General features: G+C 35.1%; 10 protein-coding genes across 13 annotated transcripts in view; 7 read left to right on the top strand and 3 right to left on the bottom strand.

Moving 5' to 3' along the window:
• The first annotated feature begins 1,042 nt into the window (after window positions 1-1,042).
• Window positions 1,043-2,586, top strand: LOC125192727 (phenolic glucoside malonyltransferase 1-like). Its single transcript, XM_048090357.1, has one exon. It carries the CDS (start codon window positions 1,107-1,109, stop codon window positions 2,415-2,417), a length of 1,311 nt encoding a protein of 436 aa, XP_047946314.1. The 5' UTR covers window positions 1,043-1,106; the 3' UTR covers window positions 2,418-2,586.
• Window positions 2,587-4,858: 2,272 nt separating this feature from the next.
• On the top strand, window positions 4,859-6,386 carry LOC125193150. The gene is made up of 3 exons (XM_048090893.1): window positions 4,859-4,955; window positions 5,843-6,001; window positions 6,085-6,386. Exons 2-3 carry the CDS (start codon window positions 5,846-5,848, stop codon window positions 6,130-6,132), a joined length of 204 nt encoding a protein of 67 aa, XP_047946850.1. The 5' UTR covers window positions 4,859-4,955; window positions 5,843-5,845; the 3' UTR covers window positions 6,133-6,386.
• A 5,378-nt stretch (window positions 6,387-11,764) lies between these two features.
• LOC125195254 (replication protein A 70 kDa DNA-binding subunit D-like) lies at window positions 11,765-14,189 on the top strand. The gene is made up of 8 exons (XM_048093430.1): window positions 11,765-12,164; window positions 12,661-12,931; window positions 13,013-13,097; window positions 13,189-13,313; window positions 13,442-13,526; window positions 13,612-13,729; window positions 13,797-13,987; window positions 14,090-14,189. Exons 2-8 carry the CDS (start codon window positions 12,811-12,813, stop codon window positions 14,187-14,189), a joined length of 825 nt encoding a protein of 274 aa, XP_047949387.1. The 5' UTR covers window positions 11,765-12,164; window positions 12,661-12,810.
• Window positions 13,687-14,929, top strand: LOC125192715. The gene is made up of 3 exons (XM_048090340.1): window positions 13,687-14,211; window positions 14,292-14,531; window positions 14,612-14,929. The coding sequence occupies exons 1-3, from the start codon at window positions 14,206-14,208 to the stop codon at window positions 14,837-14,839; spliced, it is 474 nt and encodes a 157-aa protein (XP_047946297.1). The 5' UTR covers window positions 13,687-14,205; the 3' UTR covers window positions 14,840-14,929.
• A 951-nt stretch (window positions 14,930-15,880) lies between these two features.
• LOC125195255 lies at window positions 15,881-21,340 on the top strand. The gene is made up of 8 exons (XM_048093431.1): window positions 15,881-15,947; window positions 17,865-17,984; window positions 18,127-18,184; window positions 18,473-18,565; window positions 18,783-19,708; window positions 19,806-21,014; window positions 21,109-21,291; window positions 21,336-21,340. The coding sequence occupies exons 1-8, from the start codon at window positions 15,881-15,883 to the stop codon at window positions 21,338-21,340; spliced, it is 2,661 nt and encodes an 886-aa protein (XP_047949388.1).
• A 46-nt stretch (window positions 21,341-21,386) lies between these two features.
• On the top strand, window positions 21,387-22,772 carry LOC125192214 (ATP-dependent DNA helicase PIF1-like). Its single transcript, XM_048089732.1, has 2 exons — window positions 21,387-21,861; window positions 22,198-22,772. Exons 1-2 carry the CDS (start codon window positions 21,387-21,389, stop codon window positions 22,770-22,772), a joined length of 1,050 nt encoding a protein of 349 aa, XP_047945689.1.
• A 393-nt stretch (window positions 22,773-23,165) lies between these two features.
• LOC125197136 (B-box domain protein 31-like) lies at window positions 23,166-24,146 on the bottom strand. 2 transcript variants are annotated; one of them, XM_048095846.1, is made up of 2 exons: window positions 23,578-24,146; window positions 23,166-23,476 (listed from the first exon to the last, which is right to left on the bottom strand). In XM_048095846.1, the coding sequence occupies exons 1-2, from the start codon at window positions 23,941-23,943 to the stop codon at window positions 23,429-23,431; spliced, it is 414 nt and encodes a 137-aa protein (XP_047951803.1). In that variant the 5' UTR covers window positions 23,944-24,146; the 3' UTR covers window positions 23,166-23,428. The 2 variants fall into 2 exon arrangements, with proteins under 2 accessions (XP_047951803.1, XP_047951802.1); XM_048095845.1 differs by having other exon boundaries at window positions 23,166-23,466; window positions 23,578-24,140.
• A 33,236-nt stretch (window positions 24,147-57,382) lies between these two features.
• On the bottom strand, window positions 57,383-60,213 carry LOC125193257 (BTB/POZ domain-containing protein At3g22104-like). 2 transcript variants are annotated; one of them, XM_048091024.1, is made up of 3 exons: window positions 59,753-60,213; window positions 57,938-59,032; window positions 57,383-57,871 (listed from the first exon to the last, which is right to left on the bottom strand). In XM_048091024.1, exons 1-3 carry the CDS (start codon window positions 59,894-59,896, stop codon window positions 57,566-57,568), a joined length of 1,545 nt encoding a protein of 514 aa, XP_047946981.1. In that variant the 5' UTR covers window positions 59,897-60,213; the 3' UTR covers window positions 57,383-57,565. The 2 variants fall into 2 exon arrangements, with proteins under 2 accessions (XP_047946981.1, XP_047946982.1); XM_048091025.1 differs by lacking the exon at window positions 59,753-60,213 and adding an exon at window positions 59,248-59,436.
• Window positions 60,214-69,248: 9,035 nt separating this feature from the next.
• LOC125191600 (protein DESIGUAL 3-like) lies at window positions 69,249-70,223 on the top strand. Its single transcript, XM_048088989.1, has 3 exons — window positions 69,249-69,429; window positions 69,514-69,719; window positions 69,902-70,223. The coding sequence occupies exons 1-3, from the start codon at window positions 69,328-69,330 to the stop codon at window positions 70,080-70,082; spliced, it is 489 nt and encodes a 162-aa protein (XP_047944946.1). The 5' UTR covers window positions 69,249-69,327; the 3' UTR covers window positions 70,083-70,223.
• A 214-nt stretch (window positions 70,224-70,437) lies between these two features.
• LOC125191689 (STOREKEEPER protein-like) overlaps window positions 70,438-70,564 on the bottom strand; it is a 2,115-nt gene continuing 1,988 nt past the window's right edge. The window contains exon 3 of one of the 2 annotated variants that reach the window (XR_007171206.1): window positions 70,438-70,564. This exon is cut by the window's right edge and continues 80 nt beyond it. The gene's annotated coding sequence lies outside the window, so the exon portion shown is untranslated. The other variant, XM_048089094.1, reaches the window with a different exon arrangement.

The raw sequence follows: 70,564 nt of genomic DNA on the forward strand, positions 1-70,564 counted from the left end.
AATCTCAATATTTAGATGGCTAGCATTTATGGAAATTTTCTCTAATATTCTCACTCACCCTTAAACAAATAAATTTCACCTCATAATTTAATAAATCACATGCCACATCACCTAATTAACAAGTTTGACTTTTCAAACTCCCCGGTCAAGGAAACTCATGCAATAAATTCATTTAGCAAATAATTCACATCTCCCACGTCATCAATAATAAATTTTAGGGCTCTAAAATTAGGGTTCGGAAATTCGGGATGTTACAATAATAAATATTTTATATAATAATAATATTGTTGAAAAATAATATAAAAAATATACAATGGTATGGTTGAGTGGTCATTGATAAATCTTGAAAAAATGTATGATTGGGTTGGATGAATATTGATGATATGGAAGATGACATGGAGGATATAGAAATTACTTAAACATAAGAAAAAGTGATATGAGGCCATTCAATCTTTGGTCGACCATATGTGCAGTCAAGTACGACTTTAGTGACTTGGACAGACCCAATAAAATACACTTTAGGTTCGCGGCTAGCCTTAGCCCAAGCTGAGTTAACATAGGTGGTAAAGTCGGATGGAGTAGTTTGCTTGCCAAGTGTGTTCATGTGTTCATGCTAGCTAGTCACTCTGGTTTGAAATTTGATAAGTAGTGGAGTATTAATACTTCCATATAAATTATTTGAGCGCCAGCTAACAAGTGAAAAATGCGAAAACATCACTATACTATTATTATATGTTGTGGCCAAATAAAATGTTTTTTCCCTCGTAACAAATAGTATCGCTATATTAATATAATTTACGATTTATCATCGAAGGATGCATTATTTATTCTACTATACAAGCATAGATTCATTTGTGTCCGTATGTGGTATTGATTCACGAGTTTCAATTGGTCCCATAGTTCCCATCATACATTTTCCTTCACAAATTCATTACTCGACAAACTTTTATCTAAAGTCGTAACATAATCATTCGTATTTGAAATAAAACATGCATTATGCACACATAAAAATTACATACATATACTTATTCTTAAACCGTTGAATAAATAAGGAATTTCCCTACACCTCACCCCATTCTTCTCCCACTCCCTCAACCCCCCAATTCATGTCTTCCGGCGCCACCGTCACCGTTGTGGAGCGCTGCGCCATTTCCCCTCCGCCGCGCTCCACTCCTCCGGCCACTCTCCCACTCACCTTCTTCGACATTCCCTGGCTCTTCTTCTCCCCATCTCAGCCCATTTTCTTCTTCTCCTCCGCCTCCGCCGCCGCCGCTGTGCCAAAGCTCAAGCACTCTCTCTCTCTCGCCCTCACCCACTTCTTCCCCCTCGCCGGAAAATTGGCCCTCTCCGCCGAGCCCCGCCTCGAGTATAATGACACCGACTCCGTTCTCCTCATCGTAGCCGCGGCGCCCGACGGCGGCGCGTTCAAGAATCTCGCCGGAAACCACCGCCGGAGCTGCGGCGATTTCCGCCGCCTGGTGCCGGAAATGGGCGGCGGAGACGGACCGGTTTTGGCTGTTCAAATCACTGTCTTCCCCGAAATGGGAATCAGCATTGGATTCGCGCTGCGAAATGCGGCTGCGGATTGGAGAACGTTCAACAATTTCTTGAAAGAGTGGGCTTGGATCTGCAAAAATGGCGCCGGCGGGAGACACGTGGCGTCCCATGATAGGTCAGTGATCCTTGACACTAGTGGGCTGAGGTCGTTCTTCTTGACTGAGTTTTGGAAATTGAAAAATGAAATAAAAGAATCAAATTATTATAAAAGTAGTAATAATGATATTGTAAGAGCCACATTTGTATTGGGCCCCAAAGAAATGGGAGAGATCAAGAAATGGATCCTGACCCGGTCGGATCTCTTATTCGGGTCGACCCAGTTGCTTCTCTCGCCGTATGTGGTGGCATGCGCTTTTATATGGGTGTGCTGGATGAAGGCGCATTGGTGTACCGATGCGAGTGTGGTTCATTATTTCGGCTTTATCGCGGGCGGGTTGACCCGATTGCCATTCGCGGTGCCTAGTAATTATGCGGGTAATTGTGTGGGGTTCGGTCGGTCGGCAGCGAGGAGAGGGGAATTGGTGGGTGAAGACGGAGTTGTTCATGCTGCCAAGGCGATCGGGGATACGGTGAAGAAGTTGAATGTGGACATGTTGAGTGGGGCGAGAAATTGGATATCCGAGTGGGAGGAGTTGCGGGAGTCGGAGCTCCATATTACGGTGAGTGGATCGCCCAAATTGGACTTGTATGATCTGGATTTCGGGTGGGGAAGACCGGTCAAGCTTGAAGAAGTGTCGATTCATAATCATAATGCAATCTCTCTAAGTGAAAGTAGAGAGGTTATTGGGGGTATTGAAATTGGTGTCGCTTTGCCTCCACTTAAAATGGATGCTTTCACCACGTTGTTTAATAAGGTATGACATCTTTGTATAACTACTCAATCTCCATTCCATCACAAATAAACATGTGTATTAATTTACTAGTAATAAAGTCAAATTTGAGATACGTACACAATGTGAAAAAAATCAGATTTATGTGTGAGGACAGCTGCAATTAATCTTTGATATTCGATGCATGTGATTTCTTTTCTTTCTTGTACTACTATATCAATTATTTTATACTTTTCCAATCAAAAGGTCGGATGTTTTGTCATGTTTTAATTATTGTAATAATACAGTCACAGATGACGTAGTAACGTTACATAATGAAAATCTTTTGCCTGGTTGAATGATTTTGCAAGAGTAAGGCCATATTGACTGAAAACATTGGAAACATGTGCTATTAGCTGATTAACATGATAATCATGCTGTTATCAAGTGCTACATTACTTTATTGTTGACGTAATCAGATTTTAACTTTCAACGATTAGACACCCCATTAGTCAATCAAATATTGATCAATTAATCTACTAGTACTATAATTAAAGTGGTTTCAATTATTTATTTTATATATAAACTTTTATGATAAATTAAATTGACCTTTAGCACGTCGTCTAGTGCTGTACAATTTATAAGTGGATTCATGATGTTCCATTTCATATACACCATATCTTAATTTATCTTTTTATATCATAAGTTTTAATTGAAATTCGTGTGAGTGGGAGGGTCCTATTAATTAGCATATTCTCATTTTTAAAAGTGAAACGGACCCATTAAACATAATGATGTTATATTCGTTTTTAAATTTGGGATCCAATGTTGTACTCGTTGATTTTCGAAATTTAATAATTTTCATTGATATTCCGAGATACTAGTATGTTGAAAAATTAGTAAGTATACTTAATAAACTAAATGAACAAAAATACAAACAATTATATATATATTCCCGTGGCACTTTGTGAACCTGTTGCCTATTGATATATTTTGTCTTTTACTATTATCAGTATGTACATCATATATGTTTGGTATTTTATCATTGCAAGAAATATAATATAGATATAATTCAAGGAAGGAAGGGACCATTGGTATAATGATGAAAGCCCCATGGTAGGTTTTCTCCTTTATAACACATCTGAGTTATCACACATGTACATTTCAGCCAACCAATCTACATATATCAATAATTTTAATGCATTAATTTTCTGAATATCTTACATAATTTTAAAACCAGCACAATTGAAAATAATTTGCACGAATTAAAATTTTATTTCTAATTCACTCGTCGGTTGAATAAAGAAGAATATTAATTCCAGAAATAAGTTAATACTATATATAGTCCCTTTATTATTGGAGGGCCATAACGTTTTGAAAGAGACTTTAGCTGTATTGTACTGAATATTTGTACTATATCCCAATTCATCGGTGTTTTATATCGACAATTAATATATTTTTATTTCCAAGTTCAAGTAACACTGTTTATATAATTCATGTATATTCATGAACAGTCAAGAATTGTCATAGTCTCGCATTTGATAATAAAATGTTAATTAGTCATTTCTATCGAAATATAGTTTTTTATTTGAAACTTCTTTAAGATATGAACTTATGCTTCGTGTTACAAATTTACTACCTAATAACTATAATTTATGAGTATCTTAGATGATATCATTAATTATTGAATTTGGAGTTATGCCTAACTAAATCAGGATTTATATAAATAAAAACTAGAGTAATTAAGATAACTATCCGATAAAATATACAACAACATACTCAAAATTTAAGTCCCGATTACATTTTATATATTTTGAATCAAATTAGAACCAACATGCAAGTAGATAATTAATTTTCGACTTCCATGTAGGAATAACAGACTGTTTGGCCTAGTTTAGCATAGAGAATGCATAAAATATTTCAAGAGCTTTTATAATTCTGTAAGTTGTAAAAATGTCTGAATAATTAAACGTATAAACTGGAAAGAGAATTGTGAATTAGAGAAATAAAATAAAAGGTACATACAATTGAAGTATATAATTATTGAAAATAAATTATAATGGTACAATTATTGATGTACAAATTTCAGATTAGGAAAAGATAAATTGAACTGGTGACTTTACTAGTTGTTTAATCTTTTATATATAAGCTTATTTTGGTAAACAATTTTCAACAATTTATAGTAAGTTATTTAGGAGGTTGCAGTTTCAGTCAAACATCCAACTATTTTGTTTGTCTGGAATTCTGATACTGGCTAAATTACAAAAGTCTAAAGTAGTATATATTTTTAACCTATAAATAAATTTAATTATAAATAAAAAATTAGGCATTATTCGTGTGTTTGTCGTTAATTAAAAAAAATAAAATAGAAAAGATAATAAATAAACAAAATTAGAATTAATAATTTGTGTGGGTGGGCCGTTTCAGAAACTAAGCCCGAATAATACTCAGTGGATCCACCCTACCCGAAACCCATTTATGTAGAACAAATTCTCCTTTCTCAACCCTCATTTCACTTCAATCGATCTCGCTTACTCTCTACCATCATCCAATTTCGCCGTTTCTGATTTTCCAACATCTGCAATTCAGGTTCGGATCATTCTCTCTTTCGATTATTATTTGTTTTTTTTTTAATCCGTGAAGCGAATTCGTTTTCAGTTAGGGTTTGTTACTATTAATTTATGAGTTTTTTAGCTTCCCGAATCTGGATTTCTAAACTTTTAATATTACTCCTGATTGCTGATCTGTTATCTGCTGTGTTAATGGAACGGATCCTTCCCTCTAGAAATAGATCTTTTATTGTCGTCGTCATTTCCCAGATCGATCCTTCACTTGAGATGTTGAGTTTGATTTTGACCTGGAATATCCGTTTTTCGTTTCTTTTCTTTTCATTTTTGGTGATTTCTGTGTTTTGTGCTTTAGGCGAAATTGCGGAGACCTTGTTGGTTGTTTTGGTAATTTTGCCTAAATAGATGAACTTACACCCATTTCTGGTGTTGGACATGAACTAAAAAAATTGCTTTTAAAACTTACATTAACTTCCATGTTTGAAAAAAAAATGAGTGAAAATGTAGGTCTTTAATACATTCTCGTTATGTCATTGGTCTTCTTCAAGCATGAGTTCTTGAAAATTAGCACTTGTGTGGTTGTGATAATTGGTATCAATTGCAATGAATATTTTAGAATGCACTTTGCAACAAATTTTCTTGTTTTGCATATTCTTTGTGACTCAATTGAATCAAAGAGAGCATTTCATCTTTGTCTGCAGCTGAAAGCCTTTAGCATAAAGTTAATTTGGACATGTTAACTGATCATGCTACGGACTGTTTTCTTTCTGATTTAATATTTTGAGGTCGATTAATATGAGTATTGATCCTACACTATATTTGAAAATAGCCAAATTTTTTTGTGTGGTGTTCTGCAATGAAAAAGTTATTTCCCTGTACAGCCATTAGTTACATAGTGATGAATCATGCAGGATGTCTGAGGAACCATTTAGGCCGAGAGCAAAGCTCATTGAGAAGCAAAAACTTTTCCAGAGCATTCACAAATACATCCATTTGAAGCAGCCGATGGATAAGCTCACATCGGTTGCCATTCCTATGGCTTTGGCTGGCACCTCCTTGTTTCTTATTGTGAGTCCATCTCCCAGTGACTGTCTCTTCTCATTCCTTTATCATGCTTGTGTTTTAATGGGCAACTGTATCTGTGTTTTCAGGGAAGAGGGATCTATAACATGTCTCATGGGATCGGAAAGAAGGAATGAGGAAATACCTTCTTTTCAGTGAGGATCCTGATGGAAGTTCTTTTTTTTTTTTTATTTTTCTTTTTGCAAGTTTTTGGTCTAGAAACATTGTTCTTGATCACTGAGCTCTGCATTCCTCCATTCTAATAATTTCTGAATGCAGACCATTTGACTATTGAATGTACCTTCTTCTGCCATGGTGGATATCATTCCATTTCAGTTTTTGCTTGTTTTGACAGAGAGGATCGAAAGTTCAAGAATATTAAATTTCAGTACTCCATATAGCAAATTGTTCTTATTGTTTCAATAATTATCAGATCTCTCGTATTGCGGATTAATTATTAGTATGGCAAGTTGAAATGGCAAATCAATATCATTAAAGTGACAATTGTATGATAAAATATAACACACAGTCACACAGTGCCTCCCTCACCTAGGATGCAATATCTGAAACAAGAATTTTGAGTTTTAAAGCATTCTAAGATTTCCATCGCTCCGGGGAAAGGAGAAATCACTCCTCAAGACAGATTAAGGGCTTTGAGGCACTGAGAAAGGCCAAGGTTACTCAGCTGAGCTAATATAGATGACACATTCATAGAAGAGATGTAGGAGGGTTCTTCCGGTCCAATAAGGGATCGGCTTTGGAGTGTCTTGATCATACTCATTAGATTCGCAATTCATTAGCAGGAAAGAAGTAGTATTCTTTCTCATTAATTATCGTTATGCACTGTATTATGTCTTTCTTGATAATTGATAGTATTGTACTTGCCTTCCAACTCCATCCATCCCTTTCCTCCAAGAATCTAGAGTACTCAAATCTTCAGGGTGTGCTTTAAAGGTTGGGGGAGTATTTCTTGGTGGAACCCAACTTAGTTAACGAATGTGATTTTACGATACCGCTAGGTGTAACATCATCCAGCAATGAACCATGCTCACCTGATACACCAATAGTACCTTCTTCTAAAGTTTGTTCTTGATCCCCAAATGAAAATATACACATATTTTTAGCATCACAACCAACTCGAACAGAGTCGGATAGCAACGTTGATCTGAGACTCAATTATTACTGCTTTGTATGATAATGAGATGGGTGGGCTTCTTTCTTTGTTTGTGTGTGATAGAGTGCAAACGGCAGAATTGTTATGATACAGCGCTTGAGAGATCAACTATGTAAACAACACATGCCTCCCTCATCCATCTCTATTTTTCATACTTTTCAATAAAAATATATTCTAGGTGGATGATGAAATATATATAGTTGTATTTTTGGGTGGATGATGAAATATACTTGTATTTTCTGGAGTATATATTATCCAATATTTTTAGAAAAAGATTTAATTTCGTTTAATATAAATACTATTTTCAGAGATTTTTATTCTTTCTTTCATGGTTCTGACTTCTGACTTTAAAACTATTTTAGTTAATTCTGGCCATCATTTTTATAATTATTTCTAACGACTCCCTTTCTTTAATTTTTTATTTGCAAAATTTTACTATAAAATATTACTATATTATTTATAATTTTCTCTTAAACTAGTAATAAATAACTACTTGTAATCGATAAATTAATATAAAATATAAAACTATAATTCATCAAAGTAGTCCAACTTCATAAAATACTTTATTCAGATTAAACATCTAGATAAAGTAAAATAATCTATTAATAGATATGGGTAATTATATAATTAAAATGATGCAACGCCAATCAAATCGTCATAATTTTTCTGTTTATGTGAGATAGATTCACAGAATGTGTGGTGTCTATATAAAAATAATAGGAGTATATGTTAGTACTATGTTTTATTGATGATCAATAAAATTCGATGTTAAGATAAGCAATGGATGAGAGAAATAAAACAAATAATACTACTACTAAACATACTATCCCCCAAAAATTTCGCGAGCTTGTACACTTAAATTTTTTAGACTAGATAAATCAAAATGATTTAGAAACTTACTAATAAAGGTAAACTATTTTGTAATTGGAGATGTGTCACGACTCAGAGTGATTGATGGTCATAATAAGTCGTACAATACACATTTTAATTAGAGTGATAAGCTGACATTTGAAATCATACAGTTAGACTTACAATCAACTCCATCCAAAAATAATGACAGAAATTAAAAGTCGATTCTTCAACAGTTGCAGAAAATATTTGCCACTAGAAGTAATCGCCGGCCATAATTTGGAGATTAATTTAACTTAAAGTTGAGATATGTATAGCTTTTGCTAGTCAAATTAGCCTAATCGAAAGATATTTTTAAAGGAAATATTAACTAATTTTACAAATACTATAACAAAACTCGTTTTAACTCGATCACAGAAATAGGAGACCCGAAGGCGTTCAAAGGGAAAATACAATTATATCAATTGAATTTAGTCCCATGACTAGCGAAAGATATTTTTGGTTTCATTTCATTTAATATCGCTAAATTCGAAATATTATGAAAATAATGGAAGATTCGTACTTATCAAATACAGAGACGATTATAGTTAGTTTCTTACAAAAATATGCACCAAACGCTCTTCATGTTGGATGGTAATTGGTATAGGCATGATTGTGACACTCATTTTGGTATTCACATATTAATAGTATGTACAAATTTGATTTAGTTTTAAATCAATATCGACTTCATTCTTTCCATATAGAAAAATTGGCTTGCCTTGACTATTAGAAATTAATGCTATACGTCATTATTATCATTTGGTATGCATGCAAATTGCCGACTGCCAACGAAATTATTGGATATCAATACTAATGGGATGTATTTATTATTTGTATCCATTAAAATACATATATTTGCAGTAGATAAGTTTGAAATCTATTAATTAATATATAAAAATTAATATATAAAGTGCCAGTTTTTTTGACTGCCACCTGGCAGCATTTTGGCGGGAAAATGAAGTTTTTTTGCTTTTGTTTTTCATTTTTTTTGCGTTTTTATTTTGTCAATATTGTTGCTGTCATTGTGGGTTTCAATGCTGTATGTTTTTTGTTTATCATTTATTTAGCCTTTGTTTGATTGGTTTGTGCAGTTCACTTTATAGCATATGCCTATTTTATTACAGTTCCAAAATACAATGAGGTCACACTTTTTAAAGGTAATTCAGATATATATCTTCTGCAAAATCCAATGCTTCATTTTCCTACACAAGTATAAAGGATATATTAGTATTGCACATTTACAACATTAACAATTTAAGTGAAATAGCAATTACATAATGATTAGGATATACTGATATTCAACATAGATTAATACAATCTACTATTACTCACTTTGCAAGTATATAGTGAACTGCACGAACATGGAAGGGATTGAGAGAAATAGCATAGACATAAATCAACTGGATGTGCAATGCATATCTTCAATATAAGATTAACACAACTGATTAAAACTCACTTTGCAAAGATGCTCCTTTAGTTTAGCTTGATAAACTTAGTATGATATGCATATGTACAATAAATATATAAGTTCTATTGATTACTACTGATTTTGCAAGGCATAAGTTGAATCTGTGTACAATATGATGGATGATATAAATATAAAGTAAAATATAAATATTGGATCAGTTAATAATGTTCAGTGAAAGGCCTTTAAGAAAAATATGCAAAAAACGTTAAATCTATAATTTTATAAACACACATGTATATAGGTCATTTAAATTACTGGAAATATTTGGTAAAGCTCGACCCATTTAATTTCATAAAGTTCAGAATTATATAATTTCATATAAAGCCTATTTCTTCTATTATATTGCTAACTTAATCATATGTATATAGGTGACTCATTTAGTTGTGACACAAAAAATCCAATAATATAAATGAGCATTGATCACTCTGCAGAATAAGGAGAGAGAGAAAGTCCTAGAGAACTGGAAAGCCAAAATACACAAAGAGAGCACTGATAACATGGCAAGCGTGAGTGCCTAAACTGATGTTTAATATTGGAAGGGATTAATAGAATTATCCTCTGGACTAATAAATATATTTCATGTTTAATAGGGATTAATAGAATCTGTCTAGCCACTTGAATTTTTTTTGTTCCAATGGTGGTGATTAATACATGGATGTCAGGGCTATTGCATTTTATTAAAATCATATGATTGAAGAACCTATACATTCAATTAATTTTCAAAACTATTAGACTGCTTAAATGTGTATAAATTAATGAACTTACTTTTGTTTTGAGCCTTCATCTTCCTTATTGCACAAATTGGTGTATATTCTTAATGTCTTCAAGCATGTCTGTAATTATATGTTATGTTAACCTGCAAATCGAATTAATTGTTGATTAGTATGTAGTATAAATTATACTTCTTAAGTGTGTTTAAGTTAAATATATTACCTAAATTATATTAATTCTTCTTCTTCTTCTTCTTCTTCTTCTTCTTCTTCTTCTTCTTCTTCTTCTTCTTCTTCTTCTTCTTCTTCTTCTTCTTCTTCTTTCCATTTTGTAGATTGTAAGAAGTCAAAATTCTATCTTCATAGAATATATGAAGGAATCCTGCATTTCCATAAGAAATATGGATTAGTTTCTTAAAAGGTTTAAGAAATAAACATATTAGAATAGGTTTAAGCGTGCATACTCTTTGTTCTTTCTCTGTGTAATGATTGCATCCAATATTCTCTCTCTTTCTCCTTCACATTGAGACGTATTTGCAGATTAGGAGAGGTATTAGGCGTGCATCTTCTGCCTGCTTCGTTTCTATTGGTTGCAGCAGGATTTTCTCTCTCTTCATCCTTGAAAATTAGAGGCTGCACATCCCTGATTAGGGTTTTTTATTTATCTCTTGGTATACCTGGAAAAATAGGCTTGATATTAATAGGGAAACATCAACTACTACTCATTTATTACTCTGTCAGGAGGCCCAATTAGTTGGCCCTATATTTATTACAGCATGCATGAAAATCCACATTGATTGAATATATTTAGTAGTTTTTTAGTAGTTCCAAAAAATAGCATATTACTTTATATTAGCATATACTTGGATATCGATTTTTTTTCTTTTATTTTTGATTTTTTTTATTATCCTTTATTTTTGTTATCTGAAAGGTCTCACTCATGATTATGTCTGATTTCTTAATTTAATTGTTTTTATTCTGTTGTGTCTGCAAATAAACAGCAACAAACAACTATAAATACCCCATTCTACTTCAGTTTTATTCACTCTGCAATCTCTTCTTCCCCAGCTTAGAATACCATTCTACTTTTGGTATATGTCTTTCTTCCTTCTATGTAGTCTGTATAATTCTTCTACACCACTTCTATACTGCCTAATCTTAGTTTTAGTAGTTTTAACTAAATAATGATGTTCTCACTTTTGCTATTCTATTTTAGTTTACTTTTCTGCTTCAATCTTTATATGTAGCTGAAAATTTAGTAGTTTAGTACATCTCACCTTTGATATCTCCGTATCTTCTGTTGTTTCCATATTTATCTTTGTGTTTTAACCTTTTCCTGTTGATCATTACTCTTTTCCACTTTTATTATTGATAGATGATGAATATCTGCACAAAAGAAGAATAAACTTGTGTCCAAAAAATGGATGAATTCTGTGATAGATTCTGTTCTTTTATTAGAACTATATTTTAGACAATGCCAATACCTCAAATAAGATATTCATTTCAAGGAGAAGAAGTTTACCCTAGTTATTCTCACCTTTCATGTGTTATATCTTCTATCTGTTCTCTCTTTTCTTTTTTTTTCAACTTTGCTCTTCTCTTCCAATTTGATTTGCGCACCTGTAAAATAAGACAGAAGTCAGTGATTAGTTGTGCTTATTGTGCAGTCTATATTCGTTTCATGGAATATTTATATTGTCTACCTGATAGCAATTGAGATCAAAATTAGTGTGTATTTATATCTTACTGTATGGTCTGTTTTACTTCATCAGAATCAGTCTCCACTATGGCTCCCTATGTTACCTTGCTTCAGAATCTTCACACTGCCATTACTAACTCAATTGTTAAGTTCGTTGCGTTCGTGTCTTTGGAGGTGTTCCTGATGACAACAAGGACATCAATATAGAATCTGTTTTCCATGATACTAAGGTATATTAAAAATTTTATTGTATTCAATAGTATACTAATTTTTTATCTGCTATATCTTGATCTATCCTAATCTTATGTATATAGTATATAGTTCTATTTCTTCATTGTTTTTATGCAACTGTACAATACTACTTCCTTAGGCACACTCAATTGAATGCTACTTCAGCTAGAATAGAAAAACTGACCTATGTTTGTTTATTACTTCTGTTTCATTCTTCATCTTTGCACTCTTCCTATTCCACAGATTGTTTGCTGCACGGTTTAAGTTTGAAATTTGGCATTCAATGTCATCATTCTTGATCCTTTTTGGAATCGGCACTATTAGTGTTTATAATAGATCTTTAAGCCTGCAAAAGAAAAGACATAATTTATTGTATGTTAGGTTACTGATTTATATTTATATATCTAATATGTAATATCTTTCGTATTGATCTTTTTCTTCGATTTGATTTATTTCTATTTCTATTCACTAATATGTAAATTATTTTCTTATCAGGGGACATTCATTCAAGCCACATTTCCAAAGAACGTACTTCAAAATCTAGAACACAAACTTACTGAAGGAGGCATCTACTACATAAAAAACTTCTTTGTTAGGGATAACAACCTTAGAAACAAGGCTACTAATCATCCATATAGACTATGGATGAATTACAGGACTGAGATGTATGAAGTCAGAGATACTGAGTTTCCAGCCATGGTTTTTTCATTTAAACCATTTGGTGAAATAGCAAGCAGTGAGAATGCAGACCAGTCATCCTTTTTTGGTATAAATATTTTGAGATATTTTGTGGTGCAGATCTTATTTTTCAATTCTAAGTATACTGATCTGATCTTTTTCTTGGCAGACATTATTGGTGTCATTACTTCACCTGGAAGAGTTGTTAAGCAAAGTAGATATAGGTTGATTGAAGTGGAAATAAGTGATGAGCAGTATGTTTTCCTTCGTTTTTAAACATTTTGGTATCATCTATTGAGTTAACTGTGTAAATATTTGAAACTGACTTTGCTATATTTGTAACAGCCACAACAAAATATTGTGTACAATTTGGGACTCTAATGTGGAATCCTATTTGTCTCAATTGTCAAAGGCTGAAGGGACAGTTCCTATCATTATAGTACAGTTTTGTAAGCCTAATGTTTTCAGAGGTATGTTTCTATCTTATTGATGTTTATTAATGTTTAGTTAAATGTCTGTCATATATTGGTTTTAAGATTAATGTTTAGTTAAATGTTTGTCATGTATTGGTTTTAAGATTTCTTTATTATAAATTTAGGTGAGATTGGTGTATCCACTCATTATCAAGCTTCCAAAATTTTAATCAATGCTGATATAGATGAAGTGAAGGAGTTTCGAAGCAGGTATTGTATTTTTTTGGATAATTATTAGTGACTTAATTTTGTATGATATTAATAGATTTGATTTGATTTGATTTATACTATATAGGATTAAACATGATGATACATTCCTTGAAACTATTTCTGTTGGTCAACCTGGAATGATGGTTAATAGAGAGTTTGATGATCTTGATGTCAAGGCTCTTGGTGATGTTGTTTGTTTGGAGGTATATAATCATTTCTTAAAGCAGATTGTGTTTATTTTCCATATTGTCTTTTTGTTTAATGTTGTAGCAGTTTATTTCTGATTTTGGTCAGCAGGATGGATCTTATTGGGTTTTTGGAAAAGTTGAATCAATCGAACCTCATTTTGGAGAATGGTATTATTTAGCATGTAAGACATGTGTGAAGAAAGTCAGGATTTTGGATGACAAAAAGTTTAGGTGTGACTTTTGTATTAAGAATTTTGATGTAGCTGTGAAGAGGTACTAATCTGTTTCCTTTTTTTTTTCTTGGTGTGTTTTTGGTTTCTTTTCTTTTATTTTACAAGAAGTTATTAAATTGAATACCTTTTTCCTCTTATTTAGGTTTAGGTTTGTTGCGAACATTGTTGATGACTCAAGTAATGCATCCATTTTGCTTTGGGATAGAGAAGTTGTTCAACTAATTGGAAAAAAGGGTGAATGACTTGATAGGGAGTAATATGGAGGTAATCTGCCTGTTTAAATAAGAATTTATTATCAATAGTAGTTATATTTTCTATTTTAATGTGTGTTATTGTTGTTATAGCATTTTGCTATGGAGTATGTTCCTAAGAAGATTGAGGAGCTGCTTGTGGGTCAACAAGTGCTGTTTAAGATTCAAACTAGGAATAGCAAGGAATATTATCGCAGATATCCATACACGGTTAACAAAATCTGTAATATTCCAGAAGTGGTGGAGAAATTTGTTCCTCAGAACATTGCATCCCAAGTTTTCAATACTAATGTCAAGTTAGCTGATTTACTCTTCGGATCTGATATTGTTGAGGTATTTTTTAAGTAAATTAACTGAAATAAGTATGCATATGCATTAGGGCAACTATGTTTCTCATTTATGGATTTTTTTAGGTCTCTGGAAAAGGTTTTGTAACTCCTGATTTATCAGTTGTTACTAAACAGAAGGGGATTGAATGCTTTGCTGAAGGAAGTGTGAAAAGATGCCTGGCAGATGATTTTGATAGTTGTGATGATATCTGTTTTGAGAAGATAAAGAAGAAGACGAAGGAAGTGAATGTGATTGAAGATGAAGATGAAGCATCTGTCAGCTACACTCAAGATTTGTCTGGTGCTGATTAGAGTTGGGAAATTTTTAGAGTTTATCTGTTTTTTATTTCTTGCTTAAGTATTTTGAACATTTCTGAAATTTCACCTGTGTTTTTTGGGGGTTTTGTTGTTGCATTATGTTACATTAGGTAACACTGCTGGATTTTGGATGGGATCATTATCTGTTTTGGTATTAATACAATTCTAAGTTGGTTTTTATTTCTATTGATGGCTTTTGGTTGTCTTTTTTGAATTATTTATATTGCAGAAGTTTTATCTTTATTTTGGTCTCCATTACTTAGCATAATCATGGTAGGATTTATTTGAATCTTAAGTATGTTAAACAACAGAATGTTCAATGGAGGTTTATTGAGTAACTCATAGTCAAGTATCCATTTCTAATGAATAATGCAAAGATGATTTTCAAGAAACATCAAAGTGAAATAGCAAGTTAAAATTCCAAAGTTTAAAAACCAGAAGTTATTAATTCAAATCTAATAACAACATTCTTAATTATTAATCAGGATCCTATTCTTTCACTTTATTTGCAACATGTGTAGTATTCATTTACAAATCTGGTGTTATAGATATGAAAATCTGTTTGAATAGTTATATTTTTAAAAATCTAATTATCTGCATTCAAAATAGTCATCTATTACATCTAATTATCTGCAAAGAAAATAGTCATATCATTATCAACTAATTCTTAAAGCTATTTATCTCCTTTACTTAAGAGATGCATAATTTAATACAAAATATTGCTCTAAATTTAATACATTTCAGATGTGAAACTAATTGTGAACTATATATCAGGGTAGGCATATCTACATTTTTTTGTCATTCTTCTAAATACCTTAAATTTCTATTTATCTCACTAATGAAGTTCTTCAATTTACTTTTTAAGCATGCATATTCAGTAGGATTCAAGCCCAAAATGAATCTCAAACCCTAATTGTAAGGCAATTGAAAGGTCATGTTGGAATTTGTGTTGCTTTCCATTTGAACACCTTTTTAAGAACAAAATTTCTTTATATAAATGACACATCTGCTAATTGTCATTTACATGTGTATGCAATGAAGAAGTTGAAGGGTTCCACAATAATCAAGGGTTGCTCATATGAAGGTTTATCAAATGAAGCAGGTCAGTATTTTACCTCTGTTTGCATTACGAATCCACTGTAAATTCTTTTTTTTCCTTCTTCTTCTTGCATATAGCTTTGTCTTTCAAGTTTTCTCCTGCAATTAGAAAGTTTTAAGTGTTTTTTTAGAGTGTCAGTTGCAGTAAAGTATAAGATCCAATGACAGTAGTTATAGAATGTTTATTTCAATATAGTTCATAAATTCAGAAAAAACTGATTTTGTGCTTCTCTTTTTGAGCAATTTGTAAATGATCTTTTTCCTCTTTCAAAGTGGTGAATTCTCCCATTGTTTAGCAATGAAATTTCTATAGGAAAAGCATTTGATGTATGCAGTGAAAAATCATAACACTCTATAATTTGTAATAGACCTCTAGATTTTCACAGTTTCATAAATTTTAATAAATACTCTTATCTCCAAGTTTGTTGCATCAATTTGAAATCTCATAATGATATAATCATAAGTGTGTATTTCGTGCCCTTTTTAAGAAACAACTAAACATGTAAAAATTGAAATTTTTTGTGAAATAAACTTATTATGAAGGTACTTATCTTATCTGGCATCTTAAGTTGGGGCTTTTCGAATTTTTGTGTTGTTTTTGTCCAATGTTGTCGATCTTTTTGTTGAATCGTAGAAAGTGTTCCACCATTTCGTAAATTCTGGCCGATTCTGGAAAAGAGCCAAACAAAGGTCAAAATAGGTGTATTGATAGACATTTTTTAATACTAATTGAAATCTACCAGAGTTTTACCTTCAATTGAAACCGATTTTGATGTAATTGAAATATTTGTGGTCTCTTTTTTCAATTCCTTCGGTCTATGCTTTGAATCATCGAAAGCCATCCATTTCTTCTCCGATTCTGAAAAAAAAATCAATGAATAAAGTCAGAATATAACTAATCTTCGACTTTTTTGATAGATTAGTAAAATTAATTTAGCAATATACCTGTAATAGAAACCGATTTTGATCTGATTTATTAGCTAGACAATGGCGTTTTGCTGAGGTCTACTGTTTGACGCCCCTCTCCGTCGTCTCCGTTTAACCGATGATGGAGGCAGCATTTAGCAGTCGAACTAGAAATTTTCGTTGGTTTTTTTCAGTGTCGAATTTGTAGGGTTTGGGGTTGTTTTGGTAGTATTGTAGTTGCAAATGAGTTGTAAGGTGTAGTGGTGTTCGATGCGGCTGCGATTCCGAGCAGAAGACGCCGTTTTCCGGTGGAGGAAATGAGCGTTTAGCTAGGGTTTTCTACAAAATATGCCGCCGACATTAAATAATTGGAAAATGCCTTATATAGGTTGTATAAAGTATTGTTTTGTTTCTTAAGCGTGTTAATTAAAATTAATCTATAGTCTAATTAAATCAATTAATTCACCACTAATCTTCCGTATAATTTTTGACTCATACGAATTGGGCTTGGAATTTTTAATGAATGGGCCTAATTTATAAATCTGTTTGGGCTTATATATTTTTTCTATTTGGGTATGCTTTTTAATGTGTTGGGCCATGTAATTGTGTATTACTCTTTTGTAATTTTTATTTAATAATTTTGTTTAATATTTATATATAAACATTAAAAATATTTTTGTATTATATTTTTTTAATTTTTTATTTATTAGTTTATAGGTTAATTATAACGTTTGTTGTATTTACTTTGTTCATAATTTCATGTAACTATTAATATCATGTACAATGTTATTAAAATTATCTTTGAATTTTTTTTTTAATAAGTAAGAAATTCTTTTTAATGTGTTGGGGCATTTAATTGTGTATTATGTATGTTTAATAAGTATGCTATTTTTTTAATGTGTTGGGCCATCTAATTGTCTATTATGAAACTTATTTTGTATGTATTTAATATAAGCAAATTATTAATTATTTATTCATTAATATTGTTGTACTATTTTTTAAAATTTTTTTGAAGCCTTTGTTGGTGGATCTGTTGAGAATCCTGTTGTTATAAACGATGTTGTTGGTGATGAACTTGGTACATCTATTACGGAAGGGAGCACTGTTGTATCGTCATCTTTATTTCAATCTGGAGGTATATTTCTATCATTATTTAGATTGTGTTGTATCAATTCTTTATCGTGTTGAATATTCTCTTTTATTAATTAGTTTAGTTCTTTAATAAAATATTATTTTTAATGCAACTGAATTAAATTAATTATTTTTTCTATATGTAGATTATTGGGATATTGGTGATGCTTTGTACTCATGTTCGCATTGTGGTGCGATTTTTTGGTATGAAGAACGTCTTGGCAAACCTAATAAACCCAAGGTTCCAAGATATTCCCTTTGTTGTATGAATGGGAATATTGAGATTCCTTTGATGATAACACCTCCTGAAGTATTGTTGCGTCTGATGTTCTCTAACGATGCCAAAAGTGTTCATTTCTTGAAAAATATTCGTTCATATAATTCTATGTTTTGTTTTACTTCTTTGGGAGGTAAAATTGATAATAGTATGAACACCGGTCGTTCTCCACCTGTTTTCTGTTTACATGGTCAAAATTACCACTTGATTGGTAGTTTGCTACCCCCGGATGGTGTACGTCCCAAGTTTGCCCAGTTGTATATTTATGACACTGATAATGAAATCAATTATAGGATGGGGTCAGTGAGGTATGTATTTATATATATATATGTGTGTGTGTGTGTGTGTGTGTGTGTGTGTGTGTGTGTGTGTGTGTGTGTGTGTGTGTGTGTGTGTGTGTGTGTGTGTGTGTGTGTGTGTGTGTGTGTGTGTGTGTGTGTGTGTGTGTGTGTGTGTGTGTGGTTTTACTCTTAATTTTCAGTTGATTTTGTTATAATTTATATAATGTATTTTTTATTTTTGTAGGGAAAGGAATGATGTAAATAATCTTCACTCTGAGATTGTATGTGATCTACAATTTATGTTGGATGAGTATAATGTGTTGGTAAAGTCATTCCGGTTGGCTAAAGAAATGATCAATCAACATAATCCACCAAATGTTAAATTGAAGTTGCTTGGTAAAAGAGGTCGGGATGGAAGGACTTATAATCTTCCTTCCGTGTCTGAGGTGGCCATGCTTGTGGTAGGGGATTTTGATCAGGCGTTAGGTGATAGAGACATTGTTGTTGAAAAACAGTCAGGCAAATTGCAACGTATCCATGAACTTCATCCTTCTTATCTTTCGTTGCAATATCCGTTGTTGTTCCCGTATGGAGAGGACGGTTATACTGAATTTATAGGTTTTTCCGATTCTGCCACTTCTTCATTGAGCAACAGAAAGAGAGTTAGCCCTAAAGAGTTTTATTCGTACCGCATTCATGATAGAGCTTTTGAGTGTTCTATTATTTTGTATGCGAAGCGATTATTTCAACAATTTATTGTTGATGCGTACACTGCGATTGAGTCTGGTCGTTTGACGTATGTACGAACACAACAGAAAAAATTACGAGCTGAAATTTATAGCGGGTTGGAGGAGGCCGTTCTACGTGGTGAAACTGATAGTTCCAGGCAAGGAAAACGAATAATATTGCCTTCCAGTTTTGTTGGTGGTGCCCGATATATGATTCAGAATTACCAAGATGCCATGGCTATTTGTAGATGGATTGGCTATCCTAACCTGTTTATAACATTTACTTGCAATCCTAAATGGCCTGAGATTACTAGGTTTCTTGGGTCTAAGGGTTTAAAATCGGATGATCGCCCTGATATCGTCAGTAGGATGTTTAAAGTGAAATTGGATGGTTTCATAAGGGATGTAAAGACCAAAAAAATCTTTGGAGCTGTTAAAGCAGGTATATTTTCCATTTTATTTTTATTTAATTTGTAAACATGTTGTTAATGTTTTTGTTTTGTTACTGAACCATACTCTTTATATAAATTATGATGCAGTTATTTACACCATTGAGTTTCAAAAGCGTGGATTGCCACATGCACATATCTTGCTTTTTCTAAGTAATGAGGATAAACAACCTCATCCTCGACGCATTGATGAAATTATATCTGCTGAAATTCCAGATCCAGTGATTGATCCCTATTATCATGAGTGTGTGAAAGAATTGATGATGCATGGGCCATGTGGTGTTGTGAGAAAATCGTCTCCTTGCATGCGTGATGGACGTTGTACTAAGTATTATCCCAAGAAATTTGTTTCTGATACAGTGGTTGATGATGAAGGTTATCCAATTTATAGGCGCAGAGATAATGGTCGATTTGTGGTGAAGGATGGTGTACCTTTGGATAACAGATATGTTGTTCCTCATAATCGATTTCTCCTTATGAAATATGGTGGTCATATTAATGTTGAGTGGTGCAATCAGTCCCGGTCAATCAAGTATTTGTTCAAATATGTACATAAGGGTTATGATAGGGTGACAACATCTTTTTTCCAATCAGGTGTTGATGGTGTTGAACGAAATCTTGATGAAGTTAAGTTGTATTATGATTGTAGATATGTATCATCCTGTGAAGCTGCTTGGAGAATTTTTGGGTTTGAAATTCAGTATAAAGATCCTTCTGTTGAAAGGTTGAGTTTTCATCTTCCTAATGAACAACATATCATTTTTGATGAAGCTGATTCTTTAGATAATGTTATGAGTCGGAGGACCATTCATGAGAGTAAGTTCTTAGGTTGGATGGAGGCAAACAAGATATATTCTGAAGGAAGAAATTTGACATATGGGGAATTTCCGAGCAAGTTTGTTTGGAAGAAAAATCATTGGCAACCTAGGAAGCAACGTTATTCGATTGGGAGGTTGTTTTATGTTGCTCCTGGTTCTGGTGATATGTATTACTTGAGATGTCTGTTGAATGTCGTTAAAGGAGCTACATGCTTTGAGGATCTTAGGGTTGTTAATGGTGTTCAGTATGATACATTTCGCGATGCATGCTTTGCTATAGGATTGTTGGATGATGATAAAGAGTATATTGATGGAATTATTGAGGCTTCTTTTTGGTCCTCTGCCCATTCATTGAGATTGCTCTTTGTGAGCATATTGTCATCAGAATCTGTTTCTCGTTCGGAAGTGGTTTGGCAAAAGTGTTGGAAACATTTGTCCGATGATGTTGTTTATAACCAAAGAAAATTGAGGAATCAACCTGGTAATGTTTATTTGACATCATATTTTTGTACTTTTTAAATATAGCAAATTTTTTCCTTATCGTTTTAATAATATACTTATATTTATTACGCCAGGTTTGGTGCTGAATGATGAAGAAATTAAAAATTATGTGCTGGCTGAGATTGAGAAACTGTTAAAGAATGTTGGTAAAAGTTTGCGAGATTACCATGGTATGCCGTATCCAGAGTCACAGTATTTTGAGTCATCTCAGAATACATTGGTCAGCGATGAGTTGTGTTATGATCGTGAAGCTTTAGGTAGAGAATATTTGGAATATCTTTTGAAGTTCACCGATGAGCAGCGTAATGTTCATGATACGATAATGTCGTCTGTCAATTCAAGTGAAGGAAGAATGTATTTTTTTTATGGTTATGGAGGTACCGGTAAAACATTTATATGGAAGTCTTTGTCAGCCGGAATTCGTTCGCAAGGAGGTATTGTTTTAAATGTTGCGTCCAGTGGCATAGCATCTCTATTGTTACCTGGAGGTAGAACCGCACACTCACGCTTTAAGATTCCGATCAATGTGAATGAAGATTCAGTATGCAATATAAGACAAGGGACAGATCTGGCCGAGCTTATCATAATGTCCAAGCTTATCATATGGGATGAAGCACCGATGATTCATAAACACTGCATAGAAGCCGTCGACAGGACTTTTAGAGATATACTTCGTGTGTGTAGTGAATCCAATATGGACAAACCCTTTGGTGGAAAGACTGTAGTTTTTGGTGGTGATTTTAGACAAATTTTACCCGTTGTTCCTAAAGGGAGTCGTCAGAGTATTGTGAATGCTACGATTAATTCTTCATATCTTTGGAGTAGTTGTACGGTATTAAGGTTGACTAAAAACATGAGATTGTTGAGTGTTGAATCCGCTGTTGAAGCTTCAAAGTTGAATGAATTTTCTTCTTGGGTTGCTTCAGTAGGTGATGGAATTGTTGGAGGTCCGAATGATGGTGAAGTCGTTATTGATCTTCCGCCTGATGTCGTCTTGGATAATAATGGAGATCCTCTTAAAACCATTGTTGAGAAGATTTATCCTTCTTATATGGATCCTGAGGAGTTGAGCAATTGTTTACATGATCGTGCTATACTTGCTCCCACGCTTGATATTGTTGATGAGGTAAACCAGTTCATGATTGCGTTGGATCAGTCTCAAGGTAGAGTGTATTTGAGCTCTGATAGCATTTCAGCTTCTGATTCTAATTCGAATGGTTCTGCTGACATACATTCAGTTGAATTTTTGAATAAATTGAAGTGTTCAGGTACACCTAATCATGAATTGATGTTGAAAGTTGGAACTCCTGTGATGTTGTTAAGAAACATAGATCATTCTAATGGTTTGTGTAATGGCACCAGATTAGTAATTACGCGGTTAGGAGATTATGTTTTGGAGGGTCGGGTGTTGGGTGGGCATAGTAACGGTCATAAGGTTTTGATACCACGTATGTCCTTGATACCGTCTGATCCAAGGCTACCGTTCAGATTCCAACGACGCCAATTTCCATTGGCTGTGTCATATGCAATGACCATTAACAAAAGTCAAGGCCAATCTCTTTCGCATGTTGGGTTATTTTTGAAAAAATCGGTGTTTAGTCATGGACAACTTTATGTTGCTGTATCTAGAGTGACAAGTCGTGAAGGTTTGAAGATTTTAGTTTGTGGGGATGAGAATGATAGTAAATGTGATTCAACTTTGAATGTTGTGTACAAAGAAGTGTTTCAAAATGTATGAGTTATTGATCTTAGAGAGATGTTTGTTACTATTTTGTTGAGAAGATGTGTGAAACAGTTTACTTTTTCAAATAGTTTTATTTATCATGTGTGTATACTGTATACACACAAAATATTTATGTTTGTTTCCCTCATTTCATTTCATACAGTATCTTCATAGATTGATACATGCAGAAGTAGAAATATTTTTCTTAAATCATTACAATCTTATCAATACAAGGTCTACATGCAGAAGGTTATATACATGATTTTTCAATAATTTTTTCATTATGTTTACATATTTTTTTAATTTTATTTAATTTGTGATAAATATATTTTCATATTTCTTGAAAATCTTTTGGCCCGTGCGCACGGGTGGTAAAACTAGTGAAAAGAAATACCCTGGCCCTGCATACGCATATCAATTCGAATTCATATCAACTCAATTCAATCCCAAATCACAACCAAATCTCAAATCTAATCAGAGTTCCCAGGTAGTAGTTTTTCCAAAATAGGAGTAGAAGTTATTTATGGGTGAAATTATATACACAACCAAATCTGATAGAAATTCAGATCGACGGACCAGAATAATCGGAGTAGTCCACCGTTTGTTGACCCGAACCCGTATCTTCACGGTGGAGCATACGCAGCGAATCCAAAATCCCCGATCCACACACATTAACACCACGCCGAGACATCGCGCAGCTCCGATCCGCCTGCCGTTATCAGTATTACCAATTCACAACAGCCACATGAATAATAGTAATTTCTCGAATCGGATTCCTCAAAAGCTGAAAAAAGCAAAATAAAATTAACTAAAAGCAAACCTCAATTCTCATCTTCTTCCGCCAAACGACGACGTTTCCACCGTCAATCGCCTCATCGTCGCTCTCTGGCGGCAGCGGCGAGTATGGAACGATTTGATTGTCCTCCTCCGATTCTCCTCCACCGCTGCCTTCGCACAGCTCCTGACCGGCGCATTGTTCGCAGACGGAGACGGTAGGGGTGATCTTTCCGCCGGAGACCGTCCACGGCATCGGCGACTGGCAGACGTCGCAGAGAAGTCTCCTGGAGTGGCGCGCCACTAGGAAGCTAACCGAGTGCACGGAGGCGTCGCAATCCCAGCACAGGCTCGCCCGATCCGACGCGCAGTGCGTGCGCGCCTTGGCTTTGCACAGCTCACACCTCCTCATCGCTTCTTTTGAATTGAATTGAATTTCTAAGAGATACAGAGGAATCAGGAATATGATTCGAGATATCCCAGGGATAACAGGAGAAACGAATTTTCCGGTTGCGGAGAGATAGGAGAGAAACTGGTAATTGGTAACTTATGTGAGAGAAAGAAGAAAGAAGAAACAAGCTAAGCTGTGTGAACAAGAATACAAAAAGGACACACTTCTGTTAAAGGAAATACTCCTACAGTCCTACTATATCAAGATTTTACTTTTTTTTAGTTCATTAGTACTTTATTATTTTAACTGCCTTTTAATTATATGTATTATTTTGAGATTTAAATACTACTCACTCACTTCCAACTAACATGAAACACTTTTCTTTTTAGTTTGTCCGAACTAAAATGACATTTTTCTATTTTTGGTAATTTTCTCTCTACAATTAAGACATCCAACCATTTTTTTTCTCTTTTATATTCAACTTTTTTTCTCTCTCCATTTAATAGTGCACTCACTCCTCTATCCAATTAACCATATTCATTAGTCATCTTAGCTGAGACGGAGAGAGTAGTACTAGTACTCACTTGCCATACCAATTCCCACAATTTTGACATTTTTTTATACAAAGTACTCCCTCCGTTCCATAGTAATGGATGCGTTTTTTTTCGGCACAGAGATTAAGAAAAATTGTGTTTGGTGAGTTAAGTAAAGGGAGAATAAAGTGGAAAATGAAAAAGATAGAGAGAAAAAAGTAAGAGAGAGTAAAGTAAGTGTGGAAAAATGTGTTGACTTTTACTAGAAAGAGAAATGACTCTATTACTATGGAACGTACCAAAATGACAAAATGACTCTATTACCATGGAACGGAGGAAGTAGTAATTTACTATGTAGTACTCCCTCCGTCCCACTTAAAATGAAACGTTTGGGAATCGACACGAGATTTTATGTAGTGTTGTTTTGTGAGTTAATAAAGAGAGAGTAAAGTAAGAAAGATGAAAAAGTAGAGATATAATTATTTCTATTTTAGAAAACGTTTCATTTTTAATGGGACCGATGGAGTATTTGTTTACAAATTTACTAGTATTAGTCATTTCAAAAATTAATATGAAAAAAGAAATATTTTTTATTTTAATATGCAGTTACCAACGATAAATAAATAGAAATTTTAAGGGTGGTGTTAGTAAACTTAAAATCCAAAATCTTTGTTAACCGCTCTATTGCTATATCAGTACATTCACACAAGTATATTAGTTGTTTGTTTGCAGATTGTGTGATAAGAGTTTGAAAATTGCAATCACTTATTTTCACGATCACAGGTAAAAACGGCTCTCACTCTTATTCTTTTTTGTTGAAAGTTGAATCCATTTGAATCACAAATTTGATTCAGACTCATCAGCATATTTTGAATGAGATTTTGAAAGGATGGGTGGGGCCTTGATGAATTAGATGGGTTGCGGTGCCAGTTGTCGGACACTTGAGGACTAGGATAGAAGAGGCGGGGACCCACAGGAATCTGCATCTTTTTATTGGTGGAGAGGTGAGGATTTTTATATTCCCTGCTGACGTGTCAGTTCCTTATTCTTGGCGATCCGACGTGGAGTTTCGCTTGGTCCAGGGAGGGTCGTTGGGCCACGCGGGCTGCATATTTTTGGTGATTTTGATTTCTTTAGCTTTTCGGAAAGGCCTCACTTTGGAATACACTTTTGCTGTTCCATTGGCCCTACTAGTTTATTTGTTGGTCTTTTATTTTGTGGCTGTGAAATGACGCGTTTCGCCTTTTTGTTTTCGAATACTTTTCTGCCCTTTAATAACAATAATAATATGACCTCTAATATCATGGAATTCTGACCTTTAATATTATGGAATTTTTACAAAGTTTGGTTTTCCTATAAACTTTTAGATTGATAAATAATATCACGAACTTTATCTGATTTTGTTATTTTTTATTGGTGAAAAATTTCGACAAATAATATCATGATACAGATTTTTTTATCGTAATTTCTCGACAACAAACGAGAGCTTCAAGTTTTTCAATCTTTGAGTATAGTTTTTCTTGATGTACACCGTCTAAAATTGTTATTAAATCTATTAATATAGCCAAAATTTAGTAACTGGTGGGAAATAACAAACTCGTGTAAAGTTTGTGATATTATTTGCCAATTTGAAAGTTCGTAGGAAAAATTCAACTTCTTGAAAATTCCATGATATTAGAGGCTAGTATCCCTGTATAATATTACACAGTTATACTTATGATATACTTATGAACGTTGTTTTATCCTCACTATCCTTAAATGTCAATATAATAGACATTTAATGGTGGATATATGAAGTATATATCAAGAAATGGAGGGGAGTCTCGTGTGAGTGTTCGACAATTTAGAGTTCATAAGACTAGTGCGATCATGCAATAATGAAAATTTGAATAAGTGCAGTCTTGTGTGGGATCTTTTTACATTTTATGTGATAAGATTAATATTTGAATCAGAATATAAGTTGAATCTATAATTTAATATGTTTCTCACCTCACGGCGAGATTGCTTCGTGCAAGTTTTTGTGAACTACGAAGATGCTGACATCCGACAAACACATCAACATTTCAGAGTCGAGAAAATTAACCCTTGTAATATTTTTGGTAAAATATTAAAAATTTGATGATTGTAATTGATAGTATCCACAATTTATGACATTTTTGCCGTATTTAATATTCGTCATAATATTCTATAGTTATATTTTACTCTATATTGATGAAGTACTATCTATTATGTGATGCACGGATGAAAAAATAAATTTAGTGTATGATGTAAAACTTGATCAGTCATTGTATAGTTTCATTTTGTTGAAACTTGGTTAATTCAACGTTAGGGGCGTATGGCCTAATTGTAGTGCAAATGTACAAGACTAGACATTAAACACTGACATAATTTTAATCAAATATAAGTAGCATCTGCAAAATTAAAGAACAAACAATAATTCAAATCAATCTGAAAGACAAATATCTCTATCTACATAAGTTTACTGTAGATGAATTAGTGTATATCAGTATATGTGTGTTAGTTTGATCGTAGAAAGTCTAATATTTGAGACTAAAGATCTTAAATTCAAATTATTATAACGTAATCTCTTAACACTTTTGTTCATTTAACTATAAATTTTTTTATAGTACTATACTAGACGTCACAATTATGAATGTTACGGGTATGGCTTGGACATAGATTATAGATATAGGAGTAATAAGTAGATAATGGGCCTAAAAGCATCACTAACGCTGCCAGACCGGGCCGCAACTGGGGTTTGGCTCGGCCCTGGCGCGTTAAACATCCCCATTTTCCGGCCTGGGACGGTCCTAGTGATGCAGTCGCGTCCCGGGGCCGCGCCTAAGGTCCGTCCAATCCCAGCGTTATGCATGCCCGGGCCGCCGCTGTTGAGTCCTGGCCCAGGGTTGGAGGTGCTTCGGGCCGGACCACAAGCCCCAATTTTTGATATTTTTAGTTTGGAAGAGGAAGAAGAGGGAGGGGCGCGACTAAAGAGGGAGTGATTTTTTTTAATATTTTCAATTTTTTTTATTTATAGTATAATTTATAATTATACGTTTGGAAATTTATTATTTTCGAATTAAAAATGAATTTTTCGTGTTATAATTGTTCGACGTTTTCAATTTTTACAAGTATGATAAGTTAGAGTTGTGAATAATGCAATTTAATAGTTGTGGTCTGGGATGGGGCCTGCAAGGTTAGAGGAGTTATGACTTGGGACTCAAATTTAAAGGAATGATGATGTGGAGGGGACTTGGGACTTGAATCTGGGCCAGGATTGTGGATGCTCTAATTGCTCAGATTATACCCGCAGTTAGATTAATAGATTTAAACTTTTTTGTTGCGCCACTTAAATTCCTACCTAGAAGGGATAAAATTTAAGGAGAAAATACATGCATCATCCAAGTAGGAATCTATAAAGTTGTTGTACTATACAGTAGAAGATGTTACATTGCACTATATTTCGTTACCTCATATATATTCCAACACACTCAGATGTCCTCATCTCATCTGAGGTAACATGAGAATAGAAGATGAAACATTATTTACAATTAGGTCCTTGGGAAATTGAGATCTAACCTTTCCGGTCCTTATACAATTTTAATAATACTTATTACGATAATACAACGAAAGGTGAAAGCCAACAGAGGGTTATTTTAATGATATATTTTATGAATAAAATAGTGGGGTGTGAGAAACAACATCCCATGTGGACTTCCAATGTGTTGGAGCTGTGATTTTCAACTAACACAAGACCTGCAAACTTGAAACACATAGGAAGTTGTGGACTTCCTCTTATCCTTATCATTTGCATAGTTAGAATCAACAAAACCACACAGCTCAACACCTTAATCATGCTTAGAAAAACATAAGCCATACTTAGAAGTATTTTTCAAGTATCTAAGCAACCATTTAAGAGCCTCTCAATGCACTGGCCCAGGGTTAGACATGTATCTACTCAAGCAAGAAACAACATAGGCAATATCAGGCCTAGTACTAACCATAAGATACATCACAGAGCCAATAGCATTAGAATAAAAGACTTTTTTCATAGCTTTAACCTCAGATTCAGTTGTAGGAAAAAGGTCCTTACTCAACATAAAATGAGTAGCTAAAGGAACAGAAGCAATTTTAGCACCAAGCATATTAAACTTTTCAAGAATTTTTTGCACATAAGGTTCCTGATGAAGGACCAGAGAAGAGGACTTCCTATCCCTAAGAATATTGATCCCCAAAATATTTTTAGCATCACCAAGATCTTTCATGTCAAAATTATCACAGAGAGCAGATTGCACATGTTTAATAGACTTAATGCAAGGACCCATAATAAGCATATCATCCACATACAGCAGCAAGAACACAGACACTTTATCAAGGTTTTTCACATACAAACAAGCATCAAAGGTGCCCCTAACAAAGCCTAACTTCTGCATGCATGCATTAAACTTGATATTCCACTGCCTAGGTTTTTCAATACTGACCAGCATGCATGCCAGAGAAAAGGCTCGAGATGGAGAAGAAGGATAGCTGGGATGATCATTAACAAGGGCAGAAAAGTCAAATCGAGAAGGAAGTCTACCCTAAAAGCAAGGGCAAGCCTCCCTATAAAAGAAGCCACTTGGAGAGAGAAAACACACACTCGGGTCGTTCACTCTTCACACTTAGTAGAATTCTCTCTAGAAGATCAGTCTTTCAGCATTATCCAGTCTCTCGTTCCTCATCACAGCTATGGTCATTTGACGTCCAAGAGTCTGCCGGAGAAATCATCGTTCTACTGTTCCAGCCATTTTGCCATAGTAGTATAGCAGTATCACCGCCCGGAGTGGCAAAACAATCGTTATTTGCTTTCTAGTTTAATTCTTACCTGTTTTCTTCGTTGGATCTGTTGCAAACATTTATCTTGTTGCCTTTTGAAGTACTTAGTGAAGATCCAAACGTTTAAGTTATGAAGTTTCTATTTCATGTCTCTTTGGTTTGAGCTTGCTTCATTCTGCCTAGGAAAGTTAGATTTAGTCATTGCTTTTAATTTTTAAGTGCGTGCATGTGTTTTCCGTCGAGTAGGCTAGATCTGAAGTTATTGATCGAAAATTGTAGTTATGTCTCAGTTTAAGTTTTCGTGCATGAGTTTTTTTTGTTGTTCTGCGATGTGATCACCACCCTGCATGTTAGTCAGTAGAAGTAATCTGCAGTTTCAGCTGTTCATCTTAAGCTAAGCATTTTAATTAATGGATCTTGAGTTTGAATTCACGAATCTGAGTTTTTTCATGAAGTTTGTGTTCATATGATTTCTGTTAATACTTGGTGAAGAAGAAAACGTCAAAATCAACTTTTGCCTTGGACCACTTTTGCTTTTTAGTTGCTTTTGCTTTTGTCTCTTACTTTTCAGTTGTACCTTCCAGACCTGTCAGAAAGCCAACCAACCACCAGATATACCCTATTGTCTAAGTTTCCTCTTTTAGTAATTGTTTACTTTTCACATGTCTCTGAATTACCTTGTGCCCTATTTTCACGAACACAACCACATGTCTGTCATTTTCACGCCTACTAGTCAGTAGAGTACCATCTTTATTTCTCGCCTAGGTAGAATCCCAACCCCAAAAGCTTGGTAGCTAACCAAAATCACCCAGGAATGTCACCGCAGTTATCCGAACGTGTCCATCCTTGTGGGTTTCGACCCTGACCTCCACTATACTAGCCATTAGAAGTGGGTTGAGGATATTTATTTGACACCAGGTTTGGTTGTCGTGCCAACGACTCAGCTAGGTTAGGAATCTTATCCTGATCAGTTGGATACACCCCTGCATTTACACACCCGACCGAAAACCTAGTCCGTCAACCACATATCCCAAAACTTGGACTTTTGAGCCTGCTTATAAGATTGAGGCTCGTTTCCATCAGATTCAAACACATTAAAAGCTAGGGCAATTAAATTCACAAAAGAACCAAATCTATCAGGTTACCAACCCTTCTCACTCTATCCCAAGTTAACTGATAATTGCGTAAATCTGGATTATTATTGGGTTGTGGCTCACCATCAAAAACATTTTCAGGATCAGGGTCTTGGTTTTCCAGAGGCTCAGGGGTGATAGAATCTGGGTTACTAGGGGAAGAGTTCCACACCTGCTCCACCTCAGTTGAAGCATCACTGCCCTGGGACTCCACCTCACTTGAGGACCTCTCCTCAGATTGCTCCACCTCACTAAGAGGTTCACCATCTGAGGATAGAGAAGCAGGGGACCCGGGAACAACACAAGGGAAATATTCTTCGTTGAAGATGACATCCCTACTAACCACAACCTTGAAACCAGGTTCATCCCTAACCCACACCCTATAACCCTTAACACCATCAGGATAGCCAACAAAAACACCCTTCCTAGACCTTGGGTCTAACTTATCAGTTTTTGAATGAATAAAAGCACTACATCCAAACACCTTTAGGTGTGACAGATTGAGTTTTCTTTCAGTAAAAACATGCTAAGGGCATCTGCCCTTAAGAGGAATAGAAGGGGATCTATTTATCAAATAACATGCAGTGTAAAGGGCTTCACCCCAAAACTTTTTTGACAAACAACTTTTGGACAAGAGACACCTGACCTTTTCAAGTAAAGTCCTATTCATCCTCTCAACAACTCCATTTTGCTGAGGGGTGTAAGGAGTAGTTTTATGTCTCCTAATCCCAGATTTTTGACACAAAGAATCCATTTGAGCATTGCAAAACTCAAGGCCATTATCTGTCCTAATGGTCTTGATACACTTTCCAGTTTGATTTTCAATTAAAACTCTCCAATTTGAAAAGGATTGAAAAACATCAGACTTATGTTTTAAAGAAAACACCAAAATTTTCTTGAAAAATCATCCACAATGGATAGGAAATACACAGATCCAGAGTGGGTAGTAACAGAGGCAGGGCCCCAAACATCCATATGCAAGTACTTTAAGACATATTGACTAACATTTTCAGTCACAGGGGTAGGAAAAGACACCCTATGCTGTTTTCCCATCACACAAGTTTCACAAAAGGGGAGCTCATTTTTGAAATCCAACTCACTCAAAATTTCAGAATTTTTCAAAATTTTTACCCCTTCTGACTCATGTGCCCAAGTCTATTATGCCACAGTAAAGCCTTATCCATTTTAACCAGATTTACACTGTGATCATAACTAGTTAGAGGCTTAGCAGTACACACATACAGATTACACTTTTTCACAGCTTTAAACAGGCATAGTACACCCTTACAGATCTTCATAATACCCTGTCCCCACTTACCCTCAAAACCCTCATATTTAAGACAAGAGCAAGACAGTAGATTATAACTCAGATCAGGCACATATCTCACATTTTTCAAAGGCAGCAAGTATCCATTCTCAAACTTTAAAAGCACAGTACCAATGCCAAGAATTTTACACTTTTTATCATTAGCCATAGACACAAAAGCATTTTCAACAGGTTTGAGAGAAGTGAAAACATCTTTGAAAGGACATATGTGAAAAGTGCATCCTGAATCAATTAGCCAGTCATTTTTGGTAAAGAAACACTCAGAGGCAGAGTTTACAGAAAAAACATCATGGTTCATAAAACAAACACCATCTGCACCATCTTCCCTGGCCAGATTTGCAACAGACTCCATCTGGTTATTACCATTTGGATTCTTACCTTTCTTGGGTCTAATACATTCTGCCTTGTAATGACCCACTTCACCACAATTAAAACATTTTCTTTTAAACTTAGGGTCTTTGCTTTTAGACCTACACCTGCCTTTGTTTGTCTTCTTATCATTCCCAGAGGAATTACTGTCATCCCCTCTAGATTTAGATCTCCCTCTCACATTCAAAGCCTTAGTTTGAGAAGATTTAGGGTTAAAGTTTTCTTTAAGCTCCAATTCCTTTGACTTTAAAGAACTGATTATTATGTCTAGAGGGGCACCATCCCTTCCATATTTTATAGCTGCCTTAACATCACCATAAGTATCAGGGATAGCATTCATGAGGGCTATGCCAGTATACTCATCAATGGTTTTATCTCCAGACCTTTTAATGTCCTGGACCAATTTTTGAAAAGTATCAATATTTCATCTATGTCCTTTGAAAGACCCAATTTAAATTTGAAAAGCTTTTCCAGAAGATACACCCTAGAGGACATAGAAGTTTCAGTTTAGAGAGTATCCAACTTAGTCCACATCTCACTGGCAGATTCAATAGCCCCAACCTTTCTAATCACAGAGTCAGAAAGGTTGAGGATAATTGAAGACCTAGCTAATTCATTCATTTCAGCCTTTTTCTCAGCAGACATATTTTTTGGAAGAACCCCTTCAATGGCTTTGAAAACCTTTTGCTGAATCAAGACACATTTTACTTTTTGTTTCCAAATAACAAAATCATTTTTCCCATTGAAGGGGACAATGCCAGCTGGCTGGGTCATTTTGAGAAAGATCTTTACACACACAAAAGAACCAACAACACCAAGGGCAAAACAAACAACTCTGCTTTCACAGATAGTGGATTTAAACAAGTAACAGTCAAGGAATCCACTAGAAACAGATATGCAGAGATTTTTCATGCAATAATCACAGATGCAACTAGCAGCAAGCGCGCACACACACAGGAAGAACAACTCAAGGTGATCCTAGACACACTATTATCAAGTGTACCCCGACAAGGGGATTTCCCAGTTCACAATCACCCAATATATGGGGGCGCAGAGGGTCACTCAGGGTGGATAGGTAATTCACTCAAGACACAGAAACTGAGCTCTGAGATACACACCTTGAGTAAGAAAAGATAAGCAAGAAAGCAGCCGAAGAAAAGTAAGCAGTAAGCACCAAGAAACATGCAAGAAAAACAAGAGCACATAATCTAGACCGCGACCAGCGGTTACTACCAGCAACAAAAACCCAAGCCTAGGGTTCTAAGAAAGCAGTAAAAGAGAGGTTCAGCCAATTTACCAGATCGGGAACCCTATCATTAAGGAGAACCCGAATATACTTGAGAGCCTATACCGGAGGCTTGAGCTTTACTCTGAAGAGCCCACCTCCTTTTTAATTTGCGACCCGGTGTGCCTAAGTGATCCCCCCGTGGCTCTGATACCACTGTAGGGATCAGATTACTTAGGATTCACTAATTACCGGGACCTCTTTTTATTGATTGAGTCTGAGATGGCTAATCTTAGAGGTACAAGCCAATACAAGCGTGATACTAAGATTACACACTAATTTGATACAAGAGATTACAATTGAAGAACCCTAAAATAAGTTCAAGTATCACATAGAACTTGAGTCTTCATCTTTTTAAATAATCCTGCACACTTAGGTAAAAACGTTAGTAACACAAGTGATGATCCCACAGGATCTAAACACACAAAGAAATCGTGCAAGACTAGGTAACAAGCACTGGAATATGGCTCAGGTCGCAACAGGCGACTGCACCGGGCCAAGAACCTCCCCAAAGCTTCAACCAATCGTCACAAGGGAGTATTACTGAACAAGGACCCCAGAAACCCTAGGTTTCACCGGTTACCACCACAGTAGGCCTCCTCAACACGCAGACCAACATAAGTCTCTCTGAACACAGTCACGAACCAAGATATCTCACCACACCACCTCCAAGCTCAGGAGATCGGTCACAGAAAGAAGACCGAACCCTAGGGTTTGAGAAGGAAATCGAAGAAGTTTCCTAACACTCAAACTAAACCGATAGATCTCTTAGAAACTGAGAATCATTGGTGGAAACACAAGCTTGAAGAACTCCGACTAGAGTCGCCGGAAAACTAGAGAGAAGGCAGAGCACGCTCGAAAAGAGAGAGAGAGAGAGAATTCTAGAATGGATGAACAGAATGAGAGAGGTAAGAGGTCAGACTCTCACATAACAAACACACTCCAGATCCAACGGCTGAGACTCAGGATCCGCGTGGAGCTGCACACATGGCGGCCATCGGAGTAAGCAGGCAAGTAACGGGCCAAATAACTCATTGGTCCTGCACCAGAAACATGGGCTCAAATATTAATCGGATTAGGGTCATCCCAATTAATTAATATGTGAGTCCAAAACTCAATGGTCCACAAATATTCAACACCTTCATTACCTCAGATCGGTTGATCTTCATGTACTAATCCAAATTTCTTTACCATCTTTCCATTTGAATTTCCTGTTTCTCATTCTAACAGCGTAAATATATTTTCTCATCTGCAAGGATTTAGAGAGGTAATCCGAGATTTTTTTTTTGTATCATCCATATCTCAGCATTACTATGAACATCTCTGCAAACAATTCATGATTTCATAATGAACGCAAATTATTTACTTGTTTATTTTGTCAAAAATGGATTAATAAAGTTTTGTATCATCAATACATCAGCAACAATTATTTGTAATTTTTATAATGAATGAATGCACATTCGTGGTTTATTTGTTTTGTATCATCCATATCTCAACATTTACTAGTACACCTATGAAAGTTTGATCATCTTACAAAAGAGCAACGTGGACAGACGGCAGACGACAAAGAAGTCCGCAAACGACAAAGAGAATATACGGGTTTTTCTGATCTAACTGTTGCTTATGCAAATGTGGTTTGTCCACCTCCCTTTCTTCTAGTGATGATGACATCACACCCTATTATGCTCCTCTAGAAAAAGAAAGAGATAATAAGAAGGAAGCTGAAGATGAATTTGAAGGAGATGATATTGAATGGGAGGAAGGGCCATAATATCTACGGGTACAATCATATTAATTAAACCACGATGATACTAATTCACTAGAAACTGACAACCTTGTCACAATTGATAATAGCAATTGAAAGTTTGTGTATTTGGAGGTAAAATATTTAGTTCATGCCCAAAAACAAACCAAAATTGGATAAAAGTTTGTGTATTTAGGTATAACAATACCCGATTTTTTGTTGGAATATTAAAATATAAACTTGATTTTGTAAATATCTAGATATTATATAGAATTATCTAAAATTGAAGATGAAAATATCTAGATATTTTGGTAGAATTAACTAGAGATAGAATTCTCTAGAATATAGATATTTAAAATATAAAAGAATTAAATAGGAGAATATCTAGATATTTTAGTAGAAATGTCTAGATATTTTTAGTAGAGTTCCCTAGAATGTAGTAAAAATATCTAGATTTTTATGCAGAAAAATCTAGATATAAAATATTAAAAAAATAGTAGAGAATTCTAAAATAGGAAATAAATGCCTATAAATATGACATAGTTGTACCATTTTCATAACTTCAGAAAATTTGAGAATATAAGTGTTCCTTTGCTTTCCCAAATAACCAACCTCTCCTAAATCATTTCCCACATATTCCACACATTTTCCTCTCAAATATTTCCTCCAAACCAAATTAATCCTCCAAAACATATATCTTATATATTCCAACAAAGTGTACCAGAGCCATAAGTTCCTACCTGTAGTATGACTAACTTGTCGTCGTTCCAAGTCCCCATGCTCAACAAGAGCAGTTTCGGTAATTGAAGTATCAAGATGAAAGCATTATTGGATATCGTGGAGAATGGCTACGAGGAGCCGCAAGACGAGACCGATCTATCTCAACAACAAGGGATAGATTGCGAGATGCGAGAAAGAGAGACCTATCTCATCTACCAAGCTCTAGGGGAAGACGATTTCGAGAAGATGTCGAGTGCAAGCACCACCAAAAAAGTGTGGGAGAAGCTCCAAATCTCGTGTGTTAGTGTCGAGCGAGTAAATGAGATACGCCTCCAAACTTTAAGAGGAGAATTTGAATCTTTACATATGAAATAGTCCGAATCAATTTCGGATTACTTTTTAAGAGTCTTGGCGGTGTCAAACCAAATGAAAAGAAATGGTGAAAAATTGGAGGATGTTAGAATCATGGAGAAAATATTGCGCTCTCTAACCCCTAATTTTGAGCACATATTAGTTACAATATTAGAAACAAAAGATTTGGAGGAAATGACTATTGACCACTTATTGGGTTCGCTACAAGCATAGGGGAGAAACAAAAGAAGAAACAAGAAATTGTGGAGCAACTTTTAAAGTTGCAAGTAAGTCCAAAGGAGAAAGAAGAAAGTTCGGGTAATGGTGGTGGTCGACAAGGAAGAGGTCGCGGACAGAGACAAGATCGCAGTCGTGGTCGAGAATATGCTCGTGGACGTGGATGGGGATATTTTGCAAAAAATAAAGAAAGAAAGGAGTCTCCAATCATAGGACGAGGAAAGAGCAACCCACAGTCGAGGTATGATAAATCATCAATAAAGTGTTATAATTGTCATAGATATGAGCACTATGCTTCTGAGTGCAGAGAGACAAAATAAAAAGTTGAAGAGAAGGTCAATTACGTGGAGAATACGAATGAAGAAAATAGATGTGTTCTTCTAGCTTATAAAGGAGAAGCTGGAAGAAAAAATGATATGTGGTACCTCGACATAGGAGCGAGCAACCGTATGTGCGGGAACAGGAGCATGTTCGTGGAGCTTGATGAACTAGTAAGTGGTAATGTCTCCTTTGGTGATGAATTTAAAATTCCAGTTAAAGGAAAAGGTAAGATTCTAATTCGTTTGAAGAATGGAGCTCATGACTTTATTTCTAACGTATAATATGTGCCCAATATGAGAACTAATATATTGAGTCTTGGACAACTCTTAGAGAAAGGTTATACCATTCATATGAAAGATTATAGCCTTTCAATAAGAGATGGATAAAATGATTTAATCGCCAAGGTGTCAATGTCCAAGAATAGAATAATTTTATTAAATGTTCAAAATGATGTAGTAAAGTGTCTTCAAGCATGTTATAAAGATAAGTCTTGGCTATGGCATCTTCGATTTGGGCACCTGAATTTTGGTAGCTTAAAATTTCTATCAAATAAAGAAATGGTAAGAGGATTACCACCCATCGAGCACCCCGATCAACTCTGTGAAGGATGCTTAGTTGGGAAGCACTTCAGAAAGCCGTTCCTAAAGGAGTCAAGTTTGAGAGCTCAGAAGCCATTGGAGTTAATCCATGCAGACGTGTGTGGACCAATCAAGCCAACCTCCCTCGGTAAAAATAATTATTTCCTACTTTTCATTGATGATTTTTCAAAAAATACGTGGGTATACTTCTTGAAGCAAAAATCAGAAGTATTTGACGCCTTCAAGAAGTTCAAGGCTGCCGTCAAGAAAGAAAGTGGTCTAGAAATCAAATCAATGAGGACCAACCGAGATGGAGAATTCACATCCAGAGAGTTTATGGAATTTTGCAAAGAAAGCGGAATTCAACAGCTGCTAATAGTTCCAAGATCCCCCAGCAGAATGGAGTGGCTGAACGAAAGAACATGACCATCGTTGATATGACTCGAAGCATGCTGAAGACGAAGAATTTACCTAAAGAACTTTGGGCAGAAGCAGTGGCGTGCGCCGTATACCTGTCTAACAGGTCTCCAACAAAAAAGTGTCTGGGGAATGACTCCTTAAGAAGCTTGGGGCAGAAGAAAGCCAGGAATCGCCCACTTAAGAGTGTTCGGGAGCAAAGCCTGTGCACATGTACCAGATCAGACGAGTAGCAAACTCGATGACAAAGGCAAGCCATTCATATTCATCGGGTACGACTCTAACACTAAAGGCTATAATTTATATGATCCAACATCGCAGAAAACCACGATTAGCCAAGATGTGGAGTTCGATGAAGAAGGAATATGGGATTTCAGCTCATACAATGACTTCAGCTTCATACCTTCGTTTGGAAATCAAAGAACAGGCGAGCAGACGAGAGAGATGCAACAAGAACAAACAACTCCACCTACATTTCCTGCATCAGCTGTTAGAAGCTCACCACCATCTTTCCTTAATGAAAGAGCCATATAACGCACACGAAGTTTGGATGGAGTGTATGAAGTCACCGAAAGGTTAGAAGATCTCACCTTATTTTGCCAATTTGCTGATTGTGAACCATTTAGGTTTGAAGAAGCTACAACAAGTGAAAATTGGCGAGTCGCAATTGATGAAGAGATCAAAGCCATAGAGAAGAATGACAAGTGGGAGCGGAGCTGGTGACACTACCAAAGAGACACAGGGCCATTGGAGTTAAGTGGGTGTATAAAATTAAGAAGAATTCCAACGGTGAAGTTGAAAGGTACAAAGCTAGACTCGTCGCAAAAGGATGTAGAAAAGAGCTGAAATTGACTATGACGATGTATTTGCTCCCGTCTCTCGTTTATAAACTATTAGACTAATACTATCTCTTGCAACCCAGAATTGATGGAAGATTTATCAAATGGATGTGAAATCGGCTTTCTTGAATGAATTCCTTAATAAAGAAGTCTACATAAAGCAGCCTGATGGCTACGTGGTGAATGGACAAAAAGAAAAAGTTTTGATGTTGAAGAAAGCTTTGTACGGGCTAAAGCAAGCACCAAGGGCGTGGAATACCATGATCGATAAATATCTTGAAGATAACGACTTCATCAAATGCCCACATGAGCATGCGCTCTATGTGGAAAGTAATGGAAATTATATCATAATAGTGTGCTAGTATGTGGATGATCTCATTTTCACAGGAAACAATCCAAGCATGTTCAAGGAATTCAAGAAAGCCATGACTGAAGAATTCGAGATGACAGACATCAGGCTGATGGCATACTACCTCGAAGTGAAAGTAAAACAACTTGAAGATGGAGTATTCATCACACCAGAACACTACGCAAAGGAGATCCTTAAAAAATTCAAAATGGAGGATTGCAAGCCAGTCAAGGTATCTAAGAATGATAAAGAAGTAAAGGTGGTGCCCACACTGTATAAGAGCTTGGTTGGAAGCCTGCGGTACTTAACTTGCACAAGTGTTAGAGTTTGTATACTAGAAATCACGTTTCGAGTGATTGAATACTGTAAAACTCTTATTTTATTTTCCAATGAATAAAACAGATTATTTTTTGTCATAATGTTGTTATGTTTTACATTTAATGGATGTTAATGCATGTTTAAATGTATAAGTTAACTTAACAAAGTCTAAGTCTTTGTTTTAGTAGACCGGTTGTGGGCGGCGTCCACTTTAAGGTAACACGGTCAATTCTAAACAAAGAAAAAGATGAATTTCACAACCTAGTTGGAATTTGACTATCCATCGAGAAAGGTTGCAATGTCAGTCCGCATATTTCTAAGCCTTACTGAAATAAGATGACATTGGTGTGGTATAGCACTGAACGGATCTAACAGCAAGACTTGCCCTTAGGCTATCTACTGAAAGGCGAGGTCTTGATAAATATTTGTTTCTTAATCAATGTAGGTTAGCATTGAGCATACGTTATTGATTATGCATTACTTTGACTTATCAAATGGTGCGGGTTTTTCGTAACCCAATGATCCTGATATATTGGGTAGTGGTGATCAATATCTAGCGGTGCTAGGATTGCTATTATATTGAATCGTGCGCGAGCTGAGTCTCGTTTGATAATGTCCTCAAGAGGAGCGCGAAACAAGGTTTTATTATTCGGAACCTAGCTAGTTGGAATTTGATTACTCTATGAATAATAAATAAGTGTTTCATGCTAAGTCCATTCTTGGAATTAATAAGAAGTTAATTAATTAAGTCCATAGCAGACATTAATTAATTAATGGACATTTTTATCTTAAGCGCGGGAAATGAAAGTTAAATGGAAACCCGGATTACTTGTAATTTCGGATTTGGATGGGGAGAGTTCAATATTACTTCTGTAGTGGCTGCTCGTAATATTCCAATTATAACTTATATTAAATTGTGGGTTCAATTTAATTAGTAAAAAGTAAATTGGATGAGCCCATATCCAAAACCTTCCATAGATCCGTGTCTCTGGGCCCAAAAGGAACTTAATATAAATAGGAGAATAAATGAGACAGAATGATCACAATTTTATACTTAAAATTTTTGAAAATTTCGACTCCCTCTAGCTGAAGAGGATTTCGAATTCTACTCCTATTCCCAAAAGGATTTCTTCTGTCTTCTTTATTTAAGTCCTAGTATTCTGGTGAGATCAGCCCACACTGATATCGGAGTACAGTTCGGGAACTAGAGAGAAGATTTGTGGTCTAGTATTCAAAGCGTCACGTGGAGAAGCAGCTAGCCATCTTCAATTCTTTGGAGAATTAATAAGGTATTTTTTCTGCTCCGTAGAAAAGCATGTTTTAGGTTTCAATATTCTTAAAGCATGATCAATTCAAGTTATGAGCATGATACATGTAAGAATTACGCGAATAGATTTTGTCTAAATAATCTGCTAAATAGATCTGATTATTATGTGATTTATTGGTGTGATTAATAATTGTTAAATTATGTTAATCCATGCAACACCGCTTCCGCTGCCAGTTCCATCAATTGGTATCAGAGCCAGTCTTTGGCTCTGATTATTTGGATTTAAATTTCGCGAATTTCATGTATGCATGTGTTATTTGATTTCGAAGCATGTTCTTGTTTTATTGTTTATAATTATGCATGATGAACTCAAGAACATTCGAATCAATAGAACTTGAATTATTCGAACGCACGAGATGTGCGATTCGTCGGCGCTTGCGCCGGGATGAATCGCGCTACATGCGATCGAAGAGGGTTGTCGAATTGAGTGGGAGCCGAGGTTCGACGGTGATGGGGCGACGCGCTGGCGAGGGTGGGCTCGTACGCGCCGCCAGCCAAGACCGCGAAACCCTAGGCGGCGCATGGTGCGAATCGATGGTGGTGGAGAGCAAACTAGCTCGCTGCTCATCCGAGAGCAGCGGCTTCTCTCCGCCGCGACGAACCCTAACCCTAGAAACCCTAACCCTAGTCGCCCAGCCCTAGCGGCGCACGACCGAGAGCAGCCACGCCGAGAACGGCGGCTACTGGTTCGCGCGAGGCCGCCGGAGCTACGCGGCCATCGCTGCGTGGCTGGTTGACGAAGACCGGGGGAGTGTCTCGGCGGTTTTCCGCCGGGAGAGAGGGAGGAGGAAGCAGCGCGCCTTCGGGCGCGGGCTGCCGGCGGCGGTCGGGCGGCGAATTCGCCGCCCCGGCGAGCGTCTCCGGGGGATGTCTCCAAATCTTCGTCGTGTTGATTCGTGCAAACCTCGAATCACAAGATATTGACGAAAGATTATTTTAATGATTATTTAATTCATAAATTAAAAGATATCATTAAAAATAATATTATTTAATGAAATAAAATATTTTGGGAAGATTTCCCTAGATTTTAGGAATATTTTGATTATTTTCTATATCTATGAATATTTTATATCCTAGATGATATAGATAAGAATAATTTAATAGTTTCTTAATTATCATATATATCTAGAATCTTTAATAAGATAGATATATAAGATTACATTAAATAATATAATTTAATTTTCTTCCTAATCTTGAACTTGGAAATTATATGAATTTAATTTTTCATGTCTAATTAAGATTATAAATAATGTACTTTATTTTAGATATATCTTATAGTATGACATGAATAAGAATTAAATTCTAGAATAAATAAATTCCTAAACTAAGATACTAAAGATAATAAAAGATTTAATTATCCAGTCAATTAAATACCAACAAAATTTAATTAGTCTTAATCTGCCTTAAGGCTAAAGGATAATTAATGAAAAACCATAACCCAAATATCTAAGAAATAATTATGAACTAAAAGTTTATATATGGTCTCCATCGGTTGGACTGCCAAATTTTGTGAAGTTGATTTTCTAATATTATCGCCACCTACAGAGTAGGGACAATAATCCTACGAAAACAGCAAGTTCATAAGGGCGGACTTCTCACATAATAAATAGAATGAACTAGAAAGTGGTTCTCAATATTATTGCCACCTGCAGAGTGGGGACAATAATCCTAAGGAACTGCGAGTTTCAGGGTTCAATCAGAATTTATGAGATAGCTTGGTTTTGTTGTCAGCACATGAACATTGTTATGGGAGTGTGTTGTAGAAATAAAATTCTGTAATGCTAAATCTGATGGTCGTGCTTAGGCAACATTAGGCGTATTAACCTCCAGAGGAGGATGCAATTGATGTGTCGGTGTTGTGACCAGTAAAATTGTCAAAATTTTAATGCGTATTAACCTCCAGAGGAGGATACAATTTATTAATTTTGTTGTTGTAAGATTTTGAAAAGTTTTATGGTTAATCTACTCAATTTCCTTACATAAGTTTATGACAAATAGTAAATTCTTCTGTTTGCAGTGCAATAAAATCCGTCAAGATGTCTTTTAATCCTCTTTCTGCCATTCTCAAAGAAAACAAACTCGAGGGCCAAAATTACATAGAATGGAAACAAAACTTGGATATCGTTCTCACAGCCGAAGAGTACAAGTTTGTGCTCACTACTCCACGCCCAGCTGTGCCGGCAGCTAACGCCGCGCAAGCACTGCGAGATGCGCATAGACGGTGGCATAAGGCGAATGAGATGGCTAAGTGCTACATGTTGGCTTCTATGTCATCAGTACTCAAGCATCAGCATTCTGCCATGGAAACTGCCGCCGAGATTATGACAAATCTCGCAAATCTTTTTGGTACTCAGAATCGAACGGCTAAGTCTCAAGCCTTTCGGAGTATCATGACGAAGACTATGAAGGAAGGCTCGTCAGTGAGGCAACACGTCCTCGAGATGATGAGTCACCTCAACCAGATTGAGGTTTTGGGAGGGACGATAGATCCCGAGTCCCAGGTTACTATAATCCTTCAAAGTCTTCCCCCTAGCTTCCAGCATTTCAAGCTCAATTTGAGATGAACAAATGGAATTACACTTTGGCTGAGCTGCTGACTGAACTTCAGTCGGCGGAGGACCTTATGGTTCAAGCTAAGGTAGCTATGCTGAGTTTGGCGCCTAATTCCTCTGGCTCTAAGCCTCGCGCGGGAAAGAAAAAGGCACCGAACCCAGTGGCAGCTAAGAATGCTAAGGGAAAGAAGAAGAAGCGGGGTGACAAGAAGCCTACTGGAAAGTGCTTCAAGTGTGGAGAGAAAGGTCATTGGAAGCCAGATTGTCCTAAGAAGGGCAAGGCTACAGGTATGCACCATGCTCTAGTAGTCGAGTCATGTTTGGCTTCGACATCTACTCATACTTGGGTTATTGATACTGGAGCAACTGATCATATATGTTTTGATCTTGACTTAATGCAGGTGACAAGATGGTTACATGATCGTGAGATCGAAGTCCAGCTGGGCGACGCTACGAAAGTGGCGGCCGTTGCAGTGGGAGACGTTTATTTACGTTTTTCTAGTGATAGATTTTTTATTTTGAAGAATGTTTTATTGATACCTTCTTTTAGAAGAAATTTAATTTCAGTTTCTAAATTGTCTTTTGATGGATATTCGATTTCTTTTAATGACAATTGCGTTATTAAGAAAGATGGTTCTTATATCTGTCGTGGTATCATGGAAAACAATCTGTACACAATCACTTCTACACAATTTAATCAACGTAAATCAGAACTCAATGCTACATCGAAAATTTCTAAGAAAAGAAAAGAACCTTCAAGTTCAATGAATGAAACGTACTTATGGCACCTTAGACTTGGTCATGCCAACGAAAGAAGAATTCATGCGATGGTTGATCAAGATCTTATCAAAGGTCTTGAAAAGGAACCATTTTCGAAGTGTGAATCCTGTCTCGAAGGCAAGATGACTAAGAGACCTTTTAGGTCAAAGGGGAATAGGGCCAAGGAAGTACTTGAGCTCATTCATACTGATGTGTGTGGACCAATGTCAACCGAGGCAAGGGGCGGTTTTCGATATTTCGTCACCTTTATAGATGACTTCTCGAAAATTGGATACATCTATTTGATGCGCTACAAGTCTGAAACTTTTGACAAGTTCAAGGAGTTTAAGGCTAAAGTAGAGACGCATCATGGTAAGAGTATCAAATGCCTGCGATCTGATCGCGGAGGCGAATACCTAAGTGCCGAGTTTTTGGACTACTTATCAGTGGCGGGAATTCAATCCCAAACGACTGCGCCGGGCACACCCCAGCAGAATGGCGTAGCTGAAAGAAGGAACAAGACCTTATTGAATATGGTCCGCTCGATGATGAGTTATGCACGGTTACCTATTTCGTTTTGGGGGCATGCTTTGCTATCAGCAAACTATCTCTTAGACCACTTACCTTCTAAATCAGTTCCTACTACCCCATATGAGTTGTGGAATGGGCGAAAGCCCAATCTGGAACATCTCAGAGTGTGGGGGTGTCCGGCCCATGTATTGGAAAAGGATCCAACTAAGCTGGAATCTAGGACGGAGGTATGTGTGTTTATAGGATACCCTAGAGGAACGAAAGCTTATGAATTCTATAGTCTCCGAGATCAGAAAGTAATTGTGAGCACTCATGCCACATTCTTAGAGGAAGACTTTGTAATGAATCATAAGTCCAGCAGTGAGATAGCTCTTGAAGAGCTAACTCCAGTCACAACTTCCATTAACCAAGAACAATTACCTAGTGTAACAACAATTCCAGAAACTTCAACTAATACTCCAGATGTTGTAGTGCCGCGTCGCAGTGGGAGGGTCTCTCATGAGCCCGATAGATACATTGGTTTGGGAGAGTGTATGGATCACTCCTCGGACAGCAATGTACTTGATCCCTGGAATCTTGCAGAGGCGCAGGCAGATGTCGATCATTGCGAATGGGTGAAAGCAATGGATTCGGAACTACAATCAATGGTAGACAAAGACGTCTATGATTTGTCTGTCCTACCCGAAGGCTGTACTGCCATTGGGAGCAAGTGGATATACAAACGTAAACGTGGACCCGATGGACGAGTTAAAGTCTTCAAGGCAAGACTAGTGGCTAAGGGGTATACCCAAAAGGAAGGCATCGATTACGATGAGACCTTCTCCCCAGTGGCCATGCTCAAATCGATCCGTATACTTTTGTCTATAGCAGCTTACATGGATTGGGAAGTATGGCAGATGGACGTTAAGACTGCGTTTTTAAACGGGAGTCTTGAGGAGACCATCTACATGGAACAACCCGAAGGCTATGTGGTAAAGGGCAAGGAACACATGGTTTGGAAGCTTAAGAAGGCCATTTATGGCCTCAAGCAAGCATCTAGATCATGGAACCAGTGTTTCGATCAAACCGTACAAAAGTTTGGATTCGAAAAATGCCCTAATGAAAGCTGCGTGTATAAGAAGGTTGAAAAGGGAAATGTTGTGTTCTTAGTTTTGTATGTAGATGACATTCTTCTAATTGGAAACAATAAAAAGATGTTGTCATCAGTGCGAACTTGGTTGTCCAGCCAGTTCGAGATGAAAGATATGGGTGATGCGGGACACATTCTCGGTATCAAGGTTCTTAGGAACCGTGCAAAGAGAACGTTGTGCTTATCCCAAGAATCTTACATCGACACAGTACTTAGACGCTTTAGCATGCAAGATGCCAAGAAAGGTTTCCTACCTTTTAGACATGGCATCCATTTATCTCAAGAGATGTGTCCTAAGACAACATCTGAGATAGCAGAGATGAGAAGAATACCATATGCCTCGGCAGTTGGTAGTCTCATGTATGCTATGCTTTGTACTAGACCCGATATTTGCTTTGTTGTTGGCATGGTAGCAAGATATCAATCAAATCCCGGCCAAGGACATTGGACTGCCGTAAAGAACATACTCAAGTACCTTAATCGGACTAAGGACTATGTTCTAGTTTACAATGCAGCCGAGCTCTGTCCTTTAGGATATACAGATTCAGATTTTCAAGCTGATGTAGATTCGAGAAAATCAACTTCCGGATATGTGTTTACCTTAGGAGGTGGAGCCGTAATTTGGAAGAGTGTAAAGCAGAAATGCATTGCAGACTCTACCATGGAAGCCGAGTATGTGGCCGCTTCGGAGGCTGCAAAAGAGGCTGTATGGCTTAAGAACTTCCTTCTGGACTTAGGTGTGGTTGCGAATATGCCCAAGAGCATCACCATTTATTGTGATAATTCTGGTGCTGTGGCAAATTCGAGGGAACCACGGGCTCATAAAGCGAGCAAGCACATAGAGAGGAAGTATCATATCATTCGAGATATAGTGCAGAGAGGAGACATAAAAGTGGTCAAGATTGAGTCAGAAAACAACCTGGCAGATCCTTTCACGAAGGCATTAGCGGTAAAGCCGTATGAAAGCCATGTTGAAGGAATGGGAGTTCGACTAATTCAAGACCTCAATCCGCTTTCAGTATAAGTGGGAGAATTAGACGTTAGCACATTTTGTATACTCGAAAGTGTTTTGAGTATAAGTGGGAGATTGTTAGAGTTTGTATACTAGAAATCACGTTTCGAGTGATTGAATACTGTAAAACTCTTATTTTATTTTCCAATGAATAAAACAGATTATTTTTGTCATAATGTTGTTATGTTTTACATTTAATGGATGTTAATGCATGTTTAAATGTATAAGTTAACTTAACAAAGTCTAAGTCTTTGTTTTAGTAGACCGGTTGTGGGCGTCGTCCACTTTAAGGTAACACGGTCAGTTCTAAACAAAGAAAAAGATGAATTTCACAACCTAGTTGGAATTTGACTATCCATCGAGAAAGGTTGCAATGTCAGTCCGCATATTTCTAAGCCTTACTGAAATAAGATGACATTGGTGTGGTATAGCACTGAACGGATCTAACAGCAAGACTTGTCCTTAGGCTATCTACTGAAAGGCGAGGTCTTGATAAATATTTGTTTCTTAATCAATGTAGGTTAGCATTGAGCATACGGTATTGATTATGCATTACTTTGACTTATCAAATGGTGCGGGTTTTTCGTAACCCAATGATCCTGATATATTGGGTAGTGGTGATCAATATCTAGCGGTGCTAGGATTGCTATTATATTGAATCGTGCGCGAGCTGAGTCTCGTTTGATAATGTCCTCAAGAGGAGCGCGAAACAAGGTTTTATTATTCGGAACCTAGCTAGTTGGAGTTTGATTACTCTATGAATAATAAATAAGCGTTTCATGCTAAGTCCACTCTTGGAATTAATAAGAAGTTAATTAATTAAGTCCATAGCAGACATTAATTAATTAATGGACATTTTTATCTTAAGCGCGGGAAATGAAAGTTAAACGGAAACCCGGATTACTTGTAATTTCGGATTTGGATGGGGAGAGTTCAATATTACTTCTGTAGTGGCTGCTCGTAATATTCCAATTATAACTTATATTAAATTGTGGGTTCAATTTAATTAGTAAAAAGTAAATTGGATGAGCCCATATCCAAAACCTTCCATAGATCCCTGTCTGGGCCCAAAAGGAACTTAATATAAATAGGAGAATAAAGGAGACAGAAATATCACAATTTTTATACTTAAAATTTTCGAAAATTTCGACTCCCTCTAGCTGAAGAGGATTTCGAATTCTACTCCTATTCCCAAAAGGATTTCTTCTGTCTTCTTTATTTAAGTCCTAGTATTCTGGTGAGATCAGCCCACACTGATATCGGAGTACAGTTCGGGAACCAGAGAGAAGATTTGTGGTCTAGTATTCAAAGCGTCACGTGGAGAAGCAGCTAGCCATCTTCAATTCTTTGGAGAATTAATTAGGTATTTTTCTGCTCCGTAGAAAAGCATGTTTTAGGTTTCAATATTCTTAAAGCATGATTAATTCAAGTTATGAGCATGATACATGTAAGAATTACGCGAATAGATTTTGTCTAAATAATCTGCTAAATAGATCTGATTATTATGTGATTTATTATTGCGCTATCCAAAAATCCAGTGTTCCACAACCGAAGCAAGCACATCGACACCCGTTACCACTACATCAGAGAATGCATTGCAAATCGGGAGTATGTTAAATCGCAAGATCAAATTATCAATATTTTCACAAAGCCCCTCAAGTACGAAGACTTTATCAAGATCAGGACGCTGCTCGGAATGACAAATCAAGTTTAAGGAGAATGTTGAAATATAAACTTGATTTTGTAAATATGTACATATTATACAAATATCTAGATAGGGGAGTGATCAATTGCTAACTAATTAGCCATCACAAATTAAGGCCAAATCTTACCCATTAGATTAAGAGATCTAGTGGTTAAAATAATGCCACATGGATTAGATTTTAAATTAAAAAAATTATTAAATAAACTTAAAGGGTATTAATGTCAATTCTCTCCCATCAAAATCATCTCAAAACTTTAAATTAACGTAACTTTCTCGATTTAAATTTTTTTCGGAAAAAATATATCAAAAAGATACTTTTGTAAGGATTCCAATGAGATTTCAATTGCATATGTTCCGACAATGTTCGGGTGATAAAACTTGATAAATGCAAAAAAAAAAAATTCAATATAGTGTATGCAAAATCTCAATATAGTGTAGGTAAAATATCAATAAAAATGTGTTGATATTTTATTGTCCTTGTGTTGATATTCTCATGACATATTGTTGGTATTGTAATACACTATGTTGATTTAAAAAAACACCCACGAAAACTATCATAGGAACATAATGACGATATTACCCTTTTGTTGATTTTTTGTCTACTATTTATTGAAATTTGTGAGCTTTAATCTCATCCACTCATTTCAAAATCCAAGGGTGTAGATTTAGTCTTAGTTTTGGATTATGGTGTTATAAGCATTAGAAGAGGACCCTATCTAGATATTATGTAAAATTATCTAGAATTGAAGGTGAAAATATCTAGATATTTTGGTAGAGATAGAATTCTCTAGAATACAAATATTTAAAATATAAAAGAATTAAGTAGGAGAATATCTAGATATTTTCAGTAGAGTTCCCTAAAATGTAGTAAAATTTCTAGATTTTTATCGAGAAAAGTCTAGATATAAAATATTAAAGAATTAGTAGAGAATTCTAGAATAGAAAATGAATGCCTATAAATATTGCATACCATTTTCATAACTTGAGAAAATTTGAGAATACAAGTGTTCATTTGCTTTCCCACATAACCAACCTCTCCTAAATCATTTTCCACATATTCCACCCATTCTCCTCTCAAATATTTTTCTCAAACCAAATGACTCTTCCAACATATATCTTATATATTCCAACAATTTCATAGTGTTGTTGATTTTTTTTTATTGTGTTATGGGGTCCAATACAGGGTTTAGGTTTGACCTACAGATGAGGACATCCGCAGCGCGGCTCGATGCCATCTCAGTCTCGTCTCGACAAGATGAGACAACGTCGAGACCGTGTTGCGACCGAGGACTCATCCCGACGAGAGGAGGAGGAGGAGGAGGAAGCCGCTAGAATAATGGAAGAATCGCTAGAAGAAGATCGACTAGGGAGGAGGAGGAAGCCGCCGCGCTTCTTCAAAGACGACCCCGGACTTACATCCATCGAAACCGGGAGGAAGCCGCCGCAAGATTGGAACGTGATTACTTCAATCGGAACCCGGTATGGGGAGATATCTACTTCCGTCGCCGTTTCCGTATGTCACGCGCGCTATTTTTGCATATCGAATACATTGGCGGCACGTGAAGAGTACTTCAGAGAAGGGTTCGACGCTGTTGGCCGTCCTAGCCACACGACGCTCCAGAAATGTACTGCAGCGATCCGTCAGCTTGCTACTGGACAAACGGCGGATTCGTTCGACGAATATCTCGCACGTCGGAGAATCCACTGGGAGACTTTGTTTGCTGAAATTCTGCAAAGACGTCCGGGCAGCCTTCACCGACGAATTTCTGAAGAAGCCAACCACCGCAGATTACCAGTTTCTGCTCCAACTTCATGAACAAGTGCACGGATTCCCCGGGATGCTCGGGAGCTCGATTGCATGCATTGGCAATGGAAGAATTGCCCTGTGGCGTTGAGGGGGTCATACACGAGTGGCCACAAAGGCACCCACCCTACCGTTATACTCAAGGCCGTCGCCGACTATCGGCTATGGATTTGGCATGCGTATTTCGGGGTCCCCGGCTCGAACAACGACGTCAACGTGCTCAACAATTTCAACCTCTTCAGCGAAGTTCTGAATGGTAAAGCGCCGACCATCAACTTCATCGCTAACAATCGCCAGTATAAAATGGGGTACTATCTTGCCGACGGCATCTATCCGAAGTGGCCAACCTTCGTGAAGACGTTCAACAGGCCTGCGAACGAAAAACAGTCTCTTTTTGCGCAGAAGCAAGAGGCTGCTCTCAAGGATGTGGAGAGAGCGTTCGGGGTTCTCCAAGCTCGATATAACATTATCAAAGCCCTGGCTTGTACGTGGTTTATGGATAATATGGTCGACATCCATGTATACGTGCATAATCTTGCACAACATGATTGTCGTCGACGAAGGACCTGAGGCGGGAAATTGGTTCGACCTTGAAACCCCGGGAAGCTCAACCGCAAGTAGTCCCTCGAAGGGGAGTGCATCCGTCTTTGCAAGAGCGGTTGTCTATTCGGGCAAGGACACGTGATTCTACCGCCCATGCCCAACTCCAGGAGGATCTAATGGAGCACATTTGGGAAAAATTTGGCAACCGTTAGATGATCATCACTAGAGAACTCCTTCTTCTGCTTCTTTGCCTCCATTTTTTTGTGATTTGAATTTAAGTGTGCAATTTGTAATTTCTAGTTTTTTTAAATTATGTGTTTTTTATTTTTTTAGGTATTTAAATTGTAATTTTATTTTATTTAATGAAATGTGTTTTTATTAATTGAATTTGTTGGAAATAAAAATAAAAAATGATATTGAATGAATAGTTAAGGGATGAGATGGTTAAGAGATGGAGGGATGCAGATGATGTCTCTTAGTTAAGAGACGGATAAGAGACAGAGATGCGGAGGGCCTGAGATCCTCTTCCCAGGATTAATCACATTGTCTACTAACGGTGATGGGGTTTGTTGACTTGACCATCCTTCCTAGGACTGTCCTTGGTATCACAGATAAGTGTGGACTGCACCGATACGATCAAGTGATACTCTCTTTGTCTGCTATTAGGAGTCTCATTCGTTGGCAGCACGGGTTTTAAGAAATGTTAAGAAAAGTGGGTGGAAAAAAATTAGTGGAATATGAGTCCCACTTATATATATTAGTTTTAAATAAAATGTGAGTGTAATGAGCAGTTGAATGTGAGACCCTATAACCATTTATGGCAAAAGTGAACCGAGACTCTATTAGTGGACGAACTAAAATGGAAAAACGGGACTCCTATTCATGTACGAATAGAATATTTATTATAATTACATTTATATTTATAAATAAAATGGTGATTATGAAAATAGAATTAACTAAATTAACAGTTTGACGGCGGGTCAGGCCTAGCCCAATTTGTTTTAAACATTCCAATTCCTATATATATTCCATCAAACCCCTCAAGAAATCTCCTCAAAAAGAAAAATCACAGTAAACATGGCCGGTGATGAGGTAGAGCCCTATTACCACTACTTCGGTCGCTGCATCGAATTCAAGAGAATCGAGTCCAGATTCCGGCCCAGCAGACGAGACCAGCTCCAGCGCCTCCGATTCAACTTCTCCCTCAATTTCGAAATCACGCATTGGAGTCAACCCCCAAATTCCACTACTCTACAGATCACAGAGCGTTTCTCGTGGAAGTTCAACCGCCAAGCCACCGTGATCGTCGGAGAATCGCTGTGGCTCGACCGAGCATACGCAGCCGTGGAAGCAGCCATCAACGGCCTCATGATCGACGCCGAGCGCAGCGTGTTCGTCCCCGTCGCGATCGATTTCGCGCTAGCAGAAGCGCGGGAGAAGTTTCCGAGCCCCGGATCCGGAGAAGCTGATTACGGAACGCTATACGTGGATTACGAGGTGTATTTCGATCGGCGGCGGCAGCGGTGGACGGAGGTCGTGGAGGGCGATTATGTGGGGATGGTTCCGGCTGCTGATTTGTCGTTGGAGATGTTGGAGGGGCACGAGGCGGATGGGGAGAGCTGCTGCTCAATCTGCTTGGAGGAGTTTGGGGGAGGCGGAGTGTTGAGGATGCCGTGTTGGCATTATTTTCACGGCGGGTGCATCGAGAGGTGGCTCAAGAGCAGCCATAACTGCCCGCTTTGCCGCTTCGTCATGCCCACCTAATTCTGCTTTTTATTTTTCTTTGTACCAACAATTTTGTGTTTTCATGCAATTGCAAACAATATTCACATTTTGAGATACTCAACATCAATAATGATACCTTCTCACTATAACAACTTTATTAACAACTATATTCACATTCACTTGTATAATGTGTACACCGATCCACACTGATTTGTAAATTGATATAATACACTTTTGTATTTTTTTTCTCTATCGTCACATATTTTTGTATAAAACATTCTTCTAAGCACATACGATTAGGATTTTGTTAGAATCCAAAGTTGTCTCAAATTAGATATGTTATAAATAATTTAAATTGAAAAGTTTATTATGAGAAATTTAATGTTTTGAGGTATTTTAGATTTGCGAGAACCAATCAACAAATGACACGTGATGCGGTGGTCCAGATTCAAACGTTGATATATAGTTAGATATTGTTATGCATTGAACACGTCCAAATCTATATAAGTATATCTTGATTATTTTATTTTAATAATATTAAGTTAAATATACAAACAAAGTATTTTAATGATAATAGTATATGATTAAAAGTTACTATAAGGAGTACTAAAAATAAAAATAACAAAATTCAAATATTAATGATAAAAAAATATTATTGCAACACAATCAAAATATCAATTGTTTAGGGGAATACATTTGAGTAGGAATGTCAATCGGGCCAGCCCAACGGGTTTCAGGCCAACCCCTATTCAAGTTGCGGGTCAATCGGGTGCGGGATAATCGGGTTGTATTTTGTTGGGTTATAAAAGTTCAACTCTAAACCTAAATGGTTGGGTTTCGGGCTAGCCCATCGGGTTAATCGGGTTGCTAAAATTAACATGCGATCATTCCAATAAATAATGATGAAAATTGATTATATTTATAAAATATAAAATAGGAGTATTTAAATATGATAAATTTGAGATATATACTTAAACTCAAAAATAAATATAATCAAATACTAATATTTGAGATTTGTGCAAAATAAAACATAAACATCAAAAAATTTGTTTTAGAAAGTTAAATATATTTGTTAGTGATTTTGAAGTTTGAAATTTATTTATCATTATGTTAATAAAAATTTAATACTCCATAATTTTTTTATTTAATAGTATATGAAGTTGAAAGTTATTTTCCAATTATCTATATTATAAAATAATCAATAAAGTGTCGAATTAGGAGTCAAACAAATAGAACAATAGAAATTGAGTTTGGCCCTAATGGGTTGCGAGTTAATCAGGTGCGGGCTAATCGGGCTGTAATTTTATCGAGCTGAGAATTTTCAACCCTAACCCTATAAATTTGTCGGGCTATTCGTGTAACATCCCTAACCCGAAACTTACATTAATGTGCATATTATCATATTATATTGGCATTGCATATTAAATGGTCTTTTATGTTAAATTGATATTAAGTGTGTCATAGAGGATATATTTATGGTTATGATCGATTCACTATAATCGAATATATAGATAGTTTTGATTTATGGAAATCATTAAATGGATGTATATATATTGTAAGGGGCATGTTAGGGTGCCACCATCCCTTAAAATAACACCATACCACCATTTCTAGCCAATCATTTGTACACGTGGACGAATAATAAGCTGCCACGTGGCAAAAACAAAAAAAGACGGGCAGCAATTTTGTGGTCTTTGTACAGCAATTTTTCTTGAACAGCAATATCCAACACGTTAGACAGCAATCTATAAATTGCTGTCAACGTGTTGGATACTGCTGTGTAGCGTTTATAATATTGCTGTATAAGCGTTATCACGTTGTCATTTTAAGAGGGGTTGTCATTTTAACACAAACCTATATTGTATTACAGTATAAATTAGTACATATATATACAATAATTATGTAAATGTGGGTGCATGTGTACGATATAGTACTACTAATTACGTGCGTACATATATATTAGTACATAGAAAATGATAGTAATCCTAAATCAATATAATATAAATAATAGTAGTAGCATTGCTTGAAATATAAATGTGTTAGTATGTACGTGGTGGTCACTAGTTAATAGTGCCACTAATTTTATAGGACAAATGGCAAATAAATGGACTATATAGTTTGCATGTTGCTATTTATTTTAATATTTATAATTATTATCAGTAGCTTTAAGTTATTACTTTTCAATAACCACTTTTGCATACTTATATAATTACACGTATAGTGAGTGAGCAATGAAAAAAAAATAGAAAGGGAAACAGAATGATACATAGTAAAGGAAAATTAGAAGAAGAAAGAAAATAAGAGTTGTGGATCGCAAAGCAAAATCGGAATTTAGTTAAATTATTTATAAGGTATGTATAACTCATATTTTAAATTTTATATTTGTTATATGGCTGATTACTATGTGTTTTGAATTTGAATGAGTAATTGAATTATATGGGGTGAAATTAGTATGGATATGTTTTATATATTATGTTGGAATTATTTAGTGGAATATGCTATGGATATCTGATGGGTGCAATGGATATGTGAGTGGTGTAGTTGATATATTTTTATATGTCATTAAAATTATTTGCATCATTGAATTAAATAGGATATGTGACAATCTTGCCCTGTGTTTGATATTAATGGTAATGAAAATAGACCTACAGGTCATATTCAATGATAATGGACCTACGGGTCAAAGAAAATATGAAAAGAGGGACCTTCGTGGAAATGTCAAATCAAAGAGGGGCCTTCGTGGTAAGGTCAAAATGCAAAGAGGGGCCTTCGTGGAAAGGTCAAATAATTAAAAGGGACCTGCAGGTCGTATACAATCACTGGCAGACACACGTTCAAGAGGGGAGGGGCTTAAGCCCTTCCCAAACTTTTCTTTTTAATATATTTCTATTGTAAAAAATTTCAATTTTTTTTGAAAGGTATCTTCAGCCCTTACCAAATTGATGTCTTTAAAGTCTAATTGTTGGAGATTTAATGGAAAGGAGGGGCTGAAAATTAAATTTACAGAGAAAACTACCTACATTTCATCAATGGCCGCTCTGTATAATTTAGAAGGAGGAGAAGATAAACTGTTAAACTTAAAATGAATATAATAATAATAATGGAGTTGAAAATGTCAATTGCCTACGTATTCATTAAATACGTGGCTGTGGCATGTTTTTAGATTTAAAATAGGAGTAATTTAAAAAGTGCCACTAAATTTAAAGTTATCATCCATCCAGTAGTAACACTAGCTAGTAAAAATTGTATCCTAAACTGACACTACCGTTTTTTATTCAAATGACTATTGAGAACTGAAAAGGGTTTCTCAAAATAGTTAAATTTGTGTTGGATTAGTTTTATGTAAAATATATGTATGCATTTTTATAATAATTATTATTATATACGGAGTATTTTTTTTGTTCTAAAAAAAATATATAAATTTATAAATGACAAGAGTTTTAATATGCAATTAGTAAAATAAGAGAGATGAAAAAAAGCAAGAGAGAGGAAAAAGACTGTAGAAATAATATTAGTGGATTGTGGAGTCTACATCATTGCAATCCACATTATTAGTCGTAGTAATATAAAAACTTTCATATTTATACTCTAATTTCTGGGATGACCCAAAATAGTAAAACTAATCTTTTTTTTAGGATGGATGAAGTATATTTTATATACTATACTTCATCCGTTTGTAAAATGTTGTCCACATCTCAGTGCGGATTTTATGAAATGCGAAGAAAAGTGAGTGGAATAAGTTAATGGAATGTGGATCTCACATTTATATATTAGTTTTGCGATAGAATATGAGTGTAATGATTTAGTTGAAAGTGGGCTCCATAAAAATAGAAAGAAAAAAAAAAACAAAGTGGACAACAAAGACGGACCAAAATGGCAAAAATGAACAATATTTCACGAACGGAGGAAATATGTATATTTTATTAACAATAAAATTTTTTAGCAAAGCCCCTACTAAAATTTATTTCTGCGTCCGCCACTGTATACAATGAAAATCCCAGGCAGATACCAGGCTTGATCTGTCAAAGAAAAATGAAAAGAATGGATAGGCATATGCATATGAATATTAGATTGTTTATGATATTTATTACTTCTGGTGATATATTTTGGTGAAAGAATGTATTTGATATTTGTGTGTGAAATTAAAGGCAAGGTTTATATGTACTGAGTTGTGGCTCATATAAACCACTAATATTTTTCTAGAATAAGATATCAGTGAAGTTTTTGATTGACATGGGTCGTAGGAACTGGACATGTTATCGGGTTCGGCGGCTGACACGTTTTGACAATCTTTCCCTCCTAATCATTTTTGTATGTAGATAAATGTATAGTATATAGAGTGGTAAGAGGGTCCCACGACTGTTCAGAATGTTTTGAAATATGTATTTGATAAATGTTGGTTTTGAAATTATATAATATGTGTGTTTTATGTAATTGACGTATGACTATTTACTTTAAATTTTGAATTTATTTATAGTAAGTGCATCCGTTGTAAAGGTTGAGGTGCGACAATTCGGGCCAGCCCACGGATTACAGGGTATATTGACATCCTTACTTTTGAGGAATGTTTCTTAAAATTAGATTATTTTTAAATAAGGAATCTTTTCGATAATAAAACACTAAATAATAATATAAATCCCACCATCTATTAACACTATCCTATGACAATGTTTTCTCTTTTTATTTTATTTTATTTTACTAATCGTGGATTAAATTCGTGTTATAACATGATTTGTAATTTTTAAAAGAACGGAGAAAGTAATAGTTTTTAATGAATTAATACGAGTAGTTAAAGCGGGGAAGTTAATAATTTGTGGATCATTAGGTGATCGACTTAAAACTTGGGCTGACAGTAGAAATCCAATCGATTTGGGCCTGATATTATATATAGAGTGGATTTAACCACACAATTCTTAAATCAAAATAAACAACTAATTACTCCATAAAGCTTGATCGGAAATTAGAGTATAGCATGAGGTATCGTAATCCAGTTAGTGCTCCTAAAAAACAAAATCGATATTAAGCCATTTCTTTTTTTTTTTTTGATAAATAAATCAAATGAATAGACGAAAATAAAGTTTACATTCATCATCTTGGGCATACCCAAGGGGACGGAAACCGGACAGGCCCGGGGATCCAAGAGACTAACCAAATCATTTAGGGTTTATGTTTGGATGTACAAGAGACTAACCAAATCAACAACAATATTGAATTGCAAATCTATGAACAAAACAAGGGCAAAGATCTACCATAAACAAGCCTAGAAATTCTTGATTTCCTCATCTTTACAATTTGAGGCTGCATTTTCATGCATACCAACACCTCATCACAACCCTTCACTCTCCCTCCTTCAAGGTTAGATACTTCTTCGTGCTTGCTTCGCTGGAAGACGAGCGCAAGAGCCACGTGCTCCGATGGAAAACGAGCATTCTCGGTGAGATGGCTCAACACCGGTGGCGACAGCTTCTCGTAGTTGATGCTGCAGCAGAGTCTCCACCTTTCCTCCTCTGACAAGCCCGGGTGCACCTGCATCGCGACGATCCTTAGCAAAACAACACGAACACAACTAGGGAACTTACAGTTTTCTCATACCTCAAGATATAAATTTACAGCATGATACACTCCATTGAAAGAGTCCCTAGCTGAGTCAGGAAGCCCCCTGATCACAGCCAAGAATTTCGACGGCTTCAAGCACGGATCAGGCGCGATCTCAGCTAGATACGAGTCGATCAACTTTGCAACGTGTGCCACCCGGCTTGACTCAACCGAACCAGCCCCCTTTCCAAGAAAGGATTTCAAGAAACTTAACACCAAATTCACATTATACAAGTAGCACCTTGATGGTGAGGATGGAATGAGCAGATCATCGAGCATCGCTTGATCCAGTAACGAGCCAATCGCGCTCTCCACCTTGTTCCTACTCTGCCGGCTCACCCTCAGCTTCACCGCAACCCTCAGGAGCTCAAACAAACTCTTGCAGGAGACACAACGCACATCCAAAATCCCAAGCATCTCGACCACTGCTTCAACGAGTCGAACCCTCTCACCACACGAGGCTGATGCAGATCTCGATTTCTGGTAGTGAAACAGAAACCTACTGATCAGTGCACTGTCAATGTTTCTGCACACCATCAACTTCACCACCATCTCAATCACACGGGCGTCCAACACTACGAGCTCATCAAACCACCACATTGCTCGAGCAGAGCTGCTCTTGGAGCTCTCTAAGCTTCTAGTATCGCACGAGCTATCCGACGAGGAAGCTGATGGAGAGGGGCTCGTCTCAGAGCATGAAACGATCCTCCCAACGAGAGAGCTCAACAACTTATCGTGCACAGCCAAGGAAACGCCTCCAACGCATTGGTTTTCACACTGTTTCAACGCCATCACAACCTCGGACCATCTCCAATACTTGATCTCTTCCAACGACGCCTCAATCTGCTCACAAAGATTCTCTCCTCCATCGACTAATTTGTTCATCTCCATATACTCTGCAGCTGAGGCGAGGGGGAAGATATTGGAGGCGTTGATACTGGTCTTCCCTTTATTGTAGCAGAACCTCGCGATAAGCTCAAAACCCTCCACGCCTCCAGGAAATCCGTGGAATATAACCTTCAGATTTCCCGTTGCATCTCTTAGTTTACAGAGAAACTTACGTATCCTCTCTGAATAGGCCGATATAACTCTCTACAAAAGAACAGAATAGCCGATTTTAGACACAAAAGATGCATAAAAAGTACCAAAACGTATGACATATCAATCAATCCTAACTGCATTATATGCGTTGCCTTCAATGAAAAAAGAGGTATGATAAAATATCAAGTAACAATCAATCCTAATCAAGACAATACAATGCTCTACAACAACGAGCAAAAGAGCCGATTTGAGGTGCAAAACTATACCTGACATATCAAAATATTTGATCCATGGAGTATATCACATATCCATGAATCCTAATTGAAATAAGCAATGCTTTGCTTTCAATCTATGCTAATCAAGAAGAATACATAGTAGCATTCAACAAAACTATTTATTCGATCGATGGAGCTTGTTGAAGTTAACACATTCTAAGAAACTAATACTACTATCAATGCATGTGCAAATGTAATTTTTGGTGATGAGTAGAGATGGGAGGCCGTTAACAAGCAATAAATTCTTGCAAGGAAAGAGCAGTAGTACTGATAAAAGTCATGATCATTGAATATTCCTAATAAATGACAAGAGCAACAAAACAAACAGAATAGGTGAACAAAATAATGGCAAATAAATGTCTTTCACAATCCATAAACCATTTCCTTAAAAATTATCAACCACCTAAAAGCTACATTCATGATTCTCGAGAGAGAAACACGCGGTTAGGAGAAGAAGATAAGTTTAATTTTGAGGAATAATTGACAGAATCTTTACCTTATCAACCACGAAAACCTCTTCTCCATTGACATCCACTTGAATAAAACAATTTCCATCCATAGCAAGAACACACACACAAACACGCACTGAGAGAAATCGGAAGAGGGAAAGGGTTTTTTTTTCTAAGAAAAATTGAAACATGGGCGAAGCAGAAATGGTCAAAATCTTGATTTTTGCGAAGAGGGCGTGGGTCAAAACAGGGCAAACACGACACTAGTTTCTCAGACAGGAGTGTGCGTTAAGCAAGAACGACGTGAAAATGTGCATGTTGAGTAGCATTAAACTAGGAGAGATCATACATAGCAAATAAATGCAAGAATTGGCAGATAACTGAAATTTGAAAGCCCCCATGAATCTATTTATCTGAGATCGCAACGCGGGAGAGAATTATTGATGCAATCGAAATTGGTTTTGATTTATGCTGGCTTTTGCTTATCCTCGGCTATGGAGTATGGAGTGTCGACACCTACGTTTATTTAATTAAGGAAGAAAATTAAAAATACAAAGTTTGTTATAGAAAGTTAGAAAAAGGTAGAGAATGGATGAGAGCAATATTAAATAAAATACTCTTTAAGATTAGAAAGTGGAAACAAGCATCTACTCCTAACACTTTGTCAATTACCTAAAACTAGTCTATTTTTGTTAATTACGCACTCCCTAAAGAATCTCAATATATTATTACTAGATAAATTGGTCTCACATTAATTAATTTTTTTCATCATATTCTATTATAATTAATAAATTGATCTTTACATTTTATAATTTTTTATAATTCACAGTTTTTTATATGTCTTAAAACATGCACTAAATGAGACTCATATTCGTCGATGAATGGAGTATATTCTAAAATTAATTTATGGAGTATTTTGTTCCTTTAATTTTTTTTTTTTATCATACTCTATTGCATTACTAATATGATGTTATTTTTTTCTTTCATGCTTTATAAATATATTACTCCTTCCGTCCCGGAGTATTAGACTCACTTCTTTTGGGCACATGATTTAAGGAATTGATATTTAAATAGTTAAAGTGGAGAGAGTAAAGTATGAGAGAGGGAAAAAGTAGGAGAGAGGAGAGAGAAAAAAATAGGTGGATAATAAAATAAGATAGATGCTTTTTGCTAAAAAAGGAAATGAGTCTAATATGTTGGGACATCCCAAAAGGGAAAGTTGGTCTAATACTTTGGGACGTAGGGAGTACATAATCTCGTCCAATTTTTAGAGAATATAGATAGTACTATTTGAGAGTATCAAAACATGCACCATACTTGCACATAATATTGTCAAGGAGAGTGTTATATTGCTAACTCAACACTTAATTGATAACTACAAATAAATAATAGTCATTAGATATTCAAATTAAGCGCCTAGATCATCAATCCCCGAAATGTCAATACAATCAATAAAAAACGTCAACAAGGGTATTAAGGTCAAATTACAATAAATTAGTTAGTAACTAACTTTTGAAAAATATTCCATAACTTTAAAACGCATATAACTTTCTCGGTTTAAATTATTTTTTCGCACACCATATATCAAATTAAAGATAATTTCATGAGGATTCTAACGAGATCTCACTTGCATATGTTCAGACGTCAAAATTTGAAAAAAAATTTAAAAATATTTTATTTTTTCGTACCGCTAAAATATCAATATAGTATATAAAATATGTCAATATAATACATGTAGAATGCCAATATAAGCAATGTGTTACATTCTCAAAGCATTGTGTTGACATTCTCAAAGCATTGTATTGATATTTTCGAAACACTTTATCGACATTTTCATCAAAAACCCTAATTTGGTAGTTTTTTTATTTTTTTCGATTTAATTAATAAAAATGAAAATTACACGTGGCAAATTGTAGACCATAAATTTTTAAAATCCTATGGTCTTAAATTAGTTGTAATTAACAATCAAATGATGAGTTAGCAATTGATCACTCTCCATATTGTCAATATCTAATAGAGTCGATGTTTTAAGGTGTTTTTAATTCTCATAAAACATAAAGAATTTGCATCTCACATGATAAATGCTGGATAATTACACAATTTATATATAATGTTCACTTTTACGGTAATTATAAAATTTATACAAAATGATTCACATTTATTTTATATCGGTACAAAATGTTTAAAATGTGCATCAATTTATAAAAAGTTTCATCCCGTGTTTCAATTCAATACATTATGCCGTATTTATAGTTAATTCTTTACCCACGTGACGTACGAAATATGTAACAATGATGAAACTATTTGAACCAAAATAAAACAATGATAAAACATTTTGTATTTTACATGGAAAAAGAGTTAACATTATCCAAATAAAAATAACTAAATGTACTACTCGAGCCATCTGTTTCCTAATAGAAATTCTTTCCTTTTTAGCTCGTTTCCTAAAAATAGAAACTCTTCATTTTAGAAAATGGACTCCACAATCTAATAACACTAATTTCACTACTTTTTCTTTTCACATCTCTTACTTTACTCATTTATTCTCTCAAATCTCTCATACTTTACCAATTTTACATTAAAACCTATGTCATTTCTAAAATTCCTATTTGTTAGGAAACGGAGGAATTAAAATAAAACACGAATGAAACTTTTTGTATGATTTATATAAACTTCAAATATTTGAACAATATGAAACAAATATGAAACATTTTGTATAAATGGTATATTTACTCCGATAAATATAATCAAATAAGTTTGTCGTAAGAAATTTGACAGATCCAAATAAATGTATGCTCAAAATTTAAATAAATTTAGTCTAATAAGGGTCGTTCAGTTTGAAAGACTGTATCTCTTGATTGAATATGTATTATGTTTGGTTTATGAGATTGAATTTTACAACTTAATCGTAGATAGATAATCATATACTAATGAGTAATAGACAACCCCCTCTAGTTAAAATAATCTCACAACTTAAGACTAGATTAATAATCATATGATAACGAGTCATAGTAACCAACAGCACATAAATAGGTTGGATGACCGTGTACTTGATCAGATTTTCGTTTACATATTTCCTTGTACTCAAAAGGCGATTCCCTCATCCTAAGGATGAAACTCACATACTGCCAATGTCGAAATTTGAATATGAGATCTTATATTCAATTGTCTTCTTGAAAACTAGTTGACATATACCCGTGCATGCTCAATTACATATTTCCTTGTGCATCATACTCTAGCTCTATACAAGAAGAGTGTGTATTATAGTTAAAATAGAGCAATAAAATATACTCGTTCCTCACCTATTTTCTGATATTCTAACTCTTCTGCACAATGGCCTCTACATTTCATCCAACAATATCTACATTATCTTTAAATAAATGTAATGGTATTTTCTAGATGAAAGAAATTAAGAGAGGGAAGGATGGGAATTGATTGATGAAATTAACTGATCAACGCTCCGAACGGTTGTACATTTGTGGTGTAGATGAAATGGGACTTCCCTGCATAATGTGGCAAAATTTTGAAACACTTCTTTTTTAAATGAATATATTCAGTTGATATATGTATAATCTTGATTTTTCTAACACGCATTTAAAGTCGTTAATAGAAAGCGAAGGAACATTCTGAAATTTTGATTATGACGTTTTTATTTTGTTTATTAGTCTGTAGCATTTAATAGTGCACATAGATTTTTTCTAGTTTCCCCTATCATATTTTTATTTATTTATTTATTATTTTAAATATGACAACGAGTCGGATTTTGAATATTAGGAGATTTATAAATATATTGCGGGCCCATCATGCATGACATGCAAACATTAAGGTTATCCAACTTAATCTCATTATACATCTGCAGCTAATCAAATCGAATTGACACCGTAAAGAAAAAAAAAGTCACAAAAAATTATGGGATTAACAAATAAGTTTAATCTTTCTTTCCTGTCTAAAGTTAAGTGTTTGGAATTAGAGCATACTAGTGATAGATAAACAAATGATGCATAGTGGGTTGGATTTATTAATACTAATAAATATAATATTCACATAAGTACAATCCGTAACTCTCCAAATATTGTAGAATTCATAAAATTTGATAAACCAAATTTTTCAGAAAATTGAAATTAATAATAAAACTGTAGAAGTTTGGGCAAGGATTGAAATTTTATCTAGTGGAGTAATATTTTATTTTAAATCATAATAATAAGTTAGTTTAATTAAACTAGCTAGTTAATTTGAGTCAGTTAGAAAACAACTAGATTAAATTATACTACTCCATTTCGATGTATAAAAGGTAAAGAAGATACTTCGAAATTAAAAAGAAAGAAAGTACTTAAAGTAAATAACAAAAGGGGAGAATTATCTTGGCCTCATCTCGTCAATTCAATGAGAATAGATTGTATTCATAAAGAGAAGAAGATCAGATTATATATCCTTGTTGACAACATCTGTGACTGTCTATAATAATAAATGTTTCTAGTGCATCACTCTCTAGATTTTTTAACAAAATATAAATAGTGTTTTAATTAGGTACTAGTACATACTTTTGTTAGGTAGAATATATAGTGGAAATATCAAATATTATATGCTACTATGCTAGTGGCACCAAATTCCAAATCCGATTTTCTATTTTTTTCTTTCATCAATTTTATATCTTATTTTTTCTTTCCATCGACTTTGGATTCTTGAAGATTTGCTGTGCCAAAATTAATTTATTCACAGATGGGATAATCATCAGTCATTTTTGTACATACCTAATTTATTCGATCACATAAGCATTTCTTATCTGTACTATATTTACTCAAACCATTTGTATACCTATTCATTCGAATCACATCGGCAATTCTTATCTGTAGAATTATTACTCGAACCATTTGTATTACATCTTTATAGAAATAATTAAGAGATTCAATTAACTAATTCTTATCTGTAGAATTATTACTCGAACCATTTGTATCACATCTTTATAGAAATAATTAAAAGATTCAATTAATTAATTCTTATCTGTAGAATTATTACTCGAACCATTTGTATCACATCTTTATAGAAATAATTAAAAGATTCAATTAACTGAGATCCTGTACTATCAAGTATCAACACATAATATGCATATGACATATCATTACAGAAATTGTCTTAACCATATATATTCTTGGTAAACACATACCAGTGGTTTAGTAATTTTTCCGTCCCATAAAATTATTCTTGATGTATTTACAAGAATGGTCCAATTTATTTGAAAAATTAAAAATATTAAATCATTAAATGATTACGCACCCAAAAAAAGGTTACTCCATCCGTCTGTGAAATAATGTCTCGTTGTATCATTTGGGAATGTTTGCAATCACATTTACCTTTTTCAATTCTGAGTAAATGGACTCCACTGTTTGTCTAAATTATTATATTCATATTTTATTATAAAACTAATATTTTCTCTGAGAGTTCTATTTTGTCATTTCTATCCGTCCTATCATAAGAGTCCTATCCCATTTTTACCATAAATGATAAATAGACAACATATTAATCCACCAACTTATTTCACTCACATTTTATTAAATTCCACTTATATTTTATTAAACTAACATATATAAGTGAGATACATAGTATAATTCACTTGTCTTTATATTTCTTAAAACTCGTGCATAACTAAATATGACATCTTTTGCGAGACGGATAGAGTATATTAACGAGGTTCATATTCAATTTACTCATTTTCTTATTTTTATTAGGATTGTAAATGGGAAGAAGGGAGTCAAAGAAAAACATGGGACCAATAAAGCAGCGCGAAGAGTTACCCTGGGCCCCACAGTGAATGAATCCAGTGGCATTATATATAAGTAAGTCGGCGATCATTTAGTTGAATTCAGAATCAAAACGGCATATATATGAAGAAGCTTATCTCCGAATTGACATCATGCTGGGGCGGAGCCACTGTCACTCCCACGGCCGAGGTTGCCGTATCCCGCCGCCACCGCAGGACCGCCAAACTGGGCGCTAATTGGAAGCCCGGGCTCAATGCCATCGCCGAAGACAGTCCGATCTCCGATGCCGCCGAAAGGAGACGGCCGGTCAAATCCAATCATAAGTCGCCGCCGCCTACTCTACCGGAGGACCACTGGTACCAAAAATATCCTTGTATATTTTTGTAAACTAAAAAGTACTATTCTCATCAATTAATCATCAATCATGCGTGATTTTGTTCATTTCAGGATATATTCTCAGATGGTGGCGCTGCCCGCGTTCGCTCCCACGTCGTATTTGTTCTGATCTGCTTACGGCATAATTGAAAATTGTACTAAATAGTTTTTACAAAATTATATGTACTACTACTATATTGGGATTTTGTTCAAGTGTGGATCCATGCTAAATACTAATGAATCTGATTGCCCAGCTATTTACTTGAATATCGTTTTTGCAGTTTTCTCAGTTGAATTTCCTTATTGCTATAATATGCTTGGCTGAGGATCATCTACCCAAGGATTTCAACTCCAACTATTCAAATCGTTTACCAAAGTATATAGCTAGGACTCTACTAAATTACTACAAATTTAAATGATGTTTGGATTCTAAATATTGGATTGTTTTCCTTACATTTTTGAGTTAATTTAAGCATTATCAAATTCTCAAAATAACTGATTATTGAAATAGGAGTAGGAGATGAAATACGATTATGTATATATATATGAATTCTATTTAATTGAAGTAATCGATCTGAATTCACCAAAATTAAAGAAATGGAAGAAGATAAAATAAGAAGAAATCAATTTGATTAAAAGAGAGTATGAATAAAAAAGTAAATCACAATATAAACATCTTTTATCTGAGTAAGTGAAGGCCACATTAATTATGCCCCTAATTATTCTCATATCATAATCCTTATCTCTCATCAAATTAATCCTCATTTTTTCGATCTCAAACAAATTTAAGATTAATAATATTAGACTATTAGTATATATGAAAATTATTTAAATGAAAGCACTTGCGGACAGAAAGCATTGAAGTTTGAAGCACTATATACTTGAGTTTGAAATATTGAGACATTGTATATTGCTTTAATATGTGTACACTATATGAGATTTCATCTAAAACAAATACTATTTGTGAAAAAAAAGCGATGGATCGGAGTTGAATTGATGGGAGTTTTGTTTATTTGTATGTATAGAAATTAGAAAATTCATTGGATGTGGACATAAAAATGAAAATCGTTTTGTGAGGGCCATGGCCAGCTATATCCCAAGTTATGTCTTGATCAATTTAGGATTCAAAGAATCGGTAAAAGCAATGTTCCACTCAACTCAACACCAATCGTAAACCAAAGTGCACGCACTCTTCCTATTTTCTCTTTTATTTTATTTAAATTCTCTGTTGCGTTTGTTAGTTATGATCTGTGCCACAAACGTTACTATTAAGCGTGAAAAATATGTAGATTTTATTAGTGGAAAGTGAGTGCAGGAATTATATATAAGTCGGTAGTAAATATCCAGTACATGTTTATCTAGAAAATGTCGTTGTTTACATACACAAACATTAGTATCTTAATTATAAGAAAGCTATGTATAAAGAAGCTTGTTTTGTGTATTTCTGTATTGCGTATGGCTTCTGCCTGACCTTATAATCAAATTGTGAATAGGAGTAAATATTTAAGTACCAGTTCGGTTCATAAGACTAATTAGTACATTAAATTGGTAGTGTCTTTGGTTCATGAGATTTAATTCCTCAACTCAATTATAGATGGATAATCATGAGATAATTAGTCATAACTAACCCCCTATGACTAAAATAATCTCACAACTCAATCCTAGATTATATCTTAATATTATTTTATCTTGCAAACCGTACACCACCTAAGAGTAATTCATCAGATTTCTGTGTTGTGTATGGCTTCTGCCTGATCCTGACCTTATAATCAGATTTTGTGTGAGGTATTTGATCTTTTTAACTCTTTTGGGAGTTAGGGGTTAAGGATTATAAGGGGACTTCAATCATAACACATAATCTACAGATTTCTCACTTTGAGAGAGGTTTTAATCCAGTAGCATGATCGACTTAATAACTCTAGATACCGTAATCAAAAGAAGTCAATTGGATAATAGCTCATGATTGTGTTTTTGGGTCCTTAAATTCTACTACTTTATTTCGACTTTTTTGTATTAGTATTTGTTTTAATGTTTTATGTTATTTGTTTATTTATTTATGTCTAATTTTTATAAATCAAACCCAAAACTCCGTGTCTCTAAATAATATGACATTTTGTATATATGATAGTGAAATTTGCATTCTTATTCTATGCGTTCAATATCTCATTACTGACCTTTATCTACCATGTATGCTTACAGATATTTTTGGTGCTACTGTATAAATAGTGCATGAAGTATTTGGCAGTCCATTTCCTAAAATTGAGAGTTTCTATTTTAAAAAAATAAATTTAAAAAAATATTTAAAAAAATTCTATTTTTAGAAAACGAAAAAGTATAAAAATAAAATTTTATGAGAATTCTAACATAATATTCTGGAACATCATATTGGACGAAAATAATAAAAAAGAAAAGTCATGTTCATGAATTTAACATAAGAAAGATACTTCATCCGTCCGCGAATAAGAGTCACGTTTTTCCATTTTAGTCCGTCCGCGAATAAGAGTTCCGGTTCACTTTTACCATAAAAATGGTAATAGGGTCTCACCTTCCACTAACTCATTCCACTCATATTTCATTTAAAACTAATATATATAAGTGAGACCTTTATTCCACTAACTTTTCCTAATTGCGGACGGAGGGAGTATCATATTAACTGTTCCGAAAATTTAGGAAATAATATAACCACGGAAATATAGATATTCATTCTTCACCTTTATCTTTTTATTTTACTAACTACATATTTCCCTATGAATTAGTTATATATATTGAATTTCAAATTCAAATGGTTTGACATGCGTTAACGTTTAGTTATTATGAATACATGTCTTGCAGAATTTTGATCCGATCAATAGTTAAATTGAGCTAACGATTAAACCATGCATGAACCAATAACCTTATCGATTTGCTTGGTCTAATATTTAAAACATTGATTAAAACTGATTATCCATGATGTGAGCTGTTTTATTCACTTGTAATCATCAATTTAACATTATACTATTATTTGCAATGAATTTCACAAGAGTAAAGAATCTAACTAAAATATAAAAAATAAACAACACTAGTAATACTTCTCACCAGTATTATTTATGAATAGACTACTCTCCAACATCTAGTTTTTTAGTGTAAATAAAATTACTTTACAAAATTATTCAAGTCTTGAAGATAGAAATTCTCATGCATTTATACCAACACTTTTTATCATCTCTAAACAATACCAAACCTGCAGTAGCAATACTACTTCTTAGTTGGTTTATACCCTACTTTTCTCATAAGAAAAGAATAAAAAAACAAAAAGTAATAAAATTAAGGTAAAAGTAGGCATAAAAGCAAAATACATACTATAAGAATATTCAAACCCCAAATCTATAACACTATATATAAACTTGATGCTTCTACATATTCATTTAAAATCTCACATTTCTTTTCCAAGAAGACCAGAAGGGCTTAATTTCTTTACTACTATTACAAACAAGTTTTTGTCCAAGAAAATGAAGACAAAAATCTTGGGTATATCTGCATGTTTATTAATCGTGGTATTGGATATCATTGCTATGGTTCTTGCTTTGAAGGCTAAGGAAGCTCAAAATCATGTAATTTATTTTTTATATTACTAATTGTTTGTTTTTGCTATATCTGGTGATTGATGCGATATTTGATACTCCTTCACTGATCAGGCGAAGCATATGAGGATGTGGATATTCGAGTGTAAAGGGCGAAGTCACGATGCGTATGTGCTAGGCATAGCCGCTGCAGTGCTTCTGAGCGCGGCTCATATTCTTGTGAATTTGCTAGGGTTGTTGGGTGTTACCGGGCAACATGAGTCACAGAAACCTTCACCGCCAAGCAAGAAGTTCTCCAAAGCATTCCTTGTCTTGATATGGTATGGAAACACCTTCCAAATCCATTTTTTTTAATTGCAATCCTCGTTTGTTCGAAAGCTTGTATCTCGATTTTCAACTGCATCTCGTATACGTATGCGTGACAAAAGAGTTGATATAAGCCGGATTAAATATCTATGTTAAAATCATTTTATGAACTGAGGTTGTCTCTCTGTCTTTCTAGGATAATCTATGGGGTTGGCGTGACATTGTTGGTGATTGGAACAAGATCAAACGAAAAGAAAGGAGTATCATGTGGATTTACATACCACAATTTTCTACACACCGGAGGCATTCTATGCGTGGTTCATGCCATCTTATCTCTTGCATATTATGCTACTTCTGCCCTCTATACTTCCACTTAAACTATTCTCCTATTGATTGTTGTAGCAACATGTTGTAATTTTTTATCCCTAAATTAAAGTTCTTGACAAAGGGGAAGTCGAATATGTAAAAGTGATTGAATTTATTGAATTGTGAATTGTTATCCAGTTGATTCGGATGGATTATAGTTGTATTGAAAAAATGACTGATTTTTGAAATCCTATGAAAATAGGGAATAGGTACTAGTGCTACTTTTGTTTTAGAACAAATCAAACCAAATATTGGCATCAAGTTTGATTAAATAGCATCATCCATTATATTCAGTAATTGAACTTTTAACCTAAATGACAACTAATAAATGAATTACAAGTCTTAATTTGGTATAAGTCAATTTACTTTATACATAATTCAAAGTCAATTTACTTTCTACATAATTCAAAGTCATCTGACCCAACACAAAACTGCCTAACATACAAGAGAAATATCAAAGAAATAACTATAGAAATACAAACAAGGACAAAGA

The sequence above is a fragment of the Salvia hispanica genome, chromosome 6 (assembly GCF_023119035.1).
Source record: "Salvia hispanica cultivar TCC Black 2014 chromosome 6, UniMelb_Shisp_WGS_1.0, whole genome shotgun sequence".
NCBI classification, from domain to species: domain Eukaryota; kingdom Viridiplantae; phylum Streptophyta; class Magnoliopsida; order Lamiales; family Lamiaceae; genus Salvia; species Salvia hispanica.

Excerpts from the sequence above, each read along its gene's own strand:
- LOC125192727 (XM_048090357.1), top strand. The coding sequence starts at position 1,107 with ATGTCTTCCGGCGCCACCGTCACCGTTGTGGAGCGCTGCGCCATTTCC.
- LOC125193150 (XM_048090893.1), top strand. The coding sequence starts at position 5,846 with ATGTCTGAGGAACCATTTAGGCCGAGAGCAAAGCTCATTGAGAAGCAA. Across the intron at positions 6,002-6,084 it reads GCACCTCCTTGTTTCTTATT|GGAAGAGGGATCTATAACAT; the intron begins GTGAGTCCATCT and ends CTGTGTTTTCAG.
- LOC125195254 (XM_048093430.1), top strand. The coding sequence starts at position 12,811 with ATGAATTACAGGACTGAGATGTATGAAGTCAGAGATACTGAGTTTCCA. Across the intron at positions 13,527-13,611 it reads GTGAAGGAGTTTCGAAGCAG|GATTAAACATGATGATACAT; the intron begins GTATTGTATTTT and ends TATACTATATAG. Across the intron at positions 13,988-14,089 it reads TTTGATGTAGCTGTGAAGAG|GTTTAGGTTTGTTGCGAACA; the intron begins GTACTAATCTGT and ends CCTCTTATTTAG.
- LOC125192715 (XM_048090340.1), top strand. Across the intron at positions 14,532-14,611 it reads TCGGATCTGATATTGTTGAG|GTCTCTGGAAAAGGTTTTGT; the intron begins GTATTTTTTAAG and ends GGATTTTTTTAG.
- LOC125195255 (XM_048093431.1), top strand. The coding sequence starts at position 15,881 with ATGAAGAAGTTGAAGGGTTCCACAATAATCAAGGGTTGCTCATATGAA. Across the intron at positions 15,948-17,864 it reads AGGTTTATCAAATGAAGCAG|CCTTTGTTGGTGGATCTGTT; the intron begins GTCAGTATTTTA and ends ATTTTTTTGAAG. Across the intron at positions 21,015-21,108 it reads AAAATTGAGGAATCAACCTG|GTTTGGTGCTGAATGATGAA; the intron begins GTAATGTTTATT and ends TTATTACGCCAG.
- LOC125192214 (XM_048089732.1), top strand. The coding sequence starts at position 21,387 with ATGTATTTTTTTTATGGTTATGGAGGTACCGGTAAAACATTTATATGG. Across the intron at positions 21,862-22,197 it reads TTCATATCTTTGGAGTAGTT|GTAGAGTGTATTTGAGCTCT; the intron begins GTACGGTATTAA and ends ATCAGTCTCAAG.
- LOC125197136 (XM_048095845.1), bottom strand. The coding sequence starts at position 23,943 with ATGAGGAGGTGTGAGCTGTGCAAAGCCAAGGCGCGCACGCACTGCGCG. Across the intron at positions 23,467-23,577 it reads GGAAGAAGATGAGAATTGAG|GCGGATCGGAGCTGCGCGAT; the intron begins GTTTGCTTTTAG and ends TGATAACGGCAG.
- LOC125193257 (XM_048091024.1), bottom strand. The coding sequence starts at position 59,896 with ATGTTTCAATTTTTCTTAGAAAAAAAAACCCTTTCCCTCTTCCGATTT. Across the intron at positions 59,033-59,752 it reads AGGTTTTCGTGGTTGATAAG|AGAGTTATATCGGCCTATTC; the intron begins GTAAAGATTCTG and ends GTTCTTTTGTAG. Across the intron at positions 57,872-57,937 it reads CTGTAAATTTATATCTTGAG|GTGCACCCGGGCTTGTCAGA; the intron begins GTATGAGAAAAC and ends GTCGCGATGCAG.
- LOC125191600 (XM_048088989.1), top strand. The coding sequence starts at position 69,328 with ATGAAGACAAAAATCTTGGGTATATCTGCATGTTTATTAATCGTGGTA. Across the intron at positions 69,430-69,513 it reads CTAAGGAAGCTCAAAATCAT|GCGAAGCATATGAGGATGTG; the intron begins GTAATTTATTTT and ends TTCACTGATCAG. Across the intron at positions 69,720-69,901 it reads GCATTCCTTGTCTTGATATG|GATAATCTATGGGGTTGGCG; the intron begins GTATGGAAACAC and ends CTGTCTTTCTAG.